Below are 72,089 nucleotides of genomic sequence, written 5' to 3'. Positions count from 1 at the left end.
AAAGTAAATTTATTTGAGCAATTAGAACGAGTGGCATGATGAAGTGGTGGGGACATTCTTATAGGGACAGAAAAAACAAATGTCCTGTTAGAAACTTAATGTCTTCATAGGGTGTTGAGGGAGTAAAATAAGAAAAAGAGGTCCCAGGAGTGGACTGGTTCTTTGTGAGGGTTTTTAGAGGGGAAAGAAAAGGGAGGGTAAAAGGAAGAATACCTTAGTGTAGAGAGGAGGAAGGAATGTGTGAGGACATACATGAAGGAATGGGTGAGAGGAGTAGGCATAAGAAGAGCCTTACTCGGGGCAGCTAGGTGGCACAGTGGATAAAGCACTGGCCCTGGATTCAGGAGAACCTGAATTCAAATCCGACCTCAGACACTTGACACTTACTAGCTGTGTGACCTTGGGCAAGTCACTTAACCCTCATTGCCCCGCAAAGAAAGAAAGAAAGAAAGAAAGAAAGAAAGAAAGAAAGAAAGAAAGGAAGGAAGGAAGGAAGGAAGGAAGGAAGGAAGGAAGGAAGGAAGGAAGGAAGGAAGGAAGGAAGGAAGGAAGGAAGAAAGGAAGGAAGGAAGGAAGAAAAAGAACCTTACTCTTATCTGAAATGTACAAAAAAGTCAAACACACACACACAGATTGGTGTAGAAATATGTCACATTCAACAGGGAAACAAACAGGGGCGGGTGGGGAATAATGCTGGGGAGGGATTAATTAATTACAAGCAAAACAAGCTTCCTGATCCTGAAGGGGAAATAAAAGTGGGGAGGGAGGGGGTAGAATTTGAATCCAAAGGTGTTCCTTAGATTATTTGAGAAATAGCTAAACAAATTGCAGGATATAAATGTAAGGGAACATTATTGCTCAGTAAAAAATGATCAAAGAGATAATTTCAGAGAATCTTCAATAGCATAAACAGATGCAGGGTGAAGGGAGCAGAACCAGGACAACAATTTATACAAGGACAACAGCTTTGTAAAGAGAAACAACTTTGAAAGGCTCAAAAATTCTTATCAGAGAAATGACCAATCATATCTCTAGTGGCCTTATAAGAAGGCATGGCACCTGCCAGAGAGAGGATGGGCACAAGCTGCAGAGTTACACATTTTCAGACATGGCCACTGTGTTGGTTCATTTTGCTTGACTATGCTTGTTACAAGAGCTCTTCTTCCCCCTTTCTTTCTCTTGGTTATTTCGAGGGGGGCCAGGGAAAGGTGTAGAAATAGGGATGCCACACACACAAAAAGACCATTGTAACATTTTTTTAAAGCACAGAAGAGGAAGGAAAGAAGGAAGCCGAGACTAGTAGGATGATTTTTTAAAGTAACATATAGAATTTATTATATACTTTTTTTTTTTAAGCAAGCAGTGTGAAATAAAAATCCATGGTTTCACATGGAATAATCATTGTATTCTGCTATGGTTTAGAAATATTCTCCTCTTTTTTGTTCGTGTTTAAATTTAGAAATTTGTTTTAAAATGAGAATAAGGAGAGAGAAATCCCTGCAATGCTGTTCTTTCCCATTATCAGAGGAATAGAAGGAATTTCTAGTTGTGAATTGGATATTTGTATCAGGGAATGGCTTGGGATTTTTGAAAGTGCTGGGTATAGTGTCCCAAACACAATTCAGTTCTGTTCTTCCTATTTAATTCTGGGTTTACCTCATTGTGTTGATGGACTGACTCAGTTGGGTACACATTCAGCATCATGTCATACCATTGCAATACAATTTCCACCACCAATCCCATTCCACTACCCCCACCACCACCCCCCACACCCCCAGGAAAAAAAAAAAAAACTTGCTGCTTGGAATTTACAGAGATTGTATGACTGAATTCCTGGTTGGGGGAAGGGGTTTCATGGCACTTCCCACTAATCTTTTTGCTGCTCTTTATGTGCATTTTAATAAACTTGTTTTATGTTCCAGGCCTTGTTAGCCTGATACTTATGGGAGGATCCCTAGAGGACAACTAGAAATGAATCAAATTCAGATATTCTAAGAAGATTTGTGGACAGGATCAAAATAATCAATGCAGATATTATTGAGAAGATGAATCTGGTCTATATGAGCCCAGCGCCTTAGTAATGAGACGCAGGTTATATATGCCTAAAACAAACAATTTTCTGTCTCCAAATATACTGTGTTCTCACATCTCTTTGCCTTTGCTCATGAAGGCCCGTATGTATGAAAAGCTCTCCTTCCCTATTTTTATCTTTTGAATTTCTACTCATCTACAAGTCTAACTGAAATGCCACCACTCAAACACACACACACAGCCTGGTTAACAATGACAGCTTTGGGGCAGGTAGGTAGCACAGTGGATAGAGTACTGGCCCTGGATTCAGGAGGACCTGAGTTCAAATCCAGCCTCAGACACTAGACATTTACTAGCTGTGTGACCCTGGGCGAGTCACTTAACCCCAATTGCCTCACCAAAAAAAACCAAACAAACCCAATGACATCTTCCCCATCAGACCTCACAAAAACACTTTGTTCAGAGATATAAATTTATGTTACAACTATTTGAGTTTGTGACTTGTCTTCCTATTAAATCTGTAAGTTCCTTGAGCGTCACAACTGTGTCTTATCTAAATTTTATATTTTTCCTGGTATCCATCCCAGTGTTCTATGCACAGTGGATGCCAGGGAATCATTAACTATATTTGAGCAGAGATTGAACTTGTGGACATTGCATTAGGGTTAAATAAATCATTATGTCCCTTATAATTCAGAAATTCTAGAGTTCTTTGAACTGATTGATCCCTCAGACTGATAACCACCATTTTGTGTGCATTCTATAGTTGTTTCTTTGTCTGGACCTGCTATTTCATCAATCTGGGAAAATCCCTCCTCCCTGTGAAGATCAGGAATAAATATGTAGAGTTCTGGAGGTGGAGTCAAGATGGTGGAGTGAAACCAGGAAGCTGCCTCAGCTCTCCCAAATTTCCCTCAAAAACAACATTAAATTAAGCCTCTCAACAGATTCTGAAGTTGCAAAACCTGCAAAAACAAAAACAAAAACCAGGGTGAAACAATCTTCTGACTTAAGATAACCTAGAAGATCTTCAGGAAAAGTCTGTTTTACTTTCAAATACAAGACCCTAGAGAAGCATAAAAAGGTAAACAGGAAAAAGAAATCATGAGGGACATTAAAAGGATAAGCTATTCACATTCTCACATGAGAAGATAATACTTCCAACTCATAAGAACTTTCTCAGTATTAGGGCAGCTGAAAGTAATATACTTAGAAGGCACAGGTATGAATTGAATATGAAGGGATGATATATGTAAAATATTTATCCTTGTTTTTTGTAGGGCAGGCAGGGTGGGGTGGTTTATGTCTGAGGCTGGATTTGGACTTAGGCCCTCGTGGGTCCAGGGCTGGTGCTTTGTCCAATGTATCACCTAGCTGACCCATGATGACATCTTCAACATAAAGTTAAGGGGTAAAAGGAATGCACTGAAAGGAAGGGAAAGGGAGAGGTGGAAGGGTGTAAAGTAACTCAAATAAAAGAAACAAGAAATAGCTTATGGAGTGAAGGTGAAAATGGGGAAGGAGCAGGGGAGTGAGTGACCCTTACTTTCATCAGAATTGGCTCAAAGAGGGAATAACATAAACACTTAAGTGCATATATTAATATATTTTGCCCTTGGGGAAAGTGGGAGGGGAAAGGGAAAGGGGGGGGAGGTGAAGGAAGGGAGGGCAGATTGGTGGAGGGGGCAGTAAAAAAACAAAACACTTTTGAGGAGGGATAGGGTGAAAAAAGATAAAAATAAAATAAATATCAAGGGTAGGGAATAGGATGAAGTGTAATACAGTTAGCAATAGTAACTGTGAAAGAAATGATGAGCAGGATGGTATCAGAAGGACATATGAAAAATACAAACCATCAACAGAGGAAGGACTGATGGTATTTGACTACAGATTGAAGTATAATTTAATTGTTAGTTCCTCTTGCTAAAGTTATTCTGTCTATTTTCTTTCACAACTTGAGTAATGTGAAGATTCTTGGCATAATTGCACATGTATGACTTATATTGAATTGCTTGATTCCATAGGGAGGGTTGAAGAGGGAGGGAGGAAGAAAATTTAGAACACAAAGTTTTTTTAAAAATCAGTGTGAAGAAATGATAAGCAGGTGGATTTCAGACAAACCTGGAAGGACTTACATGAACTGATGCTGAGTGAGATGAGCAGAACCAGGAGAACATTGTACACAGTATCAACAACATTGTGTGTTGATCAACTGTATTAGACTTGACTCTTCTCAGCAACACAATGGTACAAGATAGTTTCAAAGGACTCATGATGGAAAATGCTCTCCAAATCCAGAAAAAAAAAAATAACTGTGGAATCTAGATGCAGATCGGACCATACTATTTCTACATTTTTTGTTTTCCTTTTAAGAGGTTTTTCCTTTTTGCTCTGATTCTTCTTTCAAAGCATGACTAATGCAGAAATGTTTAATGTAATTATACATATATAACCTATATAAGATTGCTTGCTGTCTTGGGGAAGGGGGAGGGAGGGGAAGGAAGGAGAAAGATTTGAAACTAGAAATCTTATAGAAAGAAATGTTGAAAAAAAAAGATTTAAAGAACAATTTATTCCATTATTGTATAAACTATTTGGGAAAATAGGCAAAGATGGAGTCCTACCAAATTCCTTTTATCGGAGCAGCTAGGTGGCACAGTGGATAGAGAACTGGCCCTGGATTCAGGAGGACCTGAGTTCAAATCTGGCCTCAGACACTTAACACTTAACTAGCTGTGTGACCCTGGGCAAGTCACTTAACCCCAATTGCCTCCCTAAAAATAAAAAAAAAATTCCTTTTATGATACAAATACCATGCTGATACCAAAACCAGGAAGAGAAAGACTAAATGTCCTGTTTTAATCAGATGGTTAATAATAATCCTTTGCTTAAATTGTTGAGACTTTTCTCTGAATATTCACATTTATGCTTTCAATTTTTTCAGACTGATGTAATGCTTCCAACACTTTGGCCCTGCAATATGTCCTATAGAGTTTTATTTTTCCTTTATGAACTGCTATTAAAATATGCTCTGGGGGCAGCTAGATGACTTACTAGCTGTGTGACCGTGGGCAAGTCACTTAACCCCCATTGCCTAAAAAAACCAAAAAAAAACAAAACAAAAAAAAATGCTCTGATTCTGATTCTTAAAAAAAAATAAATAGGGGCAGCTAGGTGGCACAATGGATAGAGCACCAGCCCTGGATTCAGGAGGACCTGAGTTCAAATCCAGCATCAGACACTTGACACTTACTAGCTGTGTGACCCTGGGCTAGTCACTTAACCCCGATTGCCTCACCAAAAAAATAAATAAATAATTGAACTACGTGAGGACCATGATAAAAAAAGAGCATAGACAGCATATTCCAAGACATTAACAAGGAAAATTGCCCCAATGTCTTACAACCAGAGGAAAAATTAGTCATTGAAAGAATCTACCGATCACCTTCTAAAAGAGACCCCAAAAGGAAAACTCCAAGAAATATTGTAGCAAAATTCCAGAACTATCAAGGAAAGGAGAAAATGCTGCAAGCAGCCAGAAAGAAAAAAATTGGATACCAAGGAACAACAATTAAAATTACACAGGGCCTGGCAGCTTCAACCCTAAAGGATAGGGGAGCTTGGAATATAATATTCTAGAAGGCAAAGGAACTTGGATTACAGCCAAGAATGTACTGCCCAGAAAAATTAATCATAATCCTCCAGGAGAAAAGATGGGCATTCAATGAAACAGGGGACTTTAAAACTTTCCTAATGAAAAGCCTAGAATTGAACAGAAAATTCAAACTACAAATACAAAACAAATACAAAAACAATTAAAAACTTTAGCAAAGTTGCAGGATATAAAATAAATCCACACAAATCATCAGCATTTCTACATATGACCAACAAAGTCCAGCAGCAAGAGATAGAAAGAGAAATTCCACTTAAAATAACTGTAGACAGGGCAGCTAGGTGGTGCAGTGGATAAAGCACCAGCCCTGGATTCAGGAGGACCTGAGTTAAAATCTGGCTTCAGCTGTGTGACCTTGGGCAAGTCACTTAACCCTCATTGCACTGCAAAAAGTAAGTAAGTAAATAAATAAATAAATAAATGTAGACAATATAAAATACTTGGGAGTCTACCTGCCAAGGCAAACCCAGGAACTATATGAACACAATTACAAAACACTTTTCACACAAATAAAATCAGATCTAAACAAATGGAAAAATATAAATTGCTCATAGGTAGGCCATGCTAATATAATAAAAATGACAATTCTACCTAAATTAATTTACTTATTCAGTGCCATACCAAACTACCAAAAAATTATTTCACAGAGCTAGAAAAAAAAAAGTCAACAAAATACATACAGAAGAACAAAAGATCAAGAATATCAAGGGATTTAATTTAAAAAATGCAAAGGAAAGTGGCCTAGGTGTACCAGATCTAAAGCTATATTATAAAGCAGCAATCATCAAAACTATTTGGTACTGGATAAGAAAGAGTGGTGGATTAGTGGAATAGGTTAGGCACACAAAACACAGCAGTAAATGAATATAACAATCTCCTATTTGATAAACCCAAAGACTCCAGCTTCTGGGATAAAAACTCACTATTTGACAAAAACTGCTGGGAGAACTGGAAAATAGTATGGCAGAAACTAGGCATAAACCAGCATCTTACACCATATACCAAAGTAAAGTGAAAATGGGTACAAGATCTAGACATAAAGGGTAATACCATAGGCAAATTAGAAAAGTAAGGAATAGTTTACTTGTCAGATCTATGGAGAGGGGAAGAATTTATGACCAAAGAAGAGCTTGGATCTATCCAAAATACCAAGAACTGTTACCCCTGCCTCTGCATACTCTACAGAAAAGACGGCAATGGAAGGGGGAAAGTCCTAGACTTTTCTTCTTCTATCATGAATAATTGGGGAGAACTCACTCTACAGCAGGACTCTACAAAAAGCTGAAACTGCTGCCTGGAGCCTGATGATGAGCTATTTTCTGGCCAAGAAAATGGATTTTACAGAAAATTTTACAAGCTGAAAGAAAGTCATATCTGACAACTATGCTAATTAACAGTTTTGCAAAGATCACTGGCAGGACCTGTGCTTCACAAAATATTTTTAGTTCCTCTGTGGCCTTTACTCAGTGACTGTAGACTTAAAGGTCTCCTTATGAAATTGGCTTAACCCTTTTAGAAACTGCTGGGCAAACATGGCAGAAAAGGGAATCTAGGAATACAGTTCTCCCAGCTATGAGGCAAATAATTTAATAGTAACACTGAATTCCTGGAGCAGATAAACTCCATTACAAGAATGCAACAGGATATGGGACAAAAATGAGGGAGTATGCCTCCAAAGTAGCATCAGATATCACCAGTCCAATTTCCCTCCCTTCACATATGGGAATAGAACCAAATTAAAACTGCTGCATATAAGAGCCCCAAGGAATTCTGGGCTCTTTTTTCAAAGGATGAGTAATACTGTGTAAAGTCATTTCAGTTTGGTACTTTTCCCAGTCCTTTAAAAAGGGGCCATTTGGACCATTTGGAACAAAGGCTTCATCAATGAAGCTTGAGATCATCATAGATTTAGAGCTGGAAATTACTAAATTGGTCATCTCATCCAACTTTTCCATTTTCCAGATGGAGAAACTGAGTTCCAGAGAACTTAAATGACCTATCCTAGCTCACACAGGTAGAAGCACCAGCCAGCATTTAAAACAAAGTTTGTTTATTCTAAATTAACTGCAAAGCTACCAATGTCTTTATCTACCTCTGTTGAAAAAAGGAGAATGGATACAAAAAGAAAAGAAAAGAAAAAAAGTGCAAAAAAAAGAAAGAAAGGAAAAAAGAAAAAGGAGAGTGGTACAAAATAACAAGAATCATCCTTTGAATTCACCAGGTAGTGTCCATTTCAAGCCAGGACAAGTATCTTTCACTGAGACCTTGCCTATCAGAACAATAGTGGTATATGAGAGTTGTTTTCCTACTCCCTCTTTTTCTTTGCCTATATCAAATTGTACCTTTTTTTATACTTACTTAGGTTTAAGCCTTAGAAGGTGCTGACAGTCACTAGTCACATTTCAGAAAACAAACAACAACAAAAACAAAAACAGACACTAGGCTGTTTCTATTTCACCTTGATGGTTGCATGCCCATCACCAGAGGGCACTCTAAAGGACTTACCAAGTTAATGGCCTTTTAGAGAAGACTATTCCCCAGCCCTGCCTCTTCCTAGGTAGCAGTTACTCCTTTTCTTAGGCTAGGAGGTATGGTTAGTGCCAATTTTTGCAATTAGACTCTTACTTCAACCACTTCATCCTTAATTCAACACCATCTCCTCCCCCCATGCAAACCCCTGGGAAACTCTACAGCAATGTTAATTCAATTTGCTATATACAGAACTTATAAATAGACTCAACAAATGGAATAAATTTAGATATATGTAACTGGAAACTGGTCAATCAGGGCATACCACTCAGAGAGTTCACAGTATACTTTGCTGGCTGGCAATTGAAGTGGAGGCTTGGTAAACTTGCTTCTAGAAATGTGTTTTGGTGAGTAATAGAGGAATCCTACCCCTGTTTCAGAGCATTCACAGGTACTCTTGTGACCCTTTCCCTTCCACTTACTATATGGTGATGAAAAGCTTTTTGATTAGCTGAGTTAAAATTGAGTGTGAATCTATCTCTAGAAGCTTTCAAGTGATACAGAAAAAAAATCAGTAAGCCTTCCCCTACCTGGTCACCATATGGCCTTAAACATATGGCATTTTATTTCCTACTTTTTCTGCTGTGTTTATTCTTCCCTGATCCTAGGTAAATGAGTCTCATGGACAGAACAACCTTAAAATTTCTGAAAGGTTTTAAGAGCCACCAGAGGTCCAGTAATGGGAATCCATGGTTAAATTGGCCATAACTGTAGCAGCTGAACCCAGTGTGCTGGCACAACCCTGAGGAGAGACCTGCTTGACTCATCTCAGCAGCTGAGACAACATGTCCTACAAGAAAGAGAAAAACTTATCCACAGGCTTTGCCACACACACAGAAGCGAATTTTGTGTGAGGAACGTTTTGCAGTTACCATTTATAGATCTGAACCTACTCTTCCCAGAGAAGAAAGTGGTAGAGGATAGTGTGTGCAAGTTGGGTTTTGGGGGTTTTGTTGTTTTTTTGGCAGGGGGAGGGTATATTTTGTAGCAACCACTTTAATTGTGAGTATACTCTCCCTAGGACTAAGATGTAGAGAGGATAATATGCCTTGGTTGAAGAGAATGTTTTTGTACTTTGGTTCTTACTCTATCTTCTCACTAAGTATTCTTTCATACAAGGTGTTTAGTAGTTATCTGCAATTTTGAGGAGCTATCAACAAGCAAGTTGACACTGGAGCACTAATCTTTGATGAGATGACATAGAAGAGATAATTGGTCAATTGATATTGGAGGGAATATACTGGATGGGGGCTAATGAGTTGATCATTAGAGAAGGACATCCACCCCAAAAAAAGAAAACCCCAAAAGAAAAATGCACACACTCTCCAAGCGTTATTCCTAGAACCTTGGGGGGCAGGAGGGAGAAATGAAATAGCCTAGAGCCCCAACCTTCCCAGTTTATAATAACTCTCCTTAGAAGTTAAGAAAAACATAGTTCATATACCTAAAAAGCCTTGAACCAGCCACTGCAACCAGAAACAAATAAGTCTCTCTAAATGCTGTTCCACTTATGGCTTCCAACAGAGAAAAAGTCCAATCAATTGAGGTAATTCTTTACTGATGCAACTCAGCTGGTATGGGCTCCTTTTCATGGGCAGCCACCAGCAATCTGCTTCAGACTTTGCTTTTAGGAACTTAATAAATATTTATTAAATGAATGAATGATGTAAATTTAGGCTAGATTATAATATCTGTGGTGGGGTTTAACCCTGTATCTATAAAAGGAACTCGTATTTTAAAGCCATATAGTGTGATCTTGCTCCATTTGCTTAACTCATTTATTTTCAATATGTATTTAACTGAGACATGGGAACTAAATGGTTTCCACCTCCCATTTCTACTGAGCCTGGCTTACATCTGCACTTTTAGGATAACACATGCACTGACTCCAGTTGGTAAAATAATTGTGTTTGAGTGGACCAAAAACTGACACAGCTGCCTTCAATGAAAGCTGCTGCTGCTATCCTGGAGAGTGGTGCCTGGTATTTCAGGGAAGTCTTTACAGATTGCTGAAGACTTCTCCTCCTAGAAAAGCTTCAGGGAGGATTTTAACTACTTCCCAGCACGTGCTATTAATCAATTACATCCCTTCCTTAAGGAGGAGACACCCAAAGGGCAAGGCTTCTATTTTTATGAGGCTTTCAAGAACAAGTATTAAGGATGGGCTCAACCTTGGAGATCAACATTAACCCCACCCAGTATAAACAGACAGTTATTTAAACCTTAAGGAACAATAATATACCAAGTTTCAAATAACTTGAGTGCTCAATGGGAAAATAGGGCCAAAAGTATAGAGAATAAGTCGCCTATATGCGTTGATTCCTATTGTTGTTCAGTGCTGTCTGACTCTTTACAAACCCATCAACATCCATGGGGTTTTCTTGGTAAAGATATTGAAGTAGTTTGCCACTCCCTTCTCCAGTAGATTAATGCAAACAGAGGTTTTAAATGACTTACCCAGAGTTACACAGCTAGTAAGTATCTGAGGCCACATTTGAACTCAGGTCTTCCTGACTCCAGGTCTAGAACTCTATCCACTGAGCCATCTCACTGCCTTGCTGATTCCTTGTCTCCCTCTAATGTATCATAGTAAAGATTTAACAAACCATTGTGCCATCAGCCCTATGAAAGAAGCACCTACTAGGCACATCACCTTGAATGAACATTTACGCAGATGAATACAATGTGATTGAGATGACAAGACTGGCCCAACTGGATTTCACACACACAGATGGATGTATGCACACATATATGTAGGCATACATATATCTCTGTATATATACATGTGTGTATATATGCATTCATACATATATATCTAAATGTATACAGAGAGAAACAGAGACAGCAACAGAGACAAAGACAAGGGGAGGGGGAGAGAGAGAGAGAGCAGGAAAGAGAAAGAGAAAAGGAAAAGAAAGACATTAAGAGACAATGTAGAAAGCTCATTAATGGAAAAACTTCATCATCCTGAAAGATCCCATCATGGGGCAGCTACGCGGCACAGTGGATAGAGCACCGGCCCTGGAGTCAGGAGGACCTGAGTTCAAATCCGGCCTCAGACACTTAACACTTATTAGCTGTGTGACCCTGGGCAAGTCACTTAACCCCAATTGCCTCACTTAAAAAAAAAAGAAAGAAAGAAAGAAAGAAAGATCCCATCAGCCTTGGTACTCTACTTCATCACCATCCCTTTCCCTCTTATTGGAGTGTGGAGCCAAGAACTCCACAACCTCCACTGAAGGAGGGAGCTCAGCTCAGAATATTTCCTCATTACTTACCTGGCTATGACTTTGGAACTTCTCTGGCTTTTCAGGCAACTTTCCTGCCTTCCACCTTTTCAGTTTCCTTTTGTGTGTTGTCTTCCCCTATTAGATTATAAACTCCTTGAGGGCAGGAACTGTCTTTTGTCCTTTTTTGTATCTCCAGAGCTCATCAGGTGCCTGGCTGCGAGTAGGTGCTTAAAAACTGTTGATTGGATTAAGGGCCAGAGTCAGGAAAACCTGAGTTCCTAGTGGTTGTATGATCCCTTGGTAAGTCACTGAACCTCTCAGTGCCCCAGGCCCACAAGGTACCAATCTACATTAGCGGATAAAGTTTTCAAATCCTTGATGGAATCATGGGTACAGACCAAACAAAAACCAACATAAAAACACAAACAGACATTTAGCATGGCATGGAAGTGAACTGGTCTCTCAAAGGCTATTTTGGTGGACCTTAATGAAAAGTCTATATGGTCTTCAAGTACAGATCTGATAATAACTGTGTGTCTGGCATCAGAGAATCAGTCTATCTCATATAGGTAGATAGGATCATTACTAGCATGAACCCTAGTGAGTCAAAAAAAAATCATCCACTCTACTCAGTTGGGGAGAGCCTCTGATCTTGTGTCAGAAGAGGGAGATACCACCAGGGACCAAATGCCAAAGCACTAGAATGTTTAGGTATGTGCTTATATATGCTTAGGAGTAGAGACTGGATCTATGATTTCATTGTTATTTGGGGTTGAGGGGTGGGCAAATCTAGACTGCTACCTGCTTTTGTAAGGCCTGAGCTAAGAATGCTTTTTTTAAATGAATTTTTATTGTTTTGTTTTGTTTGTGGGGCAGTTGGGGTTAAGTGACTTGCCCAGGGTCACACAGCTAGTAAGTGTCAAGTGTCTGAGACTGGATCTGAACTCAGGTCCTCCTGAATCCAGGGCCAGTGCTTTATCCACCGCTCCACCTAGCTGCCCCTATTGTATTTTTAAATGTAACAAACAACAACAACATCATTCTCAGCTTTCAGGTTGTACAAAAACAGGTAAAGGGCCAGATTTGTCCCACAGGCCATAGTTAACTGCTCTCTGAAAAGGAACTCCCAGGTGAGAAAACTGCTTCTGTCAATGCAGTTAGCACCTTCTCAGTATTTTACCATCTTGAAGAGCTTCCTGGGGCACGGAGAGATTTAATGATTTGACCAGGATCATGGAAGAGTATGTGTTAGAGACGGGACTCGACCTACATCAACGTGTCTCCAAGAGACTAGGCCATACTGTCTTTCTACCTGTGTTTCTCACCTTTCTCTATAGAATGTAGGCGTTAAAATTAGCCCTCAGGCTCCCCAAGTTGCGGGTTGTAAAGATGAACAATTTTGAGTTACAAATCTGCTCAATGCAATGATCAACCATGATTCCAAAGGACAAGTGATGAAGAATGCTACTCACATCCTAACATGGAAATGATGAACTAAATATGCCACACACGCACACGTAACCAAGCATGTGCACATGCAGAGTATACTTGTACACATTGCCTTACCCAATAGAATGTAAGGTCAGCATACAGACTGTAATATATATATGTATGTATGTGTATATATACATACATGCACACATCATATTTGTTGTTGTTGTTGTTGTTGTTTAATCATTTCAGTTATGTCTACCTCTTTGTGACCCCATTTGGAGTTTTCCTGACAAAGATCCTGAAGTGGTTCACCATTCCCTTCTCTAGCTCATTTATAGATGAGTAAACAGGCAAACAGGGTGACAGCTAGTAAATGTCTGAGGCCAGATTTGAATTCAGAAAGATGAGTCTTCCAGACTCCTTGTCTGGCACTCTATCCACTGTGCCATCTAGCTGCCCTATATATTCATATATCATGTGTTATAAGTATGTTATATATTATTACATCTATATTTATATTTAGAAGGAAATTTTGAGGTGTAAGGAACTAGCCACTGATAGGAAAAGAAACGGTTTCATGTAGAAGGTGGTGCTTGGGTTGAGTTTTGAAGGAAATAAGGGATTCCAAAAGGTAGAAATTAAAATGAAAAGCATTCCAGGGGGACAACTAAGTGGCTCAATGGATAAAGCACCGGCCCCAGATTCAGGAGGACCTGAGTTCAAATCCAGCCTCAGACATTAGACACTTACTAGCTGTGTGACCCTGGGCAAGTCACTTAACCTTCATTGCCCCCACCAAAAAAAGGCATTCCAGGCTTGGGGGACAATAAATACAAAGGTACAGAAGAAAAGTCTGAATGTTCTTCCTTATGGCCACACATACCATTTCTGTGGCTTTCCGAACCAAAAATGTCCCTCTGTGTCTACTATTCCCTTATTTATGTCATCCCCTCCCATTATAATGCAAGTTCCTTGAGAGCATAGACCATTTGGTTTTTTGTTTTTTAGTAGTATTTGTACTCCTAGCTTTGGCACAGAGTAAGTGCTTAATAAATATCTTTTCATTCATTCATTCGTGTGTGGAATTCAAAGAGAATCCTGACAATCATGAACATCTCTGTACTGTATCATCCACAAGGTTGCGCTTGGGCTTCACAGCCTGGCACCTCCTGCCCATCAGAATTCTAGTTGTCTGCCTGTACTACTTGCATACCATATTTCAAAAAAAAAGAGTCTATAATAAATAGTCTTAAGGGCAGAATCTGGTGGGACATATGGGGATATTTTAGGATAGTTCACTTGGAAGGGCAAAAGGCAGAACAAGAGAGAAACAGGAAGTAGTGGTAGCTTTACCTAGACCACAGTGAAGTTGGCATGCAAAGATGGAGAGATGCTGGAAGACTAAGGGACTGGAACAATGCAGAAGAGATGGGGGTGGGATGGCATTTACAGAGAGATAAAGCATTTGCAGATTTGTTTGGGTATAAATGAACTTTCATATCCTGTCTGGACTCTGATAGTAACTGTGGGTCACAACCAGAGGCTTTAGCAGGTGCATCCCTTTAGAGATGATAATGTAATGGAGATAATTATATAGCACTGTTTGTAGTATGAGCACCATGGGTTTAAACTTTCTGTTGTGTTCCTGACCTGCTGTGTTGGAAGCAAATTAGAAATGGAATAGGAAGTTGGTTTACAATACCTCTTGAAATATGAGAGATAGTTATCTGGGTATAAGTACTACAAAGCACTTGCTACTTGATTTCATTTCTTGTTATTACTCTACTATTCTGTTTAATTAAATATTTTTGCTTTGAATTCAAGTGCCCTCTGGCTTGGTCTTCTAAAAGAAATACATCAGCCTCTATCAGATTGCTTTCCATCTTGGGGAGGGGGGAGGGAAGGAAGGGTAGGAGAAAAATTTGGAATTAAAAATCCCTATGAAAACAAATGTTGAAAACTATCTTTATATATAACTGGAAAATAATAAAATACTTTCATGGAAAAAATAAAAGAGATACATCAGATGGAGGCTTATGAGCTATAAATTTGAATAGATGCTTAGAGAGGGCATAGATTTGAGGCAGAGGGGGTCATGTTGAGAGGAATAAATGAGAAAAAGTATAACATACAAATTGAGACAATTAAATCTAACCTATTAAAACAAACTACTCATTCCCCCAAAAGAGAAAAAGACCTATTTGTACAAAAATATTTATAGCAGCTCTTTTTGTGGTGGCTAAAAATTGGAAATCAAAGGAATGTCTATCGATTAGGGAATGGCTAAACAAACTATGGTATATGATGGTGATGGAATATTATTGTGAAAGAAAAAATGACAAGCATAGGGGGCAGCTAGGTGGCGCAGTTAACCCCCATTGCCCTACAAAAAAGGAAAAAAGAAAAGAAATGACAAGCAGGATAACTTCAGAAAGGCCGGGAAAGACATGTATGAAATGATGTATATTGAAGCGAGTATAACCAAGAGAACATTGTGTACAGTGACAGCAATATTGTTTGATGAAAAACTGTGAATGACTTAACTATTCTCAACAATACAATGATCCAGGGGCAGCCAGGTGGTGCAGTGGATAAAGCACCAGCCCTGGATTCAGGAGGACCTGCGTTTAAATCCGGCCTCAGACACTTGACAATTACTAGTTGTGTGACTCTGGGGCAAGTTACTTAACCCTCCTTGCCCCTAAAACAAACAAACAAAAATACAATGAACCAAGATAATCCTAAAGGATTATTGATGAAGCATACTATCCACCTCCAAAGAAAGAACTGATATTTATGGAACAGACTGAAGCATACTATTTTTTGCTTTCTTTCATTTTTTAATTCAAGTTTTCTTGTACAAAATGACAAATATGGTAATGTTTTACATAATCATACATGTATAACCCCTATCTGATTGTTTGCCACCTAAGGGAGGGAGAAGGGGAGGGAGGGAAAGAGGGATAAAAATTAGAACCCAAAACTATAAATAAAAATGTTTATTACCAAGAAACCCAAACTACTTACAATGAAAAATGGAAACTGATGGTAGAAATAATACCAACACCAATTATGATAATTTTATATAGAAGTATATGACTTTAAGCCACATCAAAGAAACCAAAAGAGCCTTCAAAGCACTTTAGTCAGCAACATTTCACTTACTTGCCAAGTATAGAAATGGAAGCCAAAGGCAATACCAATTTTGTCCATATGATAATTAACAAAATCTTTCAGAGAAAGAGAAAGGAAGATTATAAGCAGTTTTGCCACATGAAGCAGAAAGAGATGGTGGAGATTAAAAATAATTTAAAGAAAGTTTAGTAATCGATCCAACTAAGTAAAATCATCCCAAGGACATTTAAGGATGAAAATGAAGGGACAACAAACTGGAGAAAAATGTAAAAGTCCTGAACAAAAAAGGCCCAGAACTGGGGGCAGCTACGTGGCTCAGTGGATAAAGCACCAGCCCTAGACTCAAGAGGACCTAAGTTCAAATTTGGCCTCAGACACTTGACACTAGCTGTGTGACCCTGGGCAAGTCACTTAACCCTCATTGCCCCGCCCCTTCCCCCCCAAAAAGATGCCTGGAATTGAACAAATCTTTATTCATTCAGCTCCTTCTACTCATCCTCTCATCTAAGCTGCCTAAGACCCTGAGAGGACTCCATCCTGAAACCAAATTCCTAGTAATGTTGATTATCTACCCAAATGCATTCCTCAATGACTAACAAACTCCTATTTGCCATACCCTCCCCAGTGATTCAGTGATTCTGAATCTCAGGCTATCATTATTCCAATACTGTTCACTGTGCCCCCCCACACACACACACTGGCTGCTCTCTTATTCCATCCCACTCAAACTGACCCACCTCAACTTCCCACTCAAGATCTACCTACCCTTTCTACTTCATAATATTCTCCAGCTTCATTCAGCAGCATGTAGGTAAGAGTGAAGTGATGGTGGGAGTAATTCAATGTCTAAGGTCAGATTTGAACTCAGTTCCTCCTGAATCCAGAGCTGGTGCTTTATCTACTGTGCCTCCTAACTGCCCAGAAATGTCACTTAAAAAAAAAATAAAGCCAGCCTCAGACACTTGACACTAGCTGTGTGGCCCTGGGCAAGTCACTTAACCCTCATTGCCCCACAAAAAAATAATAAAAAAATATTTTTTTAAAAAAAGAAAGATGATAAAGCATCGGCCCTGGATTCAGGAGTACCTGAGTTCAAATCCGGCCTCAGACACTTAACACTACTAGCTGTGTGACCCTGGGAAAGTCACTTAACCCCCATTGCCCTGCCAAAAAAAAAAAAAAAAGATGGAAAAAGCTGGTAGGTTTTAAATATACATATATGCACACGTGTGTGCATATACATAGATGTGTATGTATATATACATATATATGGAGGGGGGAGATCTGTGCAGAAGATGATTTGCAAAACTGAAGAACTGATTTGCAAGAAAATCTGAGGGAGGGTAAGATACCAAGGGTACGGAAAAAATTTCAGACTGTATTAATACCCTCCAAAATGGTAACTGAGAGAATATTGACAAAGGCTGACCTACTTTTCCAGTGATATAAAAGTTTTATAAGAATTATCTCCACAAACATCAAAGGCATCCTTTTTGAGATATTAATAGGGAAAGGGCAGGTTTTCATCAGGGATATTATACAGTGGACTACGTCTTTACTATCACATGATTGGCTGGAAGATATGGAAAATAGAAGATTCTACTATGTTTATTGTTTACTGATTATAAAAAAGCTTTCAATTCAATATAACAAACCCTCCCCTTCAAGGCTTTCTCCCAATAAGGTTTCTCCCATCAATACATTAAAACCACTCAGTATACCCTGAAATATATGAAAAATATGCTTGTTCAATGACATTCTGATTATAAATATCAAGTGAGACATAAAGCATGGAGACATTGCTCAAAAAGATGTTCACCCCTGTTTTGGAGGAGATCCAGCATAGAGTCCAAGCTGAAAAGGCCTTCTCTATGCAGTGTGAAGTTGTTCAAATGTACCTGTTTTCAGAAGATATTGTGCTAGTTTAGTCAAGTCCTGAAATAACACATGATGTCTTGAAAGAGATTTTTACTTACTCAGAGCAGGTTTAACTGATGATCCATACAGAAAAAAAATTTAGTGAATGATTGCCTAGATCATAACAAGCTGTTGGATGAATAACCCGTAGAGCTTATCGATGTGTGTGTCTATATGTATACACATGCATGTTCACGTATATGTACATGCATATATGTATATATTATACACATATAGCTATGTAATTGACAGAAGAAATGGACAATGAGTTGGGCACAGAATTAAACAGAATGTAGAGAAAGGACTGGATTGCCTTTAGGAAGTTGTGAAGCTCTTTTAATGACTTCAAACTTTTCCCAGAAACAAAAACCCATTCTTTTAGTGTCAATATTCTATCAGTGTCATGGCATAGCTATAAGACATGGAATTCAACAATCTCTAAAGAATTGAAAATGAACATGACACGAAGGACAATGGAGAGATATGTGGTAGATGTGAACAGGCTGCAACATAAAACAAATGAGCAATTTCAAAGATCAGGAGTAAATTATATCATCAGTTAAATGTAAAATAGAAAAAGATGGGTTGATCATGTAGCAAGAGCAGGGATAGGAGATGGATAGATTGAGCATTCCACTAGTATCTTCTCAATGTCAGGAGATGGCAAGGAAGGCCTTTGGCACCTTGGGTGAACCTTATGTGGCAAACGTCAGTCAGTGGGTCAATAAAAATTTATTAAACATCTACTATGCCCCAGGCACTGTGCTAAATAATACAAGATAATAATATTAAGATAAAAATATAAATAAAACCAAAAATAGTCCCTGCCCTGGAGGAGCTAAAATCTCTAATGTATGGGAGAAAATGTTCAAGAATCACATGGATTATTAGGGCTTGAATGGGCTGTGATCTGAATTGTTAGAAAGAATATCCTAATTGAAGATCTATTTGAGTGAAGTATATAGTATTTGTGATTAAAAATTCAAGTACACAGGGGCAGCTAGGTGGCGCTGTGGATAAAGCACTGGCCCTGGATTCAGGAGCACCTGAGTTCAAATCTGGCCTCAGACACTTGACATTTACTAGCTGTGTGACCCTGGGCAAGTCATTTAACCCTCATTGCCCTGCCCCCCACCCCCCAAAAAAAATTCAAGTACAAGGGGGCAGCTAGGTGGTTCAGTGGATAAAGCACCAGCCCTGGATTCAGGAGGACCTGAGTTCAAATCAGGCCTCAGACGCATGACACTAGCTGTGTGACCCTGGGCAAGTCACTTAACCCCCATTGCCCCACCAAAAAAAACAAAATAAAACAAAAATTTACCAAAAAAAAAATTCAAGTATGCCAATTGTGATGTGGTCTTCCTAGTTCTTGAGATTATCTAGGGATTTTATTGGACTGCAGACTCAGTATGAACTAGCAGTGTGTTGTAGCAACCAAAAGAGCTCTCGTGAACTTGAGCTGCATTGATAGAAATATCACATCCAGCACGAGGCAGGTGAAAGTCACAGGATTGTTGATTTATAGGTAAGCTGCTCTTATTCAATTCCTTCATTTTAGGGGTTAAGGAAACTGAGGCCAGAGAAGTGAATGACTAACCCACAAGAGCAGAAATAGGATCTGAGCTCCAATGCTTTCCAAATCCAGTGATCTTCCCATCATGCTGTGCTTCCTTTTCTGGACTTAAGGGAGGCACCTGGTTTTGAACCAGGTACCTCTTTCATCTTCAGCCAAGTGTTTTCCCATCACTGTGGTTGGAATACATCTAAAGTATTGTGTCCAGTTCTGTGCACAACATTTTGTAGAAGGACATTGACAGGCTGGAACATTTCCAGAGTAGATTGACCAGACTGGTGAGAAGATTCAATACATGGTATGAGGATTAATCAAAAAGGATGACAGAGAGAGAGGAGAGGGAATGTGGGAGGACCAGCTAAATTATGACTATTTCTATCCACCTCAGGTGTAGTTTGAAACTGTTATGATCCCTCCTCTAAGGAACATGAAGATATATTTGCTATTTTTTTTTTTGGCGAGGCAATTGGGGTTAAATGACTTGCCCAAGGTCATACAGCTAGTGTTAAGTGTCTGAGGCTGGATTTGAACTCAGGTCCTCCTGATTCCAGGGCTGGTGCTCTATCCACTGTGCCACCTAGCTGCCCCTTAAATTTTTTTTTAACTGTTAAGTGATAGATTTCTTTTGTGAATAAATTTAAGTGTTGCTAGCTAGAAAATGTATAGGTACATACATACACGTTTGTGGTTACCTGTTGGTTCATCTCACAGAAGCAAGACATTCCAACATATAAAGTATTGGACAAAGGGCCCTGAGTGAATGTTAACCTATTTCCTGTACCTATAACTTGCTTTAGAACAGAGGTTCTTAAATTGAGATCTGTGAACTTTTAAAAAGCCCTTTTAAAAAAATTATATTTAAGCATAATCAGTTTCCTTTATAATCCTGGTTTTTTTTTACTTGGTGCATTTATAAACATTATTCTAAGGAATCTGTAGACTTCAGCAAGTTGCTATTGGCATAACCCAAGAAAAATGAAGAACCCTTCTTTAGAGTCTAGAGAAGGGTTCAGAATAGTTCAATGTTAAATCCGAAAATCAGGTCATGAATTAAATTAATGGCACCTTTGTTCTTTGTTTTGCCATAAGGCCCCTTATGAGCTAATGACCACCTGTGCAGAGGCATGACCCTCTGGGCCCTGGGAAATGTACAGATTAGTGTTTCACAGAGTCCAGCCAAACCCATGAGAGCAAGCCCCTATCTCCATGAGAACACTTCCAAAAAATTTACAAAGTTAGTCATGGAGTGAGCCAAGCTCTCTCCCCTCGAAACAAGAAATACTTGAACTAGAAATAGCCATGCTTTTCCATCACGTACTGTCCACTTGATTCTTTTAACTCAAGTGCTAGACTTGACTCAAATTGATCTATGATCTTATTAATTTGGATATTCCTTCTTCCTTTAGCCAATTATAATGCTAAAATTTCCCCAAACATAGCTCTAAGAATGGAGATAATATCTTATTTCCCCATAAGTAACTGCCCTAGAATCCCAGGGAAGTGGGGGAAAGTGGTGAAGCATTGCTGACAGAAGTCAGAGATGGGAACTCTTCTGCATGAAAAGGGAAATCGGGAAAATCATCTTTGTCACTATATACCTTGACGACTTTCAGCAACTCCTATTTCTAGCACTCCCAAAGCCTTAATCAACTATTTAAAATATCCTTTAATAAGTCCTATTTGGATACATAACATTTTGCGTGTGGTCTCAAGTTTTCCTTTACTGGTATGAATGTGTATTTACCAAGATTATTTGTTTAGAAATGTATTTGGCATAAAATATAGCAAATAATATGAACAGAAGAGATTATCTCCCCTTTCCAATTTAAGAAAAATCCAGTGGCCCTAAAAATAGCACTTACTCAGGGAGATATCTGTAGATCAGTAGCAAGGTGGAAAAATGTAGACATCTCTAATTAGAAAACTAGATTCTTAGAAAACGGATTCTAAGTGCTTCTATATACTTGCGTGCAGTGTCTTGTATTTGCTGTATAGTAAATAACTTTAGTTTTACTGCTCCTTTCCTCATCCCTACAAACACACAGGGGAACAGAGAACTGTACAAAGAAGCATCAGGAAATCCAAGGCAAGGCAAATTGATCTAATTCGACATTTGGATTTCTGCTTATGAATTGTCTTTTGTTTGCATTAAGGCATAGCTAGAATGTGCTAACTACCAATTAAAGACAGCTAAGGAGACCAATTTGTCCAATTACCACCACCACCAGCCCCCCAAAAAAAAGCCAAGAATTCTATCTTACATAAATTCAGGGTTGTTTAGAAGCTCCCATTCCCTAAGACCTGAAAGCAATAAACAGTCATTTCAAATAGCAATTTTTGTCTCAGCAAATGGCAACATGGATTGACCAAAGGAGGAACCAAGAAGAAAACAAAGGGTTGTGCATGTTGCTTTCAAATATTTATGGAGAGAGTTCTGCAGTGACTTGTAGAGAATGTGCTACATTTGTGATTCTGCCAACATCAAGTAGAATGTGTATGTTGAAAGTACACATTAGTTTCTGTCCTTTAGGAGAAAATTAAAGGATTGTTGGGATAGATTTCCCCTCTCCAGATTAGCTGGACAAGTGAAGTACTCCTTAAAAAAAAAAAAAAGAAATAGGGGCAGCTAGGTGGCACAGTGGATAGAGCACTGGCCCTGGAGTCAGGAGGACCTGAGTTCAAATCCAGCCTCAGATACTTAACACTTACTAGCTGTGTGACTCTGGGTAAGTCACTTAACCTCAATTGCCTCACCAAAAAAAAAATAAAAAGAAAGAAAGAAAAGAAAAGAAAGGAAATAGTATTTCAAGAAGGAAAAGGGGGGCAGGTAGGTGATGTAGTGGATAAAGCACTGACCCTGGATTCAGGAGTACCTGAGTTCAAATGTGGCCTCAGACACTTGACACTTAACTAGCTATGTGACCTTGGGCAAGTCACTTAACCCTCATTGCCCCACAAAAAAGAAGAAGAAGAAGAAGAAGAAGAAGAAGAAGAAGAAGAACATGAAGATGCAAAAGGGAATGCTCAGGTGGAAAAATATATCATGGCCATGGAAGGAAACAACAAAGTAATAGATAAGAGGCTGTTCCTATAAGAGGAAACTGGACCATCTCTGGAGAAAACAGCTCTCTCTCTCTCTCTCTCTCTCTCTCTCTCTCTCTCTCTCTCTCTCTCATAAATGATGATATAGTTTCACAGGTCCTACCAAGTATCCTATAATCCAGTAATGGTAAAAGAAAAAAGAGACAAGTACTGGTGGTTGGTAACTCCCTGCTGAGGAGTTCTGAAATAGCTATTTGTCAACCTAATATAAATAACAGACAGGTATATTGTCTTCCATAGGCATATATCCAGGATGTAATGGATAAAAGCTGTCCAAAATTTGTCATACTGAATGATTACAACCAATTTCTGGTGATTGATGTGGAGTCAGATGATACAGTCATATTACAAAGTCATGGGTTGTTGTTTTTTAAAAGCCCACCCTGAAGACTTTTAGCATACATTTAATACTTTTTACACTAATGCTGCTTAAAAATAAAAAATTCAAAGGAAAAAGATGGCTTTTGGAATTGAACATCTTGGCTAAAAAGATATTATATGAGGATAGAATTTAAATTTCAGGATGACCACTTAAAACTTAAGAATGATAGTCTCAGGGCAGCTAGGTGGCGCAGTGGATGAAGCACCGGCCCTGGATTCAGGAGTACCTGAGTTCAAATCTGGCCTCAGACACTTACTAGCTGTGTGACCCTGGGCAAGTCACTTAACCCCCATTGCCCTGCTAAAAAATTAAAAAAAAAAAAAGAATGATAGTCTCTTGGCCAGGGATGGAGAATACCTAAAAAGGGTTTAAGGGTCACACACACACACACACACACACACACATACACACAGAGTATTTGAGCTGGAAAGGGAAGGAGAAGAAAAAAGCTCAAATAGTTCTTCCAAGCCTCTTAACACATAAAGTAGCACATTCAACAAATAATAATAGAAGAGAGGATCAGTAATTTGTAAGAAACGCTGTCCAAAAAGAAAGCTAGCAATAAAATCCATGGTCTCAGGTATTTATGTACAAATGAATAATGAATGGGTAATAGGTAATGTGAACAAAGATTCTAATACAAAGAGCCATATTTGACCTCATAATTATCACTGAAACTTGAAGGCATAGGATTTATGATTGGAAAATACAACAGTATATTTTACTCAAAAAGAGTAGTATAGATAAAAAGAATATTGGTATCATGTTGAACATTAAAAAGACATATGCAGGTGAATAAATCTTGGAACCACAGGGGGAAAATATGATATAAATCATATGAGTAATGCAGAAAGAAGCAGAAGAAATACTGTCATGTGGCACAGTGGATAAAGCACCAGCCCTGGATTCAGGAGGACCTGAGTTCAAATCTGACCTCAGACACTTGACACTTACTAGCTGTGTGACCCTGGGCAAGTCACTTAACCCCCATTGTTCCACCAAAAATACAATAAAATAAAATAAAAAAGGTATGCTCCTTAAGGTCAGGTGGTATTTCATGTTTTAAATATCACCAGCACCTTGCAGAGTATCTGACACACAGTAAGCACTTAAGTGTTTGTCAAATGGATCTGAATGGTTGTTTGGATGGATGGATGAAGATTGAAGCAAAGGCAAGTAAACTGCCCTTGAATATAAAGAATCATATAGTGGGGGCAGCTAGATGGCGCAGTGCTTAAAGCACCGGCCCTGAATTCAGGAGTACCTGAGTTCAAATCTGGCCTCAGACACTTGACACTTACTAGCTGTGTGACCCTGGGCAAGTCACTTAACCCCCATTGCCTGAAAAACAAACAAACAAACAAACAAAAAAGAATCATATAGTTCCAAAGGAATAGTGTCAGGAATGACAAAACCCCAGGTAAACCCAAACTAGTGAAGAATGCTAATCATAACAAAAAAGTTTACAAAAATATGTGTTGGAAACAAGAGGAAGATCAAGAAAAGCATAGGGTTTGAATGAGATAATAATAATGACCCATAGCATAGAGTGATAACCAACTCCTTTTGCTTTGTTTCTTCTTCCAAAAGTATGATCTTTGAACTTAGAGAGCTAGAACAAAAAAAAAAGGTTATCAGAGAGCAGAAATTCAAGGTTAGCAAAGAGACAGCGAGCACTTAATAAATACCTTTTCATTCATTCACTCATGGTAGATTCACTCACAAAGTTAAAGATACTACAGAATGACATGATAGATTAATTCTTCTCCAACACAAACTCTATTCTTGAAAGTGTCATATTTTTTTTTCCCAAGATCGGGTAAAACTTTTCAGTCCAGCACAAGTTGATTCCCCTTTGCTGGCTTAATCGATCTCTGAGCAATGAGTGCTGAGTAGGGTTGTCAAACCCTGCATACATCCAACACTTTTAGCGCTATTGCTTTTTATTATCTATGACAGAACAGAGTTGAAGATTCTCCTTGTGTGGTATCAGAGAAAACCAAAGGGTGCCTACCATTCTCTTCAGAGACAGATTGTGGCTGTTTACCAAGTGCCCCCCCCCCAAACCAAAATTATCTTTTGTGCTCACTCTTCCACACTTCCTTTTTTAACCCCAGAGCCAGTGTTTATAATGTATCACCCTGTCCTTCAAACAGCTTAGGTAAATCAAACCAGGCAAGAGACAGAATGGAGGGAAGTACGAATCAAAAAGGCCAGAGCTGGGACTGAAATAACATAAGGCAATTTCACACTTCAGAGAGCCATGATAATATCCATAGTATCTTCATAGATGTTTCCTTTGCATAGTAAAAAAGAAAAACGTACTAATATATAACTTGTAACAAACAAATGCAGTGGAAATAGTACAGAGTCATTGGAAAAAGCTAATTCTCTGATTTCTGAAGTTCCTTTTGAGTAGCTTGAAGCAATCGGTATAATTCAGAGAAAGAGTTTGGAGACACCCTCTGATGGTGGGGTGTGTCTGGGATTCCAGGATCTGCACATTCATGCACAGCTTTCTGTAACTGCTCCTGGAGTTGTAAAGTGATGGCAGAACTTCTGAAATTAGAAGGAAACCTGTGGGCGGAATAGTTTTGTCACAGATCACCTAAGGAAAAAAGAGGAGAGGGAGTTAACTTTCTGTCCTGAAGATAATATCTGATTTTGACAGCACCTTTCTGAGGTATATGGCTATAAGAATCCCGAGATCTTAATGAGGGTCTTCCTGTTTGGAACTCAAAGAACTCTACACACAACAGAATAAGCTACACCTCACAGGCCCTTCCATATGTGTGAAGTAGGAAATTAAGCTTCCCCTTCCTTCCAAATGAGTAAATCGAAATGGGCATTTCATAAAGGAGAGAAAGGAATGAAGAGATCCTCACTGCCTAGGTATGCTTAGAAAGCTCACTAAAGAAGACAGGTCAAGTGGGAAAGACAGTGGGGGGGGGGGGTGGCACTAGTGTAGAGAAAGGTTGTTGGAAGAGCCAGAAATGTAATTGATGACGCTACCTCACAGTGGTCAGTCTTCACCGACAGCAAAGAACATTAAATTATAAGAAAAATGTTCCATGCTCTTCTTTTTATGATTTATTATAAACTTAATATTAAATACTAGTAAAATCAATTGAACTTTTTCTTTATGACAATTTTCCACCGAACAAATGAATTTCAACACCAAGCTCATCCATAACAAAGTGTCTGTTCTTTATAGAACACAAAGAATTTTCACTTCTGTTTTCTCATTTTTTCCAGAATAAAACTACAAGTTGACAAATGCCTTGGGAAGTATAATCTTAGTCACCAAACTAATGGGATGGACCATCCCCATATGGCTCTAGACCAGGGAGGTCAGTCCATAGTAACTTCAGGAGATCCAAAGTCAACCACTTATGGTTCCCCTTAAGTGGGAAGGAAGCCACTTCCTGGGTTCCTAGGCCCAATTCAGAAGCTTATATACATTCTAGGGTAGGCTCAGGAGTCTCTTCTAAGTTCAGAGCCACAAGATCCCCTATAACATCTCTCCACAAAGTGGTCGGATTCAGTTCAGGCAGAGCAAATATTTGGGGTTTTGTTGTTGGTTTTTGTTTGTTTGTTTGTTTTGGTTTTTGGAGGGTTCATTCAGTCATTCATTTAATTGATTATTTAAAGTTTTGACTTCCAAATTCTATCCCTCTCTCATTCCTTCTCTCCCAACCCTTTCCCCTCCTTGAGGCAGCAAGCAACCAGTTTTGGTTATTCATGTACAATTATGTAAGATCACAAAACAGCATGTGTCAGTCTGTGCTCAATGTAATGTTTTACATAATTGTCATTTTATACAAAAAAACTCAAGTAAAAAAGAAAGAAAACAAAACAGCATGTGTCAGTCTGTGCTCAATCAACATCAGTTCTTTCTTTAGAGGTGGTGCTTCATCATTAGTCCTTTGGGATTGTCTTGGATCATTGTATTGCTGAGAGTAGTTAAGTCATTCACAATTGCTCATAGAATAATACTGCAGTCACTGTGCATGATGTCCTCCTGGTTCTGCTCACTTCACTATACATCAGTTCATATGAGTCTTTCCAGGTTTTTCTGAAATCATTCTTCTTGTTATTTCTTATAGCACAATAATATTCCATCACCATCATATACCACAGCTTGTTTAGTCATTCCCCAATTGATGGGTATTCCTTCAATTTCCAATTCTTAGCTGCCACAAAAAGTTGCCATAAATATTTTTTTTGCTACAGTTTTTTCTTCCTTTTCTCTTTTTCACAATTACTATTGTTTCCCTCCATCCTACTTACTTCCCCATAATATTTACTCTACTATCTATCTTCTTTCACCCTATCCCTCCTCTCAACAAATATTTGTTAAGCATCTACTTTTTGCTGGGTATTGTGCTAGACACTTTTAAAAACATAATGATCTTGGGGGCAGCTAGGTGGCTCGGTGGATAAAGCACCAGCCCTGGATTCAGGAGGACCTGAGTTCAAATCTGGCCTCAGACACTTGACACTTACTAGCTGTGTGACCCTGAGCAAGTCACTTGTGGTAAAATATGAAAGTTTTTAACAGTCGGTTAGGATAACTGAAAGACGCCAGTTTTTCAAGGACCACCCTTTTGGGGAGGAGATGAACAGTCCGCCTGCTGCGCATGTCAGACTGCCTGCCGGGGTTTTTGACTTCCGGGGTGGGGAGAACGAGAGGAGGCCCTTTTGCCTGCTTGGCGGGACTCCTGGCGGCGCGGCACAGACGGTCTCCCTCTCTCCAAAGGTGGCCTTTTCGGTTTGGTGAGTTTTTATAAGGAATATAGACTAAGCCTAGATTTAAGACAATTTGTATTGTATTTCTATTTTCCTATCCTTCTAATCAACAACCCCTATAAACAATAAAGGATTCTATCTAGAAAACCAGAATGCTTCTTCCATTACTAGTCTGGGAGATAAATTAAGGAAAAGTTAAGTAGGGGGAGATTTATGAATCTAATATCCAATTTTAAATCTCACACACATAACCCCCAATTGCCGCCCAAAAACAAAACAAAGCAAAACAAAACCAAAAAAAAACATAATGATCTCTTGCCCTCAAAGTCTTACATTCTACCGAGAGAGCTCCAGGGTATCTCCAGACCAAGGATCCCTCAGTGTCCAAGCTGATCCTCTACCCTACATCCTCTATCACCAGGTCTGAGTCTGAATAAAAGCTTTCTAAGGGATGGTTGGAAACGGTTTGGAAAGGGATGGAGTAAGGAAAGGGTTGGAAAGAGTAGACAATAGCAGTGCCATTTCCTCTAACATTGTGACCCAAGACTTACCTTTCTTTTTCCTTTTTCATTTAATAAATTATTCAATTAATAATATAAATATTATTTTACTCTCGCCATTCCTCCTTTCATTGCAAAGAGAGAGAGAAACGGGTACAGCTAGGTGATGCAGTGGATAAAGCACTAGACCTGGATTCAGGAGGACCTGAGTTCAAATCTGGCCTCAGACACTTGACACTTACTAGCTGTGTGACCCTGGGCAAGTCACTTAACCCTCATTGCCCCACAAAAAAAAAAATTTTGAGAGAGAGAGAGAAAGAGAAACAAATGTACACATTGGCCATGTCCAAAAATGTCTGGTTCATTTTGTATTTAGGTTATCACCTCTCTCAGGAAGTGAGGAGTATGTAGCATCATCAGCTGGAATCATGGTTCATTGCATTGATCAAAGTTCTTAAGTCTTTTAAAGTTATTTTGCAATCAGAGTTATTGTTATTGTGTAAATAGTTCTCCTGGTTTTCTATTTTATCCATGAATGGAATGCACCTGCAGACCTCTAACATCTTTCTGACCACAATCAATACCCAGAGATTTCAGAGACCACCTTATGTAAGAAGCACAAAAATGGGTCAAAAAGCAAAAAGTATCTCCTCTGGAATGAGAGGTCATAATCTTTGCTCATTAGTGCTACTGTTATTGGCTGGTTTCTTCCTTCTTATACTATTGGCATAGTCTTCTTTGTCTTTGCTAAACTCTAAACACTGCCTTCTTTCATATCTCAGTTATTCTTTTGTTCTTCCCAATATTAACTCACTGTATGTCCTTACCTCTTAAACTGCCAAGTCCTATAATATTCATCAGAATTCTATGGTTTAGCTAAACTTTGTCCTATTGTCACCTCAGAAAATAGGGTAGGGGAATGATCACTGGACTTGGAATTAGAAAATCTGGATGAGTCTCAAAGAAAATGTCACCAACTCTATGGCCCTGGGCAAGTCACTTAACCCTTCTGAGTCTCAGAGAATCACAGAGTCTGTGAGAAAGAAGGGACCTGAGAAGTTAGCTAGCACACCCAACCTCCTTTATGAGGTCATCCAGCCTTTCCTTGAAGACCTCCAATGAAGAACACACCACCTCCTAATGTATGCAATTCAACTTTTGTTGTTGTTGTTGTTGGGGTTTTTTTGCGGGGCAATGGGGGTTAAGTGACTTGCCCAGGGTCACACAGCTAGTGTTAAGTGTCTGAGGCCGGATTTGAACTCAGGTATTCCTGACTCTAGGGCTGGTGCTTTAACCACTGTGCCATCTAGCTGCCCCACTGCAATTCAACTTTTAAAAGCTTTTCCTCTTATTAAACCTAAATTTGCCATTTTGCCACTTCTACTTATTATTTCTAATTATACTCTATGGGGACAGGCAGAAAACAATCTAATTTCTCTTCTGACAGCCTTTCAAATACTCTTGTTTTTTGGTTTTGGGTTTTGGGGGGGGTTTGTGTTTGTTTTTTGCTTTTTGCTTTCAAATACTTTTTTGTTTTGTTTTTGTGGGGCAATGAGGCTTAAGTGATTTGCCCAGGGTCACACAGCTGGTTAGTGCCAAGTGTCTGAGCCCAGACTCGAAATCAGGTCCTCCTGAATCTAGGGCCAGTGCTTTATCCACTGCACCACCTAGCTGCCCCTCAAATACTTTCAATAGCAGATATAATGCCCTCTCTCCAAATTTTCTCTTCTTCAATGTAGTCTAAACATCTCTGGTTCCTTCAACTGATACTTCTATGCACGATCACGAGGCCCTTCACCCACTCTGGTTATCTTCGTCTGGGTACTTTCCAATTTAGCAACATCCTTCCTAAAATGTGGTACCCAGAACTGCACAGATTATTCCAGATATGGTCTGTCCAGGGCATGGGGGGAGGGATGGATAAGGGGGATAACAGGACCTTCCAAGTCCTCTCTTAATGTGGCATAAGACTACATCAGCATTGTCAGCTGCTATATAACACTGCCAACTCATGTTGAGCCTAAAGTTCACTAAAACCCTTAGATCTTTCACAGATGAACTGCTATCTAACCATTTCCCCACCCCCACCCCATATGGTATCTGTGGAACTGATTTTTTTAATCCAAGTGTAAGATTTTACTTTTATTCCTATTGCATTTTATCTTATTAGATTTGACCCAAAGTTCTAGCCTGCTAAGTTCTTTTTGGATTCTGACTCCAATACCATTGTGTTAGCTATGCGTCCCAGATCTCTGTCTTCTGCCAATTTATAAGGGTACCACGTATACTTTTATCTAAGTTAGTCAGAAAAATGTTTAATGGTACTGAGCCAAGCATAGATCCCTATGACCTTTCACTTGAACACCTTCCAAGTTGACATCAAGTCACTAATGTCTACTCTGGGCTTTCAATCAGTACTGAAACTAACTTCACTACTGTCAAGCCAACATCCCTCCATGCCTTCCACAATAATAGCAAGAGATTGTCTAATACTTTGCTAAAAGCTTTTTTTAAATTATTAAAAATATTAAAATCCATTTAATTATATATATATAGTAGCATGCCCTGACCTACTAGTATAACAACCTTCAATTTTCTCATCCACAAAATGAGGACAATAATATTGTACTCTCTCAGTGTTGCTCTGGAATAGCATATGGATGTGGCTACGGAAAACCCTTTGCAGAGAGCAAAATGCTATAAAAAATGAGAACTGGTAACAGTGGTGCTGGTAGTAATCATTGTCATATGCTGAGGTATATAACGTCATTTACATGACCTATGTTCATTTTACTATCTGCTCATCATTTAATAGGTAGAGAAAATAAGGCGCAGAAGAGTAATGTGACTTATTCATGATATCTAGATAGATAGTCAGTGAGTGAGCTACAATTGCAATCCAGTTCTAGCCCGCTGTTCAATATTCTATTCATCATATCACTCTAAGACAGGTAACGAAGAATGTTTGATCACCCATGTCCACCATTGTTTCTATTTTGATTTAATAAGGAGATCAAGACAGGTGAAAGGAGTTACTTTCAATGTGATCTGAACTTGTATAGCTGGAAATGGCAAATATGAGTCAGAAGCCTCCAGGGAAAATCCTGATTTCTCAATTCCCAGCCCTGTACAATAGCCAATGAACCATATATCATCTATGTAAGGATTGCTGGCTCCTTACCTGCAGGTTGTTGTTGACTCTCTGGGCCCCACATTTGTTGATTCTGAGATCACACTTGGAAAAACAGTCAAAGAAGTTACAGTCTTCATCTCCTGTGCAGTTTTGTTCAAGGATATCCCTCATCTTAGGTTCAAAAAAGGCCATGTCCACATCAATAGCCACCACCTGTAATCAAAACAAGACATTACCACCACCACCCCCCAAAAAATAATATACATGTAGACAATAGAGAGTAAAACCATTGGAGTTATTTTCCTATTACTGCATGCCTATAAATCCCACAGTTCCTAGGAGCATAGATTAAGAGGTAGAAGTGACTTTAGAGGTCATCTAGTCCATCTCACCTATTTTACAAATAAGAAAAGTAAGGCCTAGAAAATTTAGGTGACTTGACCAAGGTCATGATGAAAGTTGAGTGGCAGAGGTGGAATTGGAATCTAGGCTCCTCTAACTCCAAATCAAGCATTCTTTCCAATGTGCTGCACTTGTCAGCCAAGTTGTAGATGATCACAGATCTAAGAATCTAAAGGAAATACTTCCTCTTATTCACAGGCATAAATTGGTCCAAAAATACATAGGGGTGGGGGGCCTGCAGGGAGAGGGAGAGAAGAGGAGAGAGGGAGAGAGAGAGAGAAAGTTTAAAATTTTATTTTTCAATCTTAACATTGTATTATCAATAAAGTTTCAGGTCCTTGGTCATTTTAAAAAATAAAATTAAAAACCTTTTTGCAAAGGAAAGATTTTTATGCTAGGTTTTGGAAGCATTATTGCAGATATCATTTTTTCTTTTTTTTTCTTTTCAGGGCAATGAGGGTTAAGTGACTTGCCCAGGGTCACACAGCTAGTAAGTGTCAAGTGTCTGAGGCTGGATTTGAACTCCTGAATCCAGGGCCGGTACTTTATCCACTGTGCCACCTAAGCTGCCCCCAAATATCAATTTTCCTGATGAAAAAAAAAAAAAGAAAAAGAACTCAATTTTGAAAGCAAAGTCACTGAAATATCTTACAAATTATTTCCCTTCTTTATCTGATCAAGTGGTATATCAGAGGGCCTTTGCTCTTCAAGGTCTGGGATTTAAATTGGGACAAGCTATCATTAGTTTACCCTTGTAGGTAGGGACAACAGATAGAAAGACATCTCATTGGGCAGGACTATGAGCATGATAATGCCAATGAGGAATGAGTAGGCACACTACTCCCAAGAGTTCATTACCTTGGAATGCTTGAATGACTGGCCAGATTTTGACAAGTGGAAATGTTGGAGAAAGGGCCAAAGCAAAAATTACTTGTGCCAGAATTGTTGTGGATGGGACAGTTAGGAACTAACATGCTCCCGCAGTAACAAAGACAAAATCCATTGTTTGAATGACAGCTTGATGACCCCCTGGAATTTCAAATTTATGTTTCTGGCTGCAAATCAAAAGGACTTCAAAACCAGAAAAGGACAACTTCTAAATTATGCAGATTTTTTTTTCTCCCACCACCTGGATTAAATAACATAAGATGAGCTCAAACCTGGGAAATCCTGGAGTCAACCCAAGTACAGCAGCTTATAAGTCCAAGGTTTTAGAAAGTTATTCAAAAGCTTGATGAATCTAATGCAGCCCAGAGCAATCCACAAGCCTTTGCAGGCCCATATCAGAAATATTTGCCTTTCTCCATTCCCCTTAGTAGTGTCTCAAAAAATGTTTGAAAAAGTGTTCATTCTACCCACTCCCATCCTGTATTAAATACATTCTGATCCTGTGACACAACTTCTGATGCTAACCTCTTTTCTTCTTTTTTTGAAGTGGGTAAAGGGTAAGAAGTGGGGTAAGGGGAAAAAGTAGTAGGCGTCAGCAATCAGGTCAGTTCTTCTGAGGTTGTCCAGCGTAATATGATTTGCTTAGAGGCATGTGGGGAATAAAATGAAAATGAAAAACATAGGAAAAAATTTTCAGGCATTTCAAGGCTTTCCATAATTATACATCCAGTCATAACAAACAGAGCCAGCCTGCTATTTAAATAAATCTTTTCTATCTCATTGTGAAGTCAGGCCAAATATGTAATTTCCCAATTTACCCCAGTGGTGCATTAAGAGTGAACATGCGTGAACCTACCCTAATGAAAGCTGTTCTCTGTAGAGAACATTTATTTTCATTGTGGCCCAGTGCCTCTTCTTTTCTTTCCAGTGTTTCTGGCAGCCTTTCCAGTCTCCTCCATCAAATTGGAACTTCCTCTTTGTACCTATTTTTACCTTTTCTGCTGTATGTGATTCTTTCCTCTACTTGTAACTGTGTCTTTCTGCTTTCCCCAGGAGACCAAGAATTGTTTTTTTTTTCTTTCTTGTAATGTAATGGCAGAGAATAGCTCACATCTATTGCAAACATAACCTGATACTTATGAAGTAAAAACAAAAATATTTATATACCCGGTGTTTCTTTATTCTTGAAATGATCACAAAATCTTTTATGCATAAAATTACCTAACCCACATAATTTCCTACAAACCATAACGTCCTGGCATCAGAACCAGAAAGACATCTGATGATAATTTCATTCTTCCCTGAAATACGGTCTCATATGCCTTCAGAGCAGAAAAATGTACTATCTGTTTGAAAGTGGTCATTGGCATTCATCAAATAGCAGTTTGGACCAGAAAGTGATGAAAAAGTTTCTAAGTGTGACTTCAAGCCACTGACTCAATGTTGGAAAGTATTACAAATTGCTAAACTGGTTCCTGGCTTAAAGGCTGCGGCTACAGACTTCTGGGACATTGGATGATTGGTAATTGTCAGAATCCAGTCCTTGTCTCACCTAGAAGACCAGCCCTTTGCATTAAGTCAGGTCACAACTAGAGAGTTGGCTCAGAGGGAGAACACCACCTGCTGGACCATTCCTCTCATTTCCTCAGAATAGTTGGGTTCCCAGCCAAGCAATGGTTGAAGGTCAGGGAACAAGGGATTATGGAGCTCCTCTCCTTTCCTTCTTTCTCCTGGAGTTACTTTCTCACCCGTTCTTAATATTATCCCCACCCTTCTCTCTTTTCATCTCTCCCTCCCCGCCATACTCCTTATTTTTCTTTTCCTTTCCCTTCTCTCTCCTCCTCACCTTTAAGCGTCTTTTCTTCTGCTTCTCTGATCCTCTCCTCTCCTTCCTCTTCCCTTCTATCTTCTCCTATGCTCTTCTCTCCCTTTTCTCCTCTTCTCCCTTATCCTTTCTTCTTCTTTCCTCCCATCCCATCATTCTCTACTCCCCCAACTTTGAATGAAGTGACTATGGTGTGGTAGTATAAATAAAAAAGAAAGTCCTTATGATTCTGACACCCCCACCTTCTTTCTCCCTAGCTTCAACCTGTGCCCTTCAAGGCATGCACTCAAACACACTACTATTCTGTTGCTTCTATTCTGATCCAAGACTAGCATAAATTCTATAATCTAATCAGAAAGGTGTCACCCATCCCAAAAATATTACCAATATGCTATGGTTCTCTCCTATCTTTCTTGAATTTTTTAGGTGACTTAAACTGCCCAGACCACCCCCCAAATCATTCCTCACAGTGATTATAAACTTTTTCTTTCTCTCCTGTCACCCTTAACTCCCTCTCACACACTTTCAGGAGGCAACAAATAAAAAGATTGAGGGTGGGGGCAGCTAGGTGGCACAGTGGATAAAGCACCAGCCCTGGATTCAGGAGGACCTGAGTTCAAATCTGGTCTCAGACACTTGACACTTACTAGCTGTGTGACCCTGGGCAAGTCACTTAACCCTCAATGCCCCACAAATAAATAAATAAATAAACAAACAAACAAACAAAACAAAACGAAACAAAGCTTTAGGGGGCATCGAGGTGGTGAAGTGGATAAAGCACCGACCCTGGATTCAGGAGTACCTGAGTTCAAATCCAGTCTCAGACACTTAACACTTACTAGCTGTGTGACCCTGGGCAAGTCACTTAACCCCAATTGCCTCACTAAAAAAAATAAAAATTAAAAAAAAAAAAGATTGCGGGCACTGGACATGAGTTCCCTCAGTGAAACTCCTCCATTCTCCAAAAATTCTCAACATCATTATCTACTTTATTCTCTTTCTATCTAGTCTCAGACCAACAATCCCTGTGTCTCACTATGGCTAATTCTTCCCCCTAGGCTCTTGACTATATTCCCTTCTTTCTATAAGAATTTGATGAGGGGCAGCTAGGTGGCACAGAGGATAAAGCACCAGCCCTGAGTTCAAATCTGGCCTCAGACATTTGACACTTAATAGCCGTGTGACCCTGGGCAAGTCACTTAACCCTCACTGTCCCCCCCCAAACCCCCCCCCCAAAATTTGATCCATCAGCCCTGCCTTCTCTTTTACATATCTTCAATCTGTCCATTTCCACTGGCTCCTTCATATCTGTCCACAGAGAGATATGGCCCTTGGCCCTTTTATGCTATCCAGCTATTATGCTCAGTCTTCTAGATGACCTGCAAGACCTCACCTGCATCTATAACAGCCTCAAGATATTTTCAACTGCACATCTTGTCAATGTGACATGTCCAAAATTTAGATGATTTTCTTTCCCTCAACCTGTTCTTCCTTTGGATTTCACTGTTTCTGTTGTGACAACAACATTCACCTGTTGTCCCATATAATCCTAGGGTGTTTGGGGTTTTTTTATTTTTCTTTCTGCTTCACCTCTTCCATCTAATCAGATACCAAATTCTATTGATTTCACAACAGTCTTACAGTTGCAATAACTTCCTTTCAAATCTTACAGCTTCTGCTCCAGCCCTTCTCCTTCATACCTTTGCCAGAGAATTATTTCTTTTGCATAGATTTGGTTATCACTCCTCTGCTCAAAAACATTTAGCAGTTCCCTATTGCCTACAGCTGTTTTTAACCTTATCTCATTCTTATTCTCCTCCCGGAAGTGCCCTGAGTTCACCTACCTCCATGCCTTTGTTCATACTGTGCCATTTACCTAGAATGACCTCCCGCCTCTTCTGTCAAATTCCTACCCATCCTTTAAAGCTCAACACAGATAAACATTAAAATTGGAAAACTAAAGGGAAAACCTCTTTAAAAGTCCTAGAATTGGGGCAGCTAGGTAGTGCAGTGGATAGAGCACCAGCCCTGGAGTCAGGAGTACCTGAGTTCAAATCTGGCCTCAGACACTTAACACTTACTAGCTGTGTGACCCTGGGCAAGTCACTTAACCCCAATTGCCTCACTAACCAAAAAAGTTAATTAATTAAACTAAAAAAAAAAAAGTCCTAGAATTCCAAAAACTTCATGAAGCCTTCTATGATCCCCCCACTTTAGAATGTGTTTCCCCATCTCATATAGCAGTTTGTTTTGAACTCTCTAATGCAGTAAAGGAGGATGAAGAGCCAGCCTTGGAATCGGTATAATCTGGATGAGCAGCAACATGCTACAATGGAAAGAGTACTGAATTTGGAGCAAAAGAATATGGGATCGAATCCCACTTCCGTCATTTACTACCTATGTGACCCTGGGCAAGTCACAAAAACCTCAGTTTCCTAATCTGTACAATGAGAGAGTTGGACTAGAAGATCTCCAAAGATCCTCCCTGCTCTAAATCTATGACCTTCTGATCCTAAGACCCACCTGTCATACACGCTGTCTGTGTGACAATCTCTCAGTGCCCCCAGATAATTCTCAAAGACCATAAGCTGCAGGGCAGTTGTTGATCTGCTTTGATAGAGGGAGTTTCATAACCAAAAGTCCCTTACATCAATGAAATCACAGATGCAGACCAACAAAAAAAGTACTTACATAACATTCTGTATTATAGACATTAGTGTTGGTATTTTGTCTCCGTACTAGAGTACAAGCTCCCTGAATGCAAGGATCATGACTTAACTAAACTTTGTATCTCCCTTAGCACCGGTAGAGTACTCAATTCAGCAGGCACTCCATAAATGTTTGTTGCATAAATAGATGAATCCTTATTCCCTACTTCCATAATTAACCAAAATGTAACAGTAATATCACCATCCTTTTGATAGCTTATCTTTATAATGGTTAATATAGATGTTATTCAAAATTTAACAGATTCCTACAGGGTTCTAGATGTTGGAGGTGTTAGTTAAACCCAATTTTTAGATTCCCTAGTTAAGAAACTTTAGCAGGGGGGCAACTAGATGGCACAGTGGATAGAGCACCAGCCCTGGAGTCAGGAGTACCTGAGTTCGGATCCAGCCTCAGACACTTAACACTTACTAGCTGTGTGACCCTGGGCAAGTCACTTAACCCCAATTGCCTCACTAAAAAAAAAAAAAGAAAGAAACTTTAGCAGGGCAGATGACCTGTAAGAGAGGAGAGGGGGAAATGCAGGCATAAGGCTTGCCCCACACACATTGTACCTAGTTATTGACTAGCCAAAGGCATTGTGACCATAAATAATGACCCAGGACCTTGGATCTCATAAAGCAATTTGTTATGTTGTATATAACTCTTTTTTTTAATATACATAACTCTTTAATGTAGTAAGAAGCAATGTAATATAGTAGATAAAGAGCCAGTCTTGGAATCCTTTGGTGCTTAAAATCTGAATTTGGGGACCCACAATTACTGAATTAATTCTAAGGCTCCCTGTCCTCAGCATGGGTGGGGTTAGAAAGGTCCATCTTATAATGAGATGTCTAACCCATTTTTGGCTGCTGTCTCTTTTTTCAATAATCTCTTCCTCCTTTAAGGCTAGGTTGCAGCAGAGTAGGGAATACACACACATTCATCTTTTCTATCAAAGTAGGTCTCAGTGGCAGTCATTCTCACCCAAGGCATGCTTTTCACTTGCTACAAACAACACTAAAATACTGCTTGTCTCCCTGGCAGTCATGAACACCAAATGAAAGCTAACCAAAAGCTCCTGAATGAAACCATAGGGAGATGCAGATTTAAATTAATGTGGAGGAGGAAAGGGAAGCAGGATCCCCAGGCAAGAACATGCATAAGACACCCCTCATCTCTCAGTCCTTTTACCCTTATTCCCATTGCAATCAAACCCCCATCTCCCGAAGATAGTTGCCTCAGATCAGAAATTAAATAGATACCCTCCTCCCTCCCCAAAGAGATTTCTGCTTTTAAATCAATGGCAGAAATGTCTTCACTCTTTTTGAGAAATTAATCTTATTAGCTGTTAGGAAATATGGACTTTGTTGATGTCTGGGATGTTGTTCCCCTGTTTGAAAGCTCTTTCCTACCAATACTCATCCCTTTGGGTAAAGAATGGGATGGAAAGACTTCTAGAGTGTTAATGCCCAGAGCTGCAGTTGTTGAGTAGACTCGGAAATTCAGAGTGGAAAGAGACCTCAGCAGCTGTGGAGTCCAACCCATATCTGAAGAAGAATCTCCTGATCTCTGACCTATCTGACAAGTGGTGCTCCAGCCTTTGCCCAAAGACCACCAGTAAGAGAACCCACCACCCTCTGAGACAATTCATTCCATTTCAAATTTGTTACAATCGTCAGGATGTTTTTTCCTGACAGAAAATCTAAATCTGCCTCTCTGTAACTTCTACCCATAGCTCCTGGTTTTGTCACCTGGATCCAAACAGAGCAAGTCTAATTCTTCTTCCCCGAAAGCCCTTAGATAACTAACTAGAACATAGCTATCATGTCCCACCTGAGCATTTTCCTCTGTCTAACTGGAGAGTGTCCAAAGGACAACCAGGATGATGCAGGGCCTTGAGATGTCTTATGAGGCCATAAAGGAATGTTCACACTGAGGTGAGGGGGCAAAGGAGGGGTGTTTATGATTCTGGAGAATCAAAGGTGGAACTCTAACCAGATCATGGGGAGGGAGGTACTCATGGGGCTTTTACTAAATAAAACCCAGATCTCTAGAACCCAAACGATCAGTCATTTGAGCCCATGGTGCCCTCTGCTATACTTATTCATCCCTCCTTGGAAGCACTTACTGTGAAGTCACTCCTTATGGCAAAGTTTTCTGGCTTGATATCACAGAGGTGAAGGCGATGGGAGAAGTCATTATCAAAATGTTCTACCATGTCCAGGAAACTGAGAGCAATGTTGTTAATGGCCTTTGCCTGGCCCTTCTCACTCACGAGGGGGATGCCAACAGCTTCCTCCAAGGGAAAAAGTGTTCTGTGCCCGGGATGTCCAGCAGCAAGGTATTCTACTGCATAGAAGTGACCACAGGAGCCCAGCACCTGCAGGACATGGCGGCTGAAGTCTTGTAGAAGGCTAAAGTAGAGATACTCCTCCTGTTGAAGCAGTGACCACATACTGGCCAACTGCACCTTCCATCGAGGACCCCTTTTCCCTGGCCACAGGGGCCCCATGGTACTGTTGGAGATCTCCAGACCTAGGGCATTCTTGACCTCTATAGCTACCATTAGGAGGAGCTCTTCCTCAGGAAAGTCTTTGCTACCCTCCACTTCCTCATCCAACAAGTCAAGGGGTTGGAAGCTGGAGAAGGCCTCTTTCTTGGATTTTAGGACAACAGGCTGGCCATGCCAAGTGGCCTGAAGAACCTTCTTGCCCCTCTCATAGTAGAGGCAACGCTGGTACACCAGCTTGCCAGCCACACACAGGTCTTCACAAAGGTTTCCCATCAGCATGCCCCCTTGGTAGTCATGACACTGAAGTGAAGGAATGGGAGAGTCAGTCACCATGAAGATGTTTTTGAGAAACCTACTCTGCTTTGGACTTCAATTACCTATTCTCCCCCTAAACATTTTTTAAAAATATATGAATCTGGGGCAGCTAGGTGGCACAGTGGATAGAGCACTGGCCCTGGATTCAGGAGGACCTGAGTTCAAATCTGACCTCAGACACTTGACACTTACTAGCTGTGTGACCCTGGGCAAGTCACTTAACCCCAATTGCCTCACACACACAAAAAAAAGAAAAAGAAAAAGAAAAAAATACATGAATCTTCCAAACTACATTTACTGAGCACTGACTATGTGCTCAGTGCTGTGCTAGTGGCCATGGGAGGTGTTGAAGGAAAATAAGAAATGGTTCCTGTCCTCAGGGGACATGTGCTCCTTGAGGAATTCCCCATCTAGTAGAGGAGAGAAAACTAACACACATTAGACACCAACAGGCAATATGGGACGATATATAATCAATGTAATGAGATGAAGGGAGGACTTACCTTTTTCATATTTATCTTGTTCTTTAATAAAGACTAGAATCATATCCATGGAAATGAAAAAAGCTGGGATTCTAGGCCTGGTTTTATGAGTAGCTAGTCATATGATCATGAACAAATGATTTAGATTCTCTGGCCCTCAATTTCTTCATTTATAAAATAAGGAGAGTCGCTAGGTCTCATTTAATTCCAAAGTCCCAAGGGGCATAATGAGGTCTTTGCTATAAAAAATGATGACCAGGCACATTTCAGAAAAACCTGGAAAGACTTACATGAACTGATGCTGAGTGAAGTGAGCAAAACCAGGAGAACATGATACAGAGTAACAGCAACATTGTGTGATGATCAACTATAAGGGACTTAGCTCTTCTCAACAGTACAATGATCCAAGACAATTCCAAAAGACTCATGAAGGAAAATGCTCTCTACATCCAGAAAAAGAACTATGGAGTCTGAATGCAGATTGAAGCATACTATTTTCACTTTATTTGTTGTTGGGGTTTTTTTTCCTTTGTGTTTTTTCCCCTTTAGTTCTGATTCTCTCTCTGTCTTTTTTTTAACAAACATTTATTTTATTTTTTCCAGTTACATGTAAAGGTAGTTTTCAACATTCATTTTCATAAGATTTAAAGTTCCAATTTTTTCTCCCTCCCTCCCTTTCCTTCCCCCTCCACAAGACAGCAACCAATCTGATATAGGTTATATATGTAGCATGAACAAGTGCTTTTTTTTTTTTTGAGTCTATGTTCAATCAATATCAGTTCTTTCTCTGGAGGTGGATAGTATGCTTCATCATTAGTCCTTTGGGATTGTCTTGGATCAATGTATTGCTGAGAGTAGTTAAGTCATTCACGATTGCTCATAGAACAATACTGCAGTCACTGTGAACGATGTTCTCCTGATTCTGCTCATTTCACTATATATCAGTTCATATGAGTCTTTCCAGGTTTTTCTGAAATCATCCTGCTTGTCATTTCTTATAGCACAATAATATTCCATTACAATCATATACCACAACTTCTGCAGTCATTCCCCAATTGATGGACATTCCTTTGATTTCCAATTCTTAGCCACCACAATAATATTTTTTGTATAATCTTTCCCCCTTTTCTCTTTTTCACAATTACTATTGTTAACTATTTCCCTCCATCCTATTCCCTTTCCCATGATATTTACTCTATTATCTATCTTCTTTCACCCAATCCCTCATCGAAAGGGATTTGCTTCTGACTACCCCTTCCCCTAATCTCCTTTCTTTTGCCCCTCCCTCTTTATCACCTTCCCCAACCATTTTCCTGCAGGGTTAGATAGATTACTCCACCCAATTGAGTGTGTAAATTATTCCCTCCCTGAGCCAATTCTGAGGAGTCTTAGGCTCATTTACTGCCCAGTTTAAATAGATTACTCCACCCAATTAGGTGTGTGTGTTAATCCCTCCTTGAGGCAACTCTGATGAGTGTTCTGATTCTTCTTTCAAAACACAACTAATGTGGAAATCAGATTGCTTGCTGTTTTGGGGAAGGGGAAGAGAGTGGGGGAGAAAAATTTAGAACTCAAAATCTTACAAAAATGAAAGTTGAAAACTATTTACATGTAACTGGGAAGAAATAAAATACTATTAAGGAAAAAAAAAGGGTCACCTCCTCATGTAAGACAGGAGAAGGAAAAGACAATGGCTTGAGAAGGGATGGAAAGGTTTGGATAAACCACCATGGAGAGTGGAATAGTGGGGAAAAAAAGAGGTATACAGCAAAGGGAGGCTTGGTAATAATAGAACGGGGTTGCAAAGAGCAAAGATCAGTATAAAGATACTATAGGGGACAGCTAGGTGGCACAGTGGATAAAGCACTGGCCCTGGATTCAGGAGGACCTGAGTTCAAATCTGGCCTCAGACACTTGACACTTACTAGCTGTGTGACCCTGGGCAAGTCACTTAACCCCCATTGCCCCGCAAAAAAAAAAAAAAAAAAAAAAAAAAAGATGCTATAGAAGTGGTGTTGAGATGAATAGGGACAAGACTTCATCAGAGCAGGAGAGGGGAATTTTCACCTTGATAGTGACTGAGGGCAGCTAGGTGGCTCAGTGGACAAAGCACCAGCCCTGAATTCAGGAGGCCCCGGGTTCAAACTTGGCCTCAGACACTTGACACTTACTAGCTGTGTGACCCTGGGCAAGTCACATAACTCTTATTGTCCCACCAAAACAACAACAACAAAAAGAGACAGTGACTGAATGACAGAAATAAGGAGAAGAAAAGGTGGTAGTTTATTAACCATAGGATAGGGAAATATCCTCTGTTTAGGGCTCTCCAAGTCATGTGATGATGTAGAGAGCTGTCAGTTTTCTCTCACACATCAGTGAAGAAGAAAAATCTTTTTGGGCCTTCGGGGGACTGAGAACTCAAACAACTCTATTTACTCCCTAAGACTATGACCTTATATTTCTTCTATTTTCATAACCAACCCCCTAAAAAAAACAGTTATCTACACTCATTGCCTCCATTTCCTCAATACCTACTCATCTTGTAATCCCTTGCAATCTCATTTTTTAAATTCATTCCCTATGGAAACTGCTCTCTCCAAAGCTATCCTCAGTTCTCATCCAACTTCAAATAACATAATAATTAATAATAATAACAATAGCATTTAAGTAGCACCTACTATGTGCTAAGCACTTTATAAGTATTATTTCCTTTGAGCCTCACAACCATGAGGCTGGAGTTAGTTGATATTATTATCCCCATTTTCCAGCTGAGGAAAATGAGGCAATCAGGTTAAGTGCCTTGTCCAGGTTCACACAGTTAAGTTTCTGAAGTCACATTTAAACTCAGGTATTCTTGATTCTAGGCCCACACTCTAGGCCCACTATGCTATCTGACTCTTGGCTTTTCTTTCATCTTATCTAAATAGTTGCCAAGTCTTATCAACATCTCTCACTCATCCCCTTCTTCCAACTCATGTGCATACTACTAGTTCAAGAGCTTACTATGTATCTCCTAGCCTATGGTAACAGACCACTAATTGGTTTTCCTGCTTCTAGTCTCTCCCTTCTCCAATCAATCCAAAACACAGCTGCCAAATTAATATTACTAAAACAGGGATGTCATTTCCCTGCTTGAAAATATCAGTGGTTCTATATTGCCTCCAGGACAAATTACAGATTCTTCAATCCACTTTTCGAGGCTTGTTTCATATTACTCCCCTTCATTCATTCTTTGTTCCAATCAATCTGGACTCTCTATCCTGATTTTATCATTTCATCTCCATGCCCAGCAAAATCTCCATGCCTGAAATGTATTGCCTGGCACTTTTTGTACCTCCTCATCACCTCCTCTTTGGAATCATTGGCTTCCTTCAAGACTCAGCTCAGTTACCATCTCCTACATGAAGCTCTTTTTGATTTCCCTAATTTGCTTAACTATATATGCTGTATCTGCCTAAGAGGACTTAACTTCCTTGAGGAAATGGACTAATTTTATTTTTATTTATTTTTTTCTTTGAAAAACCCAAGCAGATTGCACAATGTCTTGTACATAGTTTCTTCTTCTTCTCCTTCTTCTGCCCCATAGTAGCTTCTTAATGCTCATTGAATTGCTGTTGGATATTAGCCCTTATTAGACCTTATGCTTATTGATTGCAGAGCCACCACAAGACATTCAGTTGCACATCTTACAAAAAACTGTAATCACATCTTAAAAAGAATTCCTGAGCCTCAGTTCTTACAAAAGAGCCTGGGGGGGGGGGCAGCTAGGTGGCACAGTGGATAAAGCACGGGTCCTGGATTCAGGAGGACCTGAGTTCAAATCCATCCTCAGACACTTGACACTTACTAGCTGTGTGACCCTGGGCACATCACTTAACCCCCATTGCCCCACAAAAAATAAAAATAAAAAAGAGCCTAGGTTTGCAGATATGTCTCAGAATAGTCTAATGACCCAGCAAGAGCCAAGAAATCCTAGAGCTGAAAGATTTAAGCTGACTCTTTTGATTGTTTTTGAGTAACATTCCTCCCTCCTCCCCCCCCTACCCCCCCAAAAAAATTTAACCTCCAACTTTAGTCTCTTCATCTGTAAGATAAGGTAGTTGGGAATAATAACCTGCTTGACAAATGCCTAGCTAGATAAGGAAGTGGATATAAAATCATGACACTGATCTTGCAACTGCTAAATACCATATATGCTAAGCAGTACAGATTTGTACTCAATGTTGTACTGCCCCACCCAAAACTACCTCAAATATTTTTGTTGGAGAAAAGTGCATTAGTGTGTTTTTAAAACTATATAAACCCACTATATGCCTTGAAATTTAATATGTCTTTGGTAAACTTCCACCCTTCTATAATTACCCCTGGCACACCATCTCAAGGTTTGGGGGTCATCAAATGTACCATCTACAGGAAACAGTACTCTCTTTGTCAATCATCCTCTCTACCTATAATTGTTTCCATGCCTCTACTTTCAAAAGAATTGCTGCTGCTGTTGCTGTTGCTGCTGCTGCTGCCTGAGATTACTCTGGGATCATTCTGAGCATCCAGAAGTGCAGCTACAAGTTGATCCTTGGAGACGGCTTGACATTTGGAGAGAGTAAGTGAACATGACCGGTGATTAAGGAGATGGGACAGACAAGGATGCAGGAAATGGCTTGGTAGTATCCATTTTCCTTGTTACTTTTTTCTCCACTTCGTCTGGTATTTATTCAATGTGGTCATCTTCCTATAGAAAGCCTGATGTGAAAATGCAGCAAAAACTTTTTTAAAAATTGAAATATGAACTAAAAAGTCTGATAATTATTAAAATGGATTGCCTGTTATATAAAAGCTAGGCTTTATCTGGAACTCAGAATGGCATTAAAATGGACAGGATAGATGTGAACAAAAGCACCATTAGTCACCAGACTTTGGATTGTGGTTTCCAATAGAGCCTAGTCTACAAAAGCATCCTTGTGACTTCAGTCCTTGGGAGCTAGTGCCCAGCAACAAGGAAGGAAACACTTATCTGTTGTTCCGTACTGAGAAGGCTGAATGGAGAAATGACATTGACCAGAGGCAGGGCTGATTAGTTCCACACCTGCACAGAAACTCTGCTGGCAAGTGGGACATTTCACCATATTGTGTGTCCACAGGGGAGGAACTTTATTTGGGTAGATCTGACTTCCCAAGACCCTGATTATTTTCTTATTTGAAAAAAAAAAACACCCAAAAATTTATTACTATAGTTTTTTTTCTTAGCAAAAATAAATGACCTACAGGGTATAAGAGGCACAGATATTCATTTGGGCACGCAAATGACCATAAACGTCAGTTGTACTTCCAGTCTTTAATAGAGATTAATCACAGTGCTAGTCCAATCCTAAAGGCTCAGATTGCAGTGTTTCGAATATGGTTGCTCTGTTTCTTTTCCTTTCTTCAGCTATCTCAGATCCTCTGTCCATTTAAAAGCCAGCATGGGTCAGGGTATAATAATGATAACAACAATAACAATAATTATCATTGTTAATTATTTCTATAGCACCTACTTACTATGTGCCTGACACTGTGCTACCTACTTTTCAATTACTATCCCATTTGACACAAGAAACCTGGGAGGGAGGTGCTATTACTTTCACCATTTTACATATGAGCAAACTGTTTGGCATTCAAGGCCCCACACAAACTGCCTCTACCCTGTTGTTGGATTTGTTTATAAGTAAGCTACATATTTCTTCCCTTTGCACTCTGTATGCTTTAGCCAAATTACCCTATTCGTTTTTTCCCCATACTAGACATCTCCTGCTTCCACATATTTGAGCAGAATATCCCTTGGATTATAAACTCCTCCATTAGGTGTTTTTTTTTGGGGGGGGGGGCAGGGCAATGAGGGTTAAGTGACTTGCCCAGGGTCACACAGCCAGTACGTGTCAGGTGTCTGAGACCAAATTTGAACTCAGGTTCTCCCGATTCCAGGGCTGGTGCTTCATCCACTGTGCCACCTAGCTGCCCCCTCCATTAAATCTTAACTTCTTGAAGGAAGGGATTCTTTTTTGCCTTTCCTTGTATACCCAAGCACAGTGGCTGAGGCATTATGCTTGGCATATAGTGGGTACTTAATAAAAGCTTGTAGACTTGCCTCTCTCCCATATTTGAAATGCTTCTCTTCCTCACTTCTACCTGTGGCGACCCCTAATTCCTTCTAGAGCTCAGCTGAAATACTGCTCTCTTAAGAAGCCCTTTCCTTATTCCCTGTGTTAATACCTCCCTTCTTCCACAATCATTTCATAGTTATTTTGCATATCTACAATATATACTGATCCAAGAACATGATATGTCCCTGAAGCAGAAAATAAGTTCCTGATAAAGGTTTTTAAAAATATTTTTCACTTTTGATTTTGTATTCCCAATGTCCAGCACAGGACCTAGAACATAGGAATTGTTTAATAAATGCTATCAACCAAGTGAATTAAAAACTAGGAATTTTTTTTTAAAGTAAGTTGATGAAAACATTAGCAGGGACTGTTACCTAGAACAAATCTTTACATTCAATCATTATGTGGCTTTAATCCATAGCTGACTCAGCAGTTGTCCATTTATATATGTGATAGGTGATTTACACATGCATCAGGATCATGTCCCAGTTCTTATAGGTTCCCTATAGGTTGATTTCTAATTTCTCCAGCTGAAACTTTAAGAGAGAAACAATTCCTGTTGTAATGATTGGAATGACGCCACCTACTGGAGACTTGCTGTGGGAAAGCTCCACCATGAGGAAAATGCCTCAGAGGCATTGTGGCTTTTCCTTGGCGTCAGGAAATGACGCTTGCTCATGGGTGCTGTCTATCAAGTCTACCAGCCAATCAACTGGAGGAGACTCCTATGGTCTGGGAGGAGACAGGAAGGAGGAAAGGGAGCCTGCGCAGAGAGCGCGGGCCTTTTTGGCTTCCGGACTTGATGGTGGTGGCGGCAGAGGACTTCACAGGAGATTTGAGGAAAGATAGGAATGCCAGACTGTTAGAATTCTGTTCTCAATCTTTTTCTTTCTATTTTCCAATAAACCCTTAAAAACCTAAACTCATTTTATCAGTGATTTTTAGTCAGTTTCCCCCAAACTGGGGGAACACATTAGAATCCACATTTAGAATCTTAAATTACACACTGTCCAACTGACTCTAGAAATCTCTTGACAAGTTCGGAAAGGCCATATTGTCAGAGTCCAATGGGGTAGTTGGAGTTTTTAAATGGCATTGTGTTGCAAGATGGATTGACAAGGCCTGAACTTCATCATAGTTGATGGGGCTTCTCATAGGTAGCTATGTTGTACTTTGTGGTATCTCATAATATTAAACTGCTAGAATAGGCAACTCGTCTCTCCTCCCTCCTCCACAAAGTTTAATACATGGTGTCCCCAAAGTCTTAGTGCAGCTCTTTGTTTGTTATTGTTGGTTTTTTGTGAGGCAATTGTGAGGTAATCAAGGGTCTGAGGCTGGATTTGAACTCAGGTCCTCCTGAATCCAGGGCCGGTGCTCTATCCACTGTGCCACCTAGCTGCCCCTAGTGCAGCTCTTAAAGCTGAAGACTTCACTAAGACTTTGGGTCTACTCTGTAGACCTATTATAGTCCTGATGAAAGCTTTCAGGGAAATGGAGTCATTCTCACAAAAGCTTTCAGATATGTGATTTGAATGTTGTTAGTATAGTGAATTTTTGACAGCTTCTGTTTCACCTAGTAGAACCCAGGGAAAAGTGAGCATGAGGTTCATGAAAAATGAATTCCTAAAACAATTTTTTAAAATCCCTAATATAGATGCCTACACTGGAAGAAAGAAAAACCCAGTCATGCAAAAGGGAAGTTAGGATTTCCTAATTCCATAGACAGTATAAAAGTATATTTTTTAAAGTACTTTTTAAAATACCAGATGAAATGGAAGGATGAAATATTCTCCATTATTAGCTGGGATTTTCATTACTGAAGGGATCAGAAATACAGTAGCAAAAGCCATTTTTCCTGTTCTTTTTTTTCTTTTTTTCTTTTTTTTCTTCATAAGCTTTGCTTATTACCTTGGCCAAGCAATCTGCCAGGTTTATAAATTATCAACCATGGCATAACACTTGTTAGCCTGCCATCGCCTCCAGCCACAGTTGACTGAAAAAGAAGGGTCCTGGGAACCTTGTAGGCAAGGGAAGGAGAGTCTAATGTATTTCCTGCTATTAGGGTGTGAACTCAAAAGCAGAGCAGAAAGGAGTGATGCACTGAAACCTGGAAAAGCACAAGCTCCAAGGAAGAGGGACACCCTATTTTGGAACAATTCCAATTGTTTCTAAATTACAGTCTAGAATCTGAGAACTGGAAGAAACCTTAGATCTCACCTAGTCAAAACTTGCTCATTTTACAGATGAGAAAACTGAGGCTAAGAGAGAGTGAGGGACTAACCACAAATTGCATTAGAGAATTTGTAGCAGAGCTAGGACTAAGTCATAGGATTCTAGGTTTATAAAAATAACAAGCATTGGGGCAGCTAGGTGGCGCAGTGGATAGAGCACTGGCCCTGGAGTCAGGAGTACCTGAGTTCAAATCCAGCCTTAAACACTTAACACTTACTAGCTGTGTGACCCTGGGCAAGTCACTTAACCCAAATTGCCTCACTAAAACAAACAAACAAACAAAAACAAGCATTGATCAAGCACCAGCAGCTAAGTGGATAGGGCCTTGATTCAGGAAGACCTGAGTTCAAATTTGACCTCAGGTACTTCCTAACTTTATGACCCTGGGCAAGTCACACTTCACCCTGTTTGCCTCAGTTTCCTCATCTGTCAAATGAGCTGGAGAAGGAAGTAGCAAACCACTCCAGTATATTTGCCAAGAAAACCCTGAATGTAGTCATGAAGACCAATAGCAATGAAGGTGCAAAGCACTATGTGGAGACACAAAGACGAAAATGGTCACTGTCCTCAAAGAAACTACATTCGATTGAGTTTTCAGCTGAGAGGAACACTGGAACTCATTTAATCCAACCCCCTCATTTTACAGACAAGGAAGCTGGTCCTGAGACTTGCCCTGGGATTTGAAGCCAGATCCTGGATTGTAAATTGAGTGTTTCTAACTGCCACTCTGTTCTTTGAAGTTGTGCCTCACTTAAGCTACAGTATCTCCTGTACAAAACCAAAACTCTAAATAAAAGATTTTCTACCTCACAGGATTGTTGTGAAGATCAAATGAGATCATGTATTTAAAGCTCTTTTTAAATGCAAGGACACTCTATTAATGTCACCTATTTTTGTTATCATAAACATTTTTTAATCATCTTCATGTCCCTTAATCATAACTCACATCACATATTACACTTTTAGGTCCACAAATACTGTTATATGTGCTATCTCATTTAACCCAAACATTGTTTTGTTCAGTTATTTCTGACTGTTCAGGACCCCATTTGGGGTTTTCTTCATTCTTTTTTTTTTTTTTAGTGAGGCAATTGGGGTTAAGTGACTTGCCCAGGGTCACACAGCTAGTGAGTAAGTGTTAAGTGTCTGAGGCTGGATTTGAACTCAGGTACTCCTGACTCCAGGGTCAGTGCTCTATCTGGGGTTTTCTTGGCAAAGATTCTGGAGTGGTTTGCCATTTCCTTCTCCAGTTCATTTTACAGATGAGGAAACTGAGGCAAACAGGGTAAAGTGACTTGTCCAAGATCACATAGCTGGTAATTGTCTGAGGCCAGATTTGATCTCAAGACAATGAGTCTTCCTGACTCCAGGCCCAGCACACTATCCATTTCGACACCTAGCTGCCCCTATAAGCATTATTATTCCTATTTAACAGTTGAGAAAATAGAGGCTGCAAGAGATCTAGGTGACTTGCTTGTAATCACATAAATAGGGTCAGAGCTTGAACTCAAAATCTAGACCTTTATCCCCTAATTCAGAGTTCTCTCCACTCTAGCATGGTGACTTCCTATATACCTTGTCTACACTAGCTAATTAATATTTGCTGAATAGAATTAAATAGTGGGTAGGAAGGATTTCCTAGTCTCATTTCCTTTACTCTCTAATTTTGCCCTTTGCCTATTAATGCACACCTACAAGCCTCTGTTTATCCTACTACTGTGCTTTGTAATCCTACCATCACACTCTCCTCTACAAGCTCCTCCAAGAAATACCACCTGCAGCGCTTGTTATAGTCAGACTACAAGGAGAGGCTTCCCACTGAGAGACATTTATCATAATTCTTTTGGGCTCAGCCAGAAAGAGGTTTCTTTTTGGCTCAGTCAGTAGGGCTGTTGCTTATGCGCTGTTGTGTTCAGAGGGAAAGCTAATGAGAATCTGGAGGCAAGTCAGAAAAATAACAACTGCTTTTATTATGAAGTGTAAGAGCTAAGCTGAGTTGAATTGAAAACTACTCAGGGAGCCAAGGAACTGAGAGATTCAATCTAGTCAGGGTCCACAGAAGCTACAACTACCTAGTTCTTCTGGGCTTTTGAATGATTGGAGGGGAGGACATCCCTTCTTAGAATAACTTAAAACCATTTAAAAGAAAATCTAATCTATGTGTATCTTGGCTAAAGACATATGTCATATTCCCATGAGCAAGTGCAGCATGAGAGAGTGGAATGAGTTGTAATAGGAATAAATGATGACTTATGAAGACCAAGACAAACAGTACTTTCGCTTCAAAGTCAGTTCAGGGGAGAGTCTGTCATCTTTGAATCTGTGTCCAATAAATTCTGGGGAAGATAATGCAGGTATTTTATAATTATTGGTGGTGGGGAATATTTAGCAACTTGGCAAGCAGAGAACCAACCTTTTCAGATCTATGTCAGACCAGAGTTAAAAAAACAAAACAAAAAAATCCAATAAGGTTGCCATTTAAGATAAATTGATAGAGCTCCTGAGCATAATTAGTCTTCATTTATTTCATGGAACTCTGGAAAATTAATGCTTATCAATTACTTACTTTCATAATGGATTATTTAGTTTTCATTAGGCTTCATTCCACTTAACCTAAGCTAAGGTTTCCATTTCATCTACACACTTAAAATTTTTTTAAACTAGTATTTTTCAAAAGCAGCTTCAGATAGACCTTCAGTTTGTGGATACTGGTGTAAAAAAATCAACTAAGAAGGAAGGATAGGGGTGAAGAGATGAGAAAGATGAGTAAGTCTTTAAAAGTGAGGAGAAAATATGAATGGAATAAGAAAATGAGTGTGTATTGAGGTTAGGGAAACTCTTTTAGGAGCTCAAGAGCAGAGAGCCTGCATTGTACAAATGAATTTACCTATCAAAGGGGAGGAACTAAGTAAACAATGAGCACTTCACCAACATATGGCTTGTTCATGGTGTCTAATTCAATTCGGGAATGTTATTTGTTTAATCTGAGCATTTTCATACATAATTTGTTTCCTTCATTTTTTTCTCAATTAATTGTATGCATACATACAGTCTTATGAATATTTTATCCCCAAAGCATTGTTTCCATGTTTTGGTAAGGGAGCAAACATAGTTGCGACCCGTGGGCAGTTTATTTCTTAAAGGTTTATGGAAAAAAGGGAAGGGACACATTCACTTTTCTGAAGCGAATATTTACTTGACAGATGCTTGGACAATAGTTGTCACCATCTCCTATCTTCTTTTTAAAGGGTCTATTCCTTCATTATCATTGTCCTCTTATTTGTTTAATATTCTGAATAAAATGGAAGGAATAAGAAATTGCTGCCATTTTGGAACAGCCAGAGATCAAATCTTGTTTTATGGCAACTGCGGATTTCTGTGCTGCCAGCAGATGCCAGTTTTAACTAATTGTCTCACCTTTGCTACTATATCTTAGTAATCCATTAGAAGATGCTTTAATTGTTTAGTCTAAGCACTTAAGCTCTCTATCTTATTTAATTGACAGTAACTGCTGTATAAAAAGAGTAAAGGAAACAAAAGGAGTTTGGGAAGGAAGAGTTTTCCAGGGCCATTCCCTTTCTTTGCTTTTTTTGCCTTCTGTTACAAAAGCAATCAAACTCTTAGCTCTTGTGCTGAGGCTCACACAAACTCCAATCAGGATGGTTGATTTCTAGTACAGCCTGTGCCCTGTACTTGACTGGAGGAATCATCTGAAGGTCAAATTTAGTGGATTGTAGAAGAAAAATAGAGCAGTTGAAAGAGGACATATGGTGGATGGAGGTTAAATATGGTTGAATTTCAGAAAGAGAGGGAGGGAGGGAGGAAGGAAGGAAAGAAGGAAGGAAGGAAGGAAGGAAGGAAGGAAGGAAGGAAGGAAGGAAGGAAGGAAGGAAGGAAGGAAGGAAGGAAGGAAGGAAGGAAGGAAGGAAGGAAGGAAGGAAGGAAGGAAGGAAGGAAGGAAGGAAGGAAGGAAGGAAGGAAGGAAGGAAGGAAGGAAGGAAGGAAGGAAGGATACCACCTCCAAATTACGAATTTCTATACTGTTCTAAGTGACTTATTCTGGCCTGCATACAAATGAAGCTTTTATGAGACCTGGGCACAAATCCTTGCTTTGGCATTTACTAGATGGGTGACTATGGCCAAGTCAATGCACCTCAGTTTCCTTATCTATAAAATAAGCACTAACTCAAGATTTTTCGAGAAAAGCAATATTCAAACTTTAAAGGCTTATTGAAATATGAGTTGTAATTATTAGGGGGAGCTGCCAATTACTAGGTAAAAATCCCTTGAATAGGCTTATCAGGTCCAGGGTTACAATGAAGGCAGAAAACAAACTCAAAGAAAAATAGAATTTGTACACACCTCATTTATCTCACACACGAACACATTATGTCTGTATTCGGTGTTCAAATAAAGATAATTTTGTTTAGGAGTGCTTTCGAATACGTGTATGTGTGGATGGGATGTGTGTCCCTCACATACTCTGTGAAATCAGAAGCAAAAGCTCTGTTTGAGGAGTGTGGCATCCTATTGTCTCCCCCTTGATGGGACCAAGTTATGTGAGTCACAGGCGCTTCTGGGGATGAAAGAGATGGAATTGAGTCCAAAGTCAAAAATCCAAAGCACTCATTCCCCCGTCTCACGCTCAGTAGATCCCCACCTGGTGGCTATCCCTCTCACCCAGCCAGTCCGTCCCGAAGCGCTTGCGCTCCCAGGAGAGGGTGGCAGGTAGTGAGCAAAGTGGATGGGTGCAGTGGGGAAGAGAGCTAGAGGATAGGAACAGGACGGGGTCAGGACAGGACATACCAGCCCAGCCAGGATCCTCCGGCTCTTTTCGTCTGTGCAGCGCTCAGAAAAGACACTCCTGTGGATTTGGAGGAAAAGTGTGGCCACTAGCACCCAGCAAACGGTCCAGAAGAGAACGAAGAGAAGGGTGCAGCGCCTACCGAGCTTCCACCTCAGCCTCCGGATGCCCATAAGGACCTTCATCATGCACCCTCGGGGCCTGCCCTCTTCTCCTTCACTCCCTCCCACTTTAGCGGGTCTGCAGACACCGTGCCCCTGGGGCCAGAGATTCCGGGAGAGCCATTAGGAGCCAGGGATACTAGTCCCAGCGCAGCGCAGCGGCTTCCCGGCTCCAGCCCCCAGGCTCAGCAGGCGGGGAACTAGAATGGGGTGCATCTGCCAAAATGCAAGCCCCTGAGCTGCCTGATTGGCCTGGTCTGTAGGAAGTGACTGGGGGTACCCACGGTGCACTTGGAGACCCGGCTGCGGCAGCAACCACGGAGACAGCAGCAGCAGCATCTCCGCGGACTGGGGCTGGATGCCGCTCTTCACTGGAGCCCCCAGGGTATATGGGAGTCCTGCTGCCTTTGCACTTCCCAGCCAGCTCTTCCGCCCTAGGATGAGAATTGTTCCTCTATCCCTCTCTCTCTTCCCCCTACTCTCTCCACTCTCCCTCCCTCTCTTTTTCTTCTTCCATTTCTTTTTCCCTCTTTCCTTCTTTTCCTCCCTTTCCCTCGCCGTCTTTTTCCTCCCTCTCGCAACTCATCTCCATCCCTCTCTCCCTACTCTCTATTCCTTCTCTCTCTCCTTCCCTCTCTCCTTTCTCCTCTCATTTTTCCTTCCCTCCTCCCAATATACACGCTTTCCCTCTCCTGCTTTCACTGCCCCTCCTCCCTCAATCCTCCGAAAGACCGCAATCTCCTTTGGAATAGAAGCCACGTCGTTCCTTCTTTTGACTCCAGATTCCAGTATCGACCTCTTCTACGATAGTTAGTCACTGGACAAGTTTTTCTTTTCATAGTCTCCGGCGCACCCTCCGCCATCCCTATGCCCTCTTCCTCCTCTTCCTGCCATTCCTTTTCACTAAGATCCCACTGGAGAATAGGAGAAAAGCAGAAGAAGGAACTCCTGGGTCCTGGGTCCTGGGCTCAACCTTGCTGTATCTCTCGGAACTCAGCTGCCCTGGGTAGTGTGAATCAATGTGGTCCCAGGCTTCCTGAGCCTTTAAGAGAAAGCGGGATTCCATGCCTACTTTGGGCCGGGATAGGAGGCTGCTTGGGGAGAAGGACCAAGGTTGTTGGAAAAGAATATTATAGTCATTCTCACGTAGCATCACTATAGGTTATTTTCTGGAGCTAAGAAGCTGTAAGCGCTGTAGTATTTATTACATTTAGCCCACCGGGGGAGAGGCATTTATTTAAAATTATATTCACCTCTTTTCTAGAAACTCGTGCTTTCCCTTTAAAATCCCAACAGTTGTATAGCAAGCGCCTCAGTGAAGGAGAATTGACCCAAACTAACACACTGTACCCAGTACTTGGAAAGACCGAGCCTCTCCTTAACCCTCCCACCCAAACGTGCCCCTCCCTCTCCCTAAACGTCTCTTCCCCAAAAAGTAATGTGATTGGGTTTAAAGGGGGTAACCCGCCCTGGGTGGTGTTGATGAATAATAACGGAAAGATGGAAAAGGTTACAGAAAAAGCCTGGAGTTAGGAAGTTTAGGAAAACAAATGGTTTCCTTCAAAAGGAGCCTCCAGGCTAAATTATGACTAAATTATCACCAGACTGCCTATACTAGACCGTACTTAGCCTTTTGGTCCACAAAGGTCTGCAGGCACCATCAGCTTCAGTAGAATTGTAAAATGATCCAGAAAAGGCAAAGTCCTTTAGGTATTCTGCTGAAGTGAGAACGCCCAGCCTTGAAATATTTCCTCTGTGTACCTATCATGGTACCTAAAGAGCTTCACCTTGGTCTGGAGGTCCCCAAAGCTATACCGACGAAGTACAAATACTGGAGAGTTCCACCTATGAAGCTAGAAGGCTTAAAATACCTGGTGTGACTTCCTAATCACCAGACGCAGCTAAGTTTCTAGAGACAACACACCAGAGTTTAGACTACCAAGCAATGAATTTGTCCCAACTCATGAAAATCAACAGTTTAGTGTCATGAAAACCAGCTGCTGGAGGCTTTAAGGTCTTTATTGACTTAAGAGAGTGCCTACCCTGAAATCAAGGAACTTTCGTATAGACACTCTTTAAGGATAAGCAATAAGATACCTTGTAAAATTTCAAACTCTTGAGATGTCACTTTCACGGCCAAGGCACTCCTTACAGTTTAGTGCTTGTCTATATTTTCTTTGTCTACCAGAATCACTCCTGTAATTTTATTTCAGCTTTATGTCACAGTTGGAACACTCTTGAACTTTTATTTATTTCATTAAAACAAATAGTTTCTAAACAAGGTAAGGGCCTTTAGGAGGATAGCATTAAATAAAAGCAAAAGAAACGCGCAGTGTTTCCATTAGGAACTCTCCTGCTAATAGTTAAGCATGGCTACTTATACAAATGAACAGAATTGAAAACCCTGAATATCAGCCAAATGGAGAATTTCATGCCCAGTGGCTAACTCTTCTTCTCACTCCCAGGCATTAATCTTCTGTGATTTTTTTTTCTAATGTGACTTAGTTGATGAGTTAAAATAGGCAACTGAAGAACTTTCATTATTCCCAATTTCATTGTTCCAAAATGTTTGCCATGCAGCCAAGGAGACTATCATAGTACACTGTTTCATGAAACACTAGTTTAAAAATTCCTGCACTTGGGGCAGCTAGATGGCGCAGTGGATAGAGCACCGGCCCTGGAGTCAGGAGTACCTGAGTTCAAATCCGACCTCAGACACTTAACACTTACTAGCTGTGTGACCCTGGGCAAGTCACTTAACCCCAATTGCCTCACTAAAAAAAATAAATAAATAAAAATAAAAATTCCTGCACTCATTGATTTATTTGACTTCTCACAGTGCCTTCTAACCAAGAAAAACTGAAGCAATAGAAGACTCAGACTGACTAGACAAGGTCTTTACAAATAAGGGCTTTCAGGCACAAGTTTTGATACTCTTCTTACATAAATAACAGAGCTTGACAATTAATATTATTTCACATACCTATGGTAAATTATATTTTTGTAAAGTTCTTTACATTTTAAAATAAATTCTTCCAGTATTATTTTAGAATGTCAGAATACTCTACATTCTACATCATAAAGAAAAATCTCTAGGGCAGGTAGGTGGTGCAGTAGATAAAGTACCAGCCCTGAATTCAGGAGGACCTGAGTTCAAATCCAGCCTCAGACACTTGACACTTACCAACTGTGTGACCCTAAGCAAGTCATTCCTAGAATAAATTTAACACCTAATATCTCTTTGAAAAAAACAAACAAAAAATGTACATTTGAATTTTTGGCTTAAATAACAATGGAAAATGAATTTGGTCTTATCTTCAGTTAATCTCTGCTCCGTTCATGGTTTGGCATAATTCAGAGTGATTGGCAGCCTCTCTTTGGACCTGGCAGAGAAAGCTGCTCTAGGTCAGGATTAAGTGTATTGGCAGAGATGCAGGAGGGAATTTGGCCTAGTGCCTGACCCTTAGATAGAGTTAATACTATTAGCTCTCCATTCAGGAATAATTTCTTCAGAAATTAAAAGCTGAGAACCACTTTCTATTATTCTCTTACCTGAAACTAATGAAAATTGAAGACATATGATTAAGTAAGGCTGAATACGTTGATCCTTACATCCATAAAGTCCAATTTCATTCAAAGAAATTGTAAGACTTGTCTTTGAAGGAGTGAGTCTTTCTTTTGGAGAAAATGTGAATTCAACTCTTATTTTTCATGGAGCAGAAGAGTTGCAAGTCACTACAACATTCAGTTTCCAATGACATTACATGCCATTGAGCTTACATCTTCCAAAATAAGACAATCAAGCACACTGTTGTGTTTTGTTTTTGTCTTTTAAGCTAAATAACTGAACACCCACAAAGGAACACAAACATCAGCTTTCCTATGGAAAGACTAGGAAATTTTCAGGACCCTCAAGAACTTAGCCCTAGAAAATGCATTTAGCACATAAATATATCTTCATGACTTCCCGAGGCTAAGTTGAGCAATCCAGACACATCATAAGATTTAGAATATGTTTGAACATATCCTTGGGGTTCTGAACTCATCACCAAGAAGCTGAATATCTTGCTTATGTGACATTACAGGGGGAAATACAATTCTGTAGTTTTTCTGGCTGCTACAATATTTGAAAGGTATTCTTAATCGAATGTTCCATCCACCTCTGTTCTTTTCTCAGAATAATATTCTTACAAAGCATAATTCATCTTAAAAGTATTTAAGTGGTAGGGGCAGCTAGGTGGTGCAGTGGGTAAAACACCAGCCCTGGATTCAGGAGGACCCAAGTTCAAATCTGGCCTCAGACACTTGACACTTACTAGCTGTGTGACCCTGGGCAAGTCACTTAACCCTCATTGCCCTGCAAAAAAAAAAAAAAGATAAAAAAAACAACAACTCTATATGAATGTAAGATAATACCACTTAAATACTTTTTTTTTCAGGGCAATGAGGGTTAAGTGACTTGCCCAGGGTCACACAGCTAGTAAGTGTCAAATGTCTGAGGCCGGATTTGAACTCAGGTACTCCTGAATCCAGGGCCGGTGCTTTATCCACTGCGCCACCTAGCCGCCCCCATATAGAGTTTTATACTTTTAAAAATTGCTTTCAGAACCTAATGTTCTGAATGTAATATAAGGTTGAACAAGTATCATTAACCCTTCTTGAAAGATGAAGAAATGAGAGTCAATGTAGCATAGCATTGGTCTGGAAGTCTGGAAGACTGATACAGACTGGCTGCATGACCCTAGTCAAGTAGTTTAACATCTCAGGGTCACAAGCAACTATCCAAAAATTATGAGTGAAAAGAGTGTGCTGATGTGGCAAAAAAAAAAGTTCCCTCATCTGGGAGTTCCTTATAACTTTAAACATCCCTTTGAGGTTCTAATACTAACTCCATAGAGTGATGCTCCCTTCTTCCTACTATTCTAGCTCATGAACCCTATTGGTGTATTTCTCATTAACAAACAGCCAATAGATTCAATTTTCATTACTCAAATGGCATAGCAAGAACAGTAGTTCTAAAACATCCCTCTTATGTGTGGGGTCCATAATTCATCAACCTAAAATAAAACAAGGCAGGGCTCTGAGTCAATGTCAAATGGGTTCATAGTCATCTCTAATGAAGCAGACCTCAGAACTTCACAATCTGAGAGGCCTCCTTCTTCTAGGACCTTAGTTTTACAGTGCTTGATACCCAATCAATACAGATGAAGCAAACTAAGAACACAGAATTTCTTTGATAGATCTTGATCCTCCAGGAGAGTCTATGCAAAATACAGAATCCCATTGGTGAGTATACCTTGGCAGACCTATCTTTAATTTATTTCACAACATATTTCTCAAGATTTTTTTTGGGGGGGAGGCAGGCAATGAGGTTTAAGTGACTTGCCCAGGGTCTCACAGCTAGTAAGTGTAAAGTGTCTGAGGCCAAATTTGAGCTCAGGTCCTCCTGAATCCAGGGCCGGTGCTTTATCCCCTGTGCCTCTTAGCTGCCTCCTTGACAGACCTTTCAGGAAGTGCTACCAAGTAACCAGGGTCATTCATTGGCCAAGTGCTCATGGTCATCTCCCCATTTGGGGCAATAGACAGATGACAAAGGGCAGAGGGGCAACAAAAATAGCTGGGGGGGGGGGGGAACTTCACATGTAACCGAGTCACCTCTCCCACATTGGGCTCAGTTACCATAACAAGGCAAAAACAAGGGTGGGGGTCCTCTAGTTAGCTTCCTATGATTAAGCAAACTGCGGTTTAATGATTAGGGAATCTGTGGTTCACTACAGACCTATGAGAACTTAATACCCCTATGTAATTATATCAAACTAATACTGAAAGTAGGGGTCCAATAAAATAAGAGTCTGATTAACCTGTTGTACCTCTCACAATCACAAATCATCCATGAGAAGAGTAGGCACAGACACAGACCACAATAGCAGTGACCCACATGAGGATACATGTGCAGTAAAGGTAACAGAACTGCTGATATTGCAGGGACTAGGAATCTTCCATACGCATTTTGCTCAGCTAGATACACAAAATTAGAGGCTAAACTGGAAGAGGCTTCTTGGAAGTTACCAAGTCCAACTATCTCATTTTACATATAAGGAAACAGACCCAGAAAATTTGTTATTTGCTAAAGGTCAAACAGGTAGTAAGTCAAGTCACTCAGTCACTGTCTAGAGTGCGTCTTCCCTTTCAAGCTAAATGACTGAGGGTGGTATAAGAGAAAAATTACCTACTGGACAGCTGCAAGAGTTTCCTCCATAAGCAATACCAAGACTGAAAAAGCCCAGAAGATGAGTTTCTAGGTAATTAATCATTTTATTATTTTTCCCCTAATTACATGTAAAGATTCATTTTGGTAAGATTGAGTTCCAAAGGAGAGTAGGTGTGGAAAGTCTTGGGAAGAAGAGAGCAAGCCCCATGCAGTACAGTATTTTTCCTCTTTTGATAGATCAAAGCTAATTGGCTAGCATCATTCAATTCCATTGGTTGAAGTGACTTGAGGGTGGTCCATATTAAAATGGGCTCCACAGCGATGATGTCAGGGTCTAATGAGAGACCCGGAGGGGAAATGGTGAATTCAGATAGGTGTGGCTTAATCCCACCAATTCACTGAGCTAGTCAAAGTCTATTCTCCATCGTATGACCCTCTTGTTGTACACCCTGCATAGGATTAGAAATCCCTCCTAAAAATCAACCTCTGAAGTGGGGAGAATATTACAAATAATTTCTGTAGGTCAGTTTTTTTCTAATGAGTTTGTCTCTTCCTGGAGCAAGAGGATAGCTTTAGTTGTCTTAGCAATGGCTTGAGTTGTATCCTGAGTCAACCTTTCAATCTCAGAAATATTTCTGAGTCAATTACTGTCATCATACCACACAAATGTGGGTGTAATGGCCCAAAAGAACCTTTGTGCAGTATTTGACTTTCAGAAAGAATTCTAATCATTTCCGAGGATCAATGGGAAGCCTTCATTTTGCTCCCCTGGACTAATTCTGCTCTTTAAGACATGCCATCTCTGAAGCAAAAGAATCTCTGATCCAGAGACCAAATTCTATCTCTTCAGAATCTTTACAAACTCAAAGTCAAAGAAGCAATGCCCTTCGATTTCTCACCCTCTCAAATTGAAGGCAAACATGCATCTCCTTTAACTTCTACTGCCAGATGCCACTGTCAGAGTGGGGAGGAAGAGTATTTGTTCTTTAAGTCTTGCCAGTCAGATCTGTTCCATTGTGTATTTGAGCTGGACAAAGGTAACAAGAAGAATCCAAAGTACATGGAAAGGTAAGGGTGGAAGAAGGAAGTTGTATAATAGGATCTCCATTCCCTGGATCAGGAGGGTAATTTGTGGAGAGTTCTTGAGTAAAGTGAGCCATCTCTGGTCTTCCCCATGAATTTTCTTAATGGTGAAGTCTGATGGTCACCATCTCTTCCTCTTCTCTTTATTTAGATCAAGTCCCGAATTACTTGCCTTGCTTTGTTCAAGACAATGTTAACATAGAAGAAGAGTAAGGAAGGGTCTCTTGCCCTGTTTTGGAACTCCTGCACCCGGACACATGTTCATTCTGATATGGGATGGAATTTGGGGTCAAATTAATAGTGAGTCATCCCAAAAGAATTACAAGACTCAGTGACTCAGTTTCCCAAGTTTTATTGCAATACTGTGAGTGACCACAGAGAGAGAACCAGAATAGTGGAAAGGTATCTCTCCAATAAGGAAAGGAAAGACAGTTATATTTATAGTATGTATAAATTGATTATCAGTCTCATTATAATAATCTCCACCTTGGGGAGGTACAGGGGAGGGCCTCTCCTTCTCATTATAATATTCTCCACCTAGGGGTGTTACAAGGGAGGGCTTATCCTAATTTGGAGTTCCTGGGATCCTAAATCAACCCCCGAGGCAGGTACCTTTTTCAGTGGAGGTGTGTTTTGGGGGTTTACACATCATAAGGTGAATCTGGGGACAAATTTGGCCTTTTCTGCACATGTCTCTGATTCCCATGGCTAGTTTCAAAATATAATCATTTTTCTTTAGAATTTCTATAGCCTTGTCATTTTAGTCTAAGGTCATCATGGCCGCTTTCCCTCTGTTCCCGTTATAGACACCAATTTCTATGGATACAAGAACCTAGTATAAGTTATCCATTAACTGGGGTCTGACCCCCTTTTAGAGCTAATATCTGAATTAGAGCTTCGGTCTTGGGTTTTTCTATTAACCCTTTTTTGCCTCCTACATCAGTTCCAGCTCAGTCAGTTTCAATTGAGCATTCTGCATCCATTTCATTGCCCTCTGGGAGCCATTTCTTGATGAGGAAGAAGGCTCCTGAAGCTCGCCACATATGGCCTCAGGCAGGCATCTGATCCGGGCTAAGAGTTCAACAACCTGGGACAGCTAGGTGGGGTGCAGTGGATAGAGCACCGGCCCTGGATTCAGGAGGACCTGAGTTCAAATCTGACCTCAGACACTTGACACTTACTAGCAATGTGACCCTGGGCAAGTCACTTAATCCCAATTGCCTCACCGGAAAAAAAAAAAAAAGTTCAACAACCAGGTTTTGCACCAAGTTCATGAAGGCTGCAACCTGCAGGTCTTCTGGAGGTACATTTGCCTCATTGGACAGCAACTCCATTATGCTTTCAGTGAAGTCCTGCAGGATAATCCCTATCTTCCTTTCTACATTTCTCAGGGGACACAGACTATAAATCGCCATGAATGTAACGGGAATATTAGAAGCTCCCTATGTACAATGAATTGCTTCTTCCAATAGCTTTGATACCCTATAATCCTATCAAATTGAGATACTAATTCCATTTAATCAGTGAGTGAGAATGGTCCACTATCTATTTGTTCCCTAGTCTCCTAGGAATATCATCCACATCACATACCCCTAACTGTGGGTGTTCCCCAAGACTGTCCTGGATCTCTCCCAAACTCTCCCTTCCTCTAAACTTGACCTTTCTACAGCTTTTGACGTTGTTAATCACTGTCTTCTCCTTTCTACTCTCTTCCCTCTAGGTTTTCATGACACTTCTCTCACAGTTCTTTTACCTGTTTGACAAATCCTTTTTAGTCTCCTTTGCTGGATCTCCTTCTAAGTTTTTTCCGGGTAACTCTGGGTATCCCCCAGAAGTCTATTCTGGGTCCTCTTCTCCCTCTATACTATTTCACTTGGTGATCTCATCAGTTCCCATTGATTCAATTATCATCTCTATGCAGACCTACTTATCAAGTTCTAACTTCTCTGTATCCTCCAGACTTGCTTTTACAACTGATTATTGGACATCTCAAACATCTTTAACTCAACATATCCAAAACTGAACTCATATCTCAAAACTTCCCTACCAAGCCCTCCCTTCTTCCTAACTTTCCTATTACTATCACGGACACCACTATCCTCTAAGTTCTAGCTCCTCACTCCCCTATTCAATAAACTCCAGTGATTCCTTATTACCTCTGAAATAAAATATAACCCTTTCCCTCTCCACAATGAGGGTTAAGTGACTTGTCCAGGGTCACACAGCTTGTCTGAGGCTGGATTTGATCTCAGGTCCTAGCTACTCCAGCTCTTCTCTTTCGTTTTTAAAGCCTTTACAGATTCATCATACATTACTCCCTTTCCTGCAATCTATGGTCCAGACAAACTGGGCTTCTCTGTTCCTCTCACCTCTGACTCTTTAAATCCTGATCTTCCTTCTTGTAGCAAAGCCTTTCTTGATATCTCTAATTATTGCTGCTCTCTCCCTCCTCAATTTATTTTACATTTACTGATCTTTAATGTTGTAGCTCTTCTTTTCTGATGCCCCTCCTCCCTAAAACCTGAGTAAATAGTCATGCTCATAGATGCAAGCAAATGCTAGGGACGGGGAACAAAAGAATGAGTGCCCAAATGAGGCAGGAGTGACAGAAGTGTGGCAACAAAGAATACAGGTATTGGATTTTCAAGGAAAAAGAGAAGCAAAGGGGAAAAAGGAATAAGCATTTATACAGGGTGGACCAAAAGTCATGAAATCATGAAGGGGTTTCAATATGTAATAACTCCTTTATTTTTTGTTTTTATTTTACAATACCATAGCATCATCTACAGTATATATAGGATATATATATATATATATGAAATAAAGAAAAAGGAATTTTCAAAAAGTTATTCAAACTTCAGACCCCCTTCTTGACTTTTAGCCCACCCTTTATATCACCTACTATGTGCCAGGCATTGTGCTAAGCATGCATTATATTGGTATTGTTATATTGATACAATATTATGTTATATTATGGCAATATGTTACACTGACCATACTTGTATTGTTTATATTATATTAATAATTATTGTGTTATATTGATAAAATAACATAATTTAATAATATTATGGTATATTAATATTATTTCATTTGATCTTCATTCCTTCAAGGAAGGTGCTATTTATTGTTTTACAGTTGAGGAAACTGAGGCAGGGGTTAAAGTGATTTGCCCAAGGTTAACACAGCTAATGAGTGCTAGTAAGAGGCAAGATATGAAGTCAGGTCCTCAGGACTCTAGGCCCAACGTTCTATCAAGCATGCCACCTAGCAGCACCCAGCAGGTAGAAAGGTTTCTCTCCTTACCTGAACTGTCCTTGATTATGCTCCACTAGTTAATAACCAACTATAAGGAGAGATTGAGGTCCTAAGAAGTCACTTTAGGAAGCAATTAGAGGGCAGAATCAGGGGTTGGCACCTGCAACAGAGTGGTGGCATGTAGAGCTGACCCTGGGTCCCAAGTCCTCCAATCAACATGGAAATGAACACTTCCACCCTTTAGATTAGTATAATCACATCTGGGAAAAGACTACCTGCCCCTCATGGGAATGAGATGGGTCTAGGCATCTGACCTGTGTGTGTCTGTGTGTGTGTGTTTTTTAACTTCTTGGCTTGAGATATACCTATAGACTGCATAAGGACTACCCTAGGTCTGGAAGGAGTTACACACACACACACACACACACACACATATATGGGCAGCTTTGGTGGCACAGTGGATAAAGTGTCTGGAGTCAGAAAGACTTATCTACCTGAGTTTAAATCTGGCCTCAAACATTTATTTGTTTGTTTGTTTGTTTTATCGAGGCAATTGGGGTTAAGTGACTTGCCCAGGGTCACACAGCCAGTAAGTGCTAAGTGTCTGAGGCCGGATCCGAACTCAGGTACTCCTGACTCCAGGACCAGCGCCCTATCCACTGCGCCACCTAGCTGCCCCGGCCTCAAACATTTATTAGCTGTGTGACCCTGGACAACTCACTTAACCTTGTTGGCCTCAGTTTCCTCAAGTGTAAAAGGAGCTGGAGAAGAAAATAGCAAACCACTCCAGTATCTTTGCCAAGAAAACTCTAAAAGGGTCACAAAGAGTCAGACATAACTGATCAATAAGACAAATACCTACATAGTAATTTAAAAAAAAAAAAATGTGTGGGGGGATGCAGCTAGATGGTGCAGTGGATAAAGCACCGGCCCTGGATTCAGGAGTACCCGAGTTCAAATCCGGCCTCAGACACTTGACACTTACTAGCTGTGTGACCTTGGGCAAGTCACTTAACCCCCATTGCCCCACAAAAAAAAATGTGTGTGTTTAGTTTTATTCCTTTTGCTGGTTCTATGTGTAAAATATATGTGAGTGTGGTAGCTGTCTAAAGATAAAGAAAGCTCAGTTGTTTATGGAATCAATAGATACCCTATCTGGGATCTAGCTCACACCTCTCCTAGGTAGCCTGTGGTCTGTGGGGGAACAGGAGGTGGGCTGTAGTTGGGCGCCTGCTCTTTTCCTCACCCCTCTGCAAAAATGGTGTTGCCTAAAATTATAACTATCTCAAATGGGAGTTCTAGAAAAACAATACTTGTGAGTCCAGGATGCCTTCCCTGATTCTTTTTTAAGTGGGGATGGAGGGTGGGGAATACTTAGCCTATTAGTGACAGCTTAGCCTCATGATAGACCATCACAAATAGGCAGTAAGCCTCTTTATCAAAATAAACAGAAAGCAGAGACTGGGAAAACTACAAAGGTTAGCATAGACCAAAAATTTGCACAAGAGTAAAGGAGCCCTTTGGCTGGGAACAAGATAAAACACCTCAACTCAACCAAGGAGAAGAGAAACAATCAGATCATGGAGAACCTGCTTTTAGCACTAGGGGAGCAAGCACAGGAGGTCAAGGGACATGGATGAAGCCAGTTCCCCATATGTCTGCATGCCTAAGGGCTCCTTATCTCTGAGTTTATCCCTCTTCACTACCTCTCTTGAAGTCTTCCAACAATCTAAAGAAATACTTTCTCCTCACACAGGATACACAGTGTCAGTGCTCTGCCAATCCAAAATCATATCCACCACGTGGAGTGCAGCATACAGGTCAGAGGGATGTACATTTTGTTATGTTCATTTTGTGAAGCTGAGGGTTCCTTTACCCACCCACCCTAATTAATGCAATCCTAGAAGGCATAGGCATCATGATTGAATCAATTATTAAGGTGCTTTGATCATCAGATAAAGATATGTGTCCACACAGGAAATATCTTGTAATTGCCTGAAAAAAAAAAACACAGACCTGGATCTAGGTATAAAACAGCAAGTCAGTTTTGAAGTCATGCAGACCAATTTGCTGCAGGGGTTCAGTATATTAAAATCTGGCCAAGATTTTTTTTTCTTCTGGACAGCTAGGCAGTGCAGTGGATAGAGCACTGAACCTAGAGTCAGGAAGTTGTTCAGTTGTTTTTCAATTACATATGACTCTTTGTGACCCCATTTGGGCTTTTCTTGATAAAGATACTGAAGTGGTTTGCCATTTTCTTCTCCAGCTCATTTTACAGATAAGGAAACTAAGGCAAACAGTGTTAAGTGACTTGCCCATGGTTATGCAGCTACTAAGAGTCTGAGGCCAGATTTAAACTCAGGAAGATGAGTCTTCCTGACTCCAGCACCAACACTTTACCCACTGCACCACCCAGCTACCCAGAGTCAGGAAGACCTGAGTTCAAAAACAACTGAAAAAGCCTGGGCATGAAACTTAAACTTGATGTTAGCCTCAATTTTCTCATCTGTAGAATGAAGATAATAATAATACCTATCTCCCAGGATTACTGAGAGGATCAAATTGTAAAGCATCTAGCATAGTACCTGGCATGTAGTGCTATATAAATTTTAGTTATTATGTAAAATGATTTTTATATATTAAAATCAATTAATTTTCATTGTTGTGAGAAAAATATAGGCCCCCCTCAAAAGCTGATTGAAGTTGTCTGGGGAATGTCTGGGAGGTGAATTTCCGCTTGGAGAAGGGTGGTTCCTAATGGCCCCTTTCCTCCCCCTCCCCAGCAATCAGGATCACATGATGAGAGAGACCCAGGGCTGGTCACTTGGGGGAGGAATTTAGAGGGCTGCCCCTTTGACTATATTGTATTCTGATTGGCTAGCATTTGGCACCAGTGTCTTGGCAGGAAGATTGTAACTGAAGAAGAAGGGTGAAGCCAGCCTGTTAAGAGATAAAAGGGTCCTGAGTCCCATGATCACCGACATTTGTATTTCCATTAGGGAGCTGGCCTATTCGATACTTCTCCAACACAGAGTCCCAGAAATTTTTAAACGGGTTTCTCGCAATTGTAGTTTGCTAACCCCTAATCAAGTTAGAGAAGCACCAGTTAAACCCTTGAAAGGAAATCACTTTGGGGGAGAAGAAAGTTTCTTCCTTTCTTTTTCCCCTACCATATAGTAGTAGTAGTAGTAGGCCTCCACCAGTCTCGGATGACCGTGGCTCAGCGCCTTGAAGAGCCACAGGCCAAGCTGTTGCCCATGCAGCAGGTTTTCCCTCTCCACAACACTGGTGGATCCAAAGGAGAGGCAGAGCTAGTACAGTTTGGCACCAGTGCCGCCACAGGAGTTGCCAGAGGGATGTGATGTCCAACATCCAGCTGCCTAAGGGACTCCTACTCCTGATTTTCCCTCAGGGTTAACTCCCGAAGCCTTTCCCATATATAGGAATAGCCCCAAGGCAGCAGAGGTTTAAAATCAGGGTTTCCTTCCCCTAGGCAGGTTGCCTGCCAAGGCTAACAAGCCCCACCTGCCCGAAGCGACTGGTTTTAAGGTGCCAGTGACTCGCCTTTGACCCTTCTCCTGTTAGTAGAAACAGTTCCGACACGAGAAGGCCAGGAGTTGGGCTTTGGTTGTCAGAGGCTATTTGAGACACAAACTATTGGAGCATTTTAGAGAGAGTGGGAGCTTATCCCCACTCCCACCCCAGCATGACAAACCTTTGGAACCCCCTACCAGACAGCCCTGTAAATTTAGGATATCTGAACCTTCCATCAGAAGTTCCATCAACAACTGGAGTCCACCAGAGCCCATAGAAGTAGCCACAGGAGTCAGGAGGTGACTAAGCAGCTGCTTTGAGATGAATATGCCTGGGTAGCAATAGCATACAAAGGTCAAAGGACATGTCTGGGTGGCAGCTGGGCAGCCTGGAATGTCCAGAAGAGATCCTATGTCCTGTGAGGAGCCAGTTCATGTGGAAAGACTCATCCATCACTGATGCTAAGACACACAGAAAACTTCATAAAGGTTCAAAAAAGGGATAAAAGGACCTCTTAAGACTAGCAGTCAGGAAGTACCACCTTTTTGCCTCCCATGTTCTTTACAGGCAGTGCCTCACTACCCTACAGTTCTTTAAATTGGAGGTCATTGGGGGCAGCTAGGTGGCGCAGTGGATAGAGCACCAGCCCTGGAGTCAGGAGGACCTGAGTTCAGATCCAGCCTCAGACACTTGACACTACTAGCTGTGTGACCCTGGGCAAGTCACTTAACCCCAATTGCCTCACCAAAAAATAAATAAATAAATAAATTTGAGATCACTGTCCCAGGGGAGCAGTTTAAGTTTGGGGGAAATTTTTTGATCAAATGTTCTCACCATACCTTTTCTTTCTTTCTTCCTTTCTTCCTTTCTTTTTTGCAGGACAGTGAGGGTTAAGTGACTTGCCTAGGGTCACACAGCTAGTAAGTGTCAAGTGTCTGAGGCTGGATTTAAATGCAGGTCCTCTTGAATCCAGGGCCAGTGCTTTATCTACTAGGCCACCTAGCTGCCCCCTCACCATACCTTTTCAGTAAATCTCTGTCCCAAAAGCTAATTGATGTCTACTGTCTAATGTGTAACAGGGAACCCACCAAAAAAGGGCACATGAGTAACAGTAGTAGAAATTCCAGCCCCTCAGGGTTATCCTTATAGAATCCTGAAACTAGTTAGTACTCTCTGCCCTCTGAGAGTAATGGAGATGCAAATTAAGGAACTAGCCTTGGAGGGGAATGCTACAGTGAGATTATAGTTGGTTGAAACATAGGGTCAAGGGAAAATGTGCAATATACTGGTGGGTGGAGGCTAGGGCTAAGATTCTAGTTGAATACATCAGTGGTAATCATATTCAAGGGCAGTTAGGTGGCATAATGGATAGAGTGCTGGACCTGGAGTCAGGAAGACTCCTCTTCCTGAGTTCAAATCTGGCCTCAGACACTTACTAGCTTTGTGTCCCTGGGCAAGTCGCTTAACTCTGCCTCAGTTTTCTCATCTGTAAAATGAGCTGGAGAAAGAAATGGCAAACCACTCCAGTATCTTTGCCAAGAAAATCCCAAATGAAGTCATGAAGAGTGGGGCACAACTGAAAATGACTGAACAACAGCAATGATCATATTCAAGATTAATAAGAGAAGGCCCCCGCCTCTGTTGTAGCTGTGGTGTTGTGTCGTCCGTTTCTGTCAGGAGGATAGCTGGGGCAGAAGAAACCCTGAAACAAATTCAGAGCCGGAAGGGAGTGCAAGGGATCACTGTCAGTGCTGAAGGCATTCCACTCAAAAGCACCATGGACAACTCCACCACTCTGCAGTATGCCAACTTGATGCACAGCTTCATCCTGAAGGCTCGGGGCACCGTTTGATACATTGACCTCCAGAGTGATCTCACATTCCTCCACATTTGCTCTAAGAAAAATGAGATCATGGTTGCTCCAGATAAAGATTATTTCCTGATTGTAATCCAAAATCCAACAGAATAATTTGCCAAACTCATGGTACCATTTCCCCCCTTTTAATTTAATTGTCTCCCTGAAAGAAAGCATTACTGTTAATTCTCTCTCACCACTGAATGGCATGTGGAAAACAAAAGGATGATGGATTTGGACTGGATTTGAATAGATTATGTGACCCTGGGCGTGGCCCAGATAGATTTTCTTAACCTTTTATCCACCTTGAATCTTCCAGGCTACAACTGGAACTTTCAGGTATCAGGCAGAAAGCCCTTTGAGAACAAGCTTAATGACCTGGGTTGGTGCTGGTCCTTAAGGCCTGAGCTCCCCTCTGGATAGGCCTCACCCTTTCCCAATCTGGGCTCTGGGCTTCTGGTTTTAATTTTGTTGCTATTTGCAAAGGTTGTCTAACTAAAAATAATTGTAATGATAAATTTTTTTTTAATTAAAAGATTAGCAAGAAAAATAATTAATACCCACACAAGTGTGGGGAACAGTGGTAGTGGCTCTCTGAGAACCACAGAGAGTCCGGCAGTTTCTCTCACACTCCAGTTCCTCTGGTGTGCTGAATGGAACACACAATAGCCAGGTTGAGTGTAATGGCAAAATATTCTCTCCATAAATCTGGGATTCACTCTCCCACAAATACCTAGAAGTGTCGGTGGGAAATGGCGGTGAGGCACACACATAGGGAAGACTTCTTAATGTTAGTCCCTGCTTCTCTGTTCCTGTATTTATCCAGGAAATTTGCTTCATTGCTTCCTAATGGATGTGGTGTAGCGTATCACTGCTTGGAAGCACTATGAAGGAAAGGGAAAAGAAGAGCGAAATCCTTTCATACCTACATAAGAGTGAAAACTGACTTGCTCTCAAGGACAGGCTTTTTGTTCAATTACTAGCTCCTATTTAGACCGGCTCAGCATCTGGTGAGCTGAGCTTTTTAAGAGCCATCAGGATCATAGACAGTCATTGTCTAGCCAGTGGTGTTCCCCTTTCCAGTTCCGTCAAGGAGAAGCTTTTTCACACCTTTTGTAAGGAGACCTAAAGAGAGATGCATTTTATACTTAGTTTAACCTCTCCTTATCTGTCTCTTACTTTCTGTGACTATATTCTAGGTTTCCCAAGTTAAGAAGCATTTCCCCTCCCCAACTGATTACATAGTATTGGGGTGGGGGGGTGGGGAAGGATATTAATTCTGAGCTTTGCATTTTAGGCGCATCTCTGCCAGAAACAATTTTATTAAGATAACATTCATCTAAATCCAAGCATTTCTAGTTTAGAGGATGGAAAAAGTACAAACTTGCATACTCCCCTTATACCCTTGGGCATCTCTCTAACAAGACATTTTGAAGTAACATTTATAGGATTCTTGAATATAGGAAAAATTCACAAAGATAAAACATAAATTACACAGGTCAGGATTAAGGTTTTACTTAATAGAACTAGGCTTCTCCCCTGAGCAGGTCACCAGAGACCTGAAGTAATTAAAGAGACCTCCTCCCTCTGATCAGTGCCCTAATCACTTCAGGAAAGAAGGTACTTCTCTAAGGTGGATCATTATTCTAATCCCTTCAGGGAAAAAGGAAGGCCCTGATCTTAACCAGCCTGGAGGTATTCACAAGGCTTTAGCTTTCATTCTTGACCTTTTAGACACTTGCCTAAGAGAAGGCAGGAAAAGGATTTTAATGGAGGGCATTATTTCCTGAGAAGGTTGATTAAATACTGATAAAGTTTCTTTCCGGTTAGTCTGGAAAGGATACATCCATTTCTAAATATTTTCACTTGATTTAAAAAAAAAGGTATTAATATGCTTCAATAATAAGTATAGATACATATACACACAGAGAGAAATGCCATGGAGAACTGGTGCATGTGCAGAACCTATCCACTTGCTAACACATGGTTCCTCAACCATTGAAGACCATGTTAGGGAGCTGCTTCCAGGAGAATTGTGAGGAAATGTGCGGAAAGGCCTTGAAGAGAAAGACTGTGGAGCAAGTAGACATTTCATTACTGGCCCCAGTCAGCTAACCATGAGGTGAAGAGGAGACTTCTCGATTGGTTCCAGGGGAATTAAAAAAGGTGTCGGCTTCAACTATATATAGCCCCTCTCTCTTTCACTTCTGGGAGATTTTAGTCACTATTTAGTTTAGGGCAACTTGGTGAGAGACCATGTTGACTTTGAAAATTTTGGTAAGTAGGGTGAGCAAGC

The 72,089-nt window shown here is 40.4% G+C and overlaps 1 protein-coding gene and 1 pseudogene across 1 annotated transcript; one reads left to right on the top strand and one right to left on the bottom strand.

The window, feature by feature from the left end:
* Positions 1 to 23,687: 23,687 nt before the first annotated feature.
* DIPK1C (divergent protein kinase domain 1C) lies at positions 23,688 to 54,324 on the bottom strand. Its single transcript, XM_043976436.1, is given in 5 exon segments — positions 23,688 to 25,591; positions 25,594 to 25,614; positions 31,437 to 31,601; positions 39,341 to 40,024; positions 53,697 to 54,324. Coding segments are annotated over 5 exon segments (1,257 nt in total). The 5' UTR covers positions 53,883 to 54,324; the 3' UTR covers positions 23,688 to 25,390.
* A 6,622-nt stretch (positions 54,325 to 60,946) lies between these two features.
* LOC122746995 lies at positions 60,947 to 69,907 on the top strand (annotated as a pseudogene).
* Positions 69,908 to 72,089: the final 2,182 nt, after the last annotated feature.

This window comes from Dromiciops gliroides, chromosome 1 (assembly GCF_019393635.1).
Source record: "Dromiciops gliroides isolate mDroGli1 chromosome 1, mDroGli1.pri, whole genome shotgun sequence".
Classification (NCBI taxonomy): Eukaryota; Metazoa; Chordata; class Mammalia; order Microbiotheria; family Microbiotheriidae; genus Dromiciops; species Dromiciops gliroides.
Note: the sequence above shows the minus strand (reverse complement) of the source record. Positions and strands in the feature narration are given on the sequence as shown.